Raw genomic sequence first — 71,761 nt, forward strand, 5'->3', positions numbered from 1 at the left:
ATATATTGATAGATAGATAGATAGATAGATAGATAGATAGATAGATAGATAGATAGATAGATAGATAGATACGGGTATAGGCTGAAGAGCTGGACCGAGTTTGGAGTCTGTAGAGTTAAAGCTCTAGGAGGAGTAGCAGTTGCAAAATTTTGGGTCAGAAGAAAAAGAAGAAGAAGAATATAAGGTTTAAATAGGATTTCAGTAAGTTGACTTTCTCAAGCCAACTTAATAAATAAATAAATGCAAATGAAGAACTTATTTTAAATGATTGGAAACGCTATACATTTGAACAGCCTCTACTAACTCTTGTACATTGAAAGTACATTTATATGACATTGTTTTTAATTTTCAAAATCACCTTATGATTTCCTTTCACTTTGCGTTAATGCTTTACACAGTTGACATTCACATAGACTTGAAAAAATGTACAACACAATATAGAATCAAACATTTATGTATTATTGTGTAAACTGTTATGTAAATTGTGTCCTTTTAAACTTTTTGAAATATTCTTCAGGACAGGTTTGTCACCAAAATGTAAGAATAAAATCTGTAAGTATTGTTACTGCAGGTTGCTAGCAGTGTGAACTGGCTTAACGTGGAAGATGTTACGTTTTTATTGCTCATTGGTTTGTCATGTCACTCCTGATTAGGACATGGTTTAATGCCAAAACAGAAGATGAGCAACAAAGAATGTGCAGTTTTGTTGGCCAAAGTAGATGCATTGTTGAGAACAGGCAATAAGCCATTCCTAGATGAAGTGAAAATATGTCAAGAAATGCAAAGAGGTGGGAATAAAGTTCCCACTGTGTGATTCGGAGACACTACAGGACTCCCTTGAGTCACATTATTGGAAAGAGAACTAATTTAATTAAATGATCCTAATTAGATTTCCTTGACTCCATCTCTACATTAGCAAAGCTTTATTTCATACTCCAGTTTTCCCTTAAAGAATAAGAAACAAAGAAATATCCCTCATTTCCCACAGCGTGCCGACTCAAATGTGAGGACACTTCCCAGACAATTAGCCAATCAAGACGCAAATGTCTTCGAGAAAATGACCCATTTGTCAGTCGCTGTGTTCCCGCTCCTCAGCACGCTCACGGTTATTTTCCAGTCCTCCTCGGCCCGCTGCGGGGTCACGGCGCGGGTGCCAGTACTGCGGCGGTGGGAAGAGCTGAAGCGTTCAGTTCTCAGACTGCTTTTCGTTATTCCTTGCTGGTGTGACACAGCATATAAAGGTCACTTCAAAGTGTGTGCATGAGCAAAAAAGTGTTCTGCTACAGTGTCAGTTGCCACATTTTCCTGCTAGCGTCGTTTGCTACAAAGGGTTTCTATAAACTGCTGACTGTTTACAGTCGATACATTACACGTCGTAGCCAGCACGATTCCAAGAACTCCTGCACCTGTTTGCTGGAGAGAAGCCGAGATGTTACACATTATTACGCTGGCAGTTTCTTTGATATATTGGTTCTTTCCTGTTAGCTTTTTCAGGCCAGAGCATACTGGGATTTCATTGGGGCTTTAGAAGTAGTCAGCAGCCTGGTGCTGTTCAGATGGCAGCAGGGTTATGTTCCTTTGCCAAAGAGGTCAGACATATGGCTCACATTACTGTGTTTTGAGTGGCACAAACAGCACTTGCACAGGACTGTTTGATTCAGAAACTTTTGTAATCGATTCCGATTCCTGGTTCCAAAATTGATTCCTTGTTGTTTTTGATCATTGTTTTTTTTTTTTTTTTTTTTGATTCTTTCTTTATAGATTGGAGGAACATGTTCTCCTAATCTCTTTGTGACTACATGACCTCCTTTTAAACTTCCTTAGTATTCATTGTCTGTTATCAGCATCTGTTATCTCTTCATGTAGGAATGGGGCTCATGACCTTCCATTGTGGACAACAGAGCGAGCCAGTTTCCCTCTTTAAGCTAAATGCAGTTTATGAGGCTAGTTTATTCTTTTTTTATAGTTTAGACACCCTGAACGAATCCGCACTTGTGCATCAGTGTCTACATTGTATGTTTTAGGTGAAAAACAATTGTAGGAAACTTGGACAAGATATTATTTTTCAGTCGTATGTTATTTGTCAGAACGAAATAGTGACAACAAACCCTTTTAACCTAATATTAGACTAATCGATTCTTGGGATTTATGAATCGATATAGTTGAATAAAATTGAGAATCGTGAAATTTTTGCCCAGCTCTAATGACAAGTCAAAATGTGCCCTGTGAGTTCTTGCACCACACATACGGAAAAGACACAGCTTGTTCACTAATATGTCAAAATATGTCATTAGCATTGGATTGTTTGGTTCATGGTTGGTCATAGAATGTGGTTGTCACTCTTATAAATGACTGAACTGTGTATGTACAGAACAAAAGGTGAACTGAGGTGTTGAAAGGTGAACTGACGTCCAAATTTATCTGCAGTGCCCCATTGTTCCCAATGCCTAAGAATCAAGGAATTTATTATTTTTGGAATGGTTTCCCAGCCATACCATTCAGATAATGCAATCACTCACAACTCATTTGTATGACACCGCATTGGGTGAATAGCCAAGCCAAGTTGGCGCACGTGTATGTACATGCTTGATAAACATAAAGTGGTCAGGCTGCAAGGCATGAAAATGAGTGTATTCTAGTAAAACAAACAACCAAAATACCACAATGACCGAAGGGCACATGGACTGGCACACTGAAACCATGTGGAAAAACCCTTCGTGCCAGCCCCAATACCAACTCACTGAACTCACTGCAACCACTGGGGAGGAAACCAGGGCTGCTGTTAAAACACTAACTGCCTAAACCCGATAACCTCCATCTTGCACATTCACTGAAAGCCTTCTGATGTCTTTGCGGGGGAATTTAGGGAGGATCTTTTTTTCCATATATCTCTCGGTTTTCACCCGCAAATACACACCCACGTGCACACAAACACAAACACGAGAGTGTTAACCTTGTGGCCCTTTGGTTGATTATCCTGCTGTGACTCAGGAAGGCGTACAATGAATACAGCTCTTCAAAAAAGCCACTGTGTCAGGCGTGTTATTAGGGTCACGCTATTAGTCACAGCTGAACACAAGCTCAAACCACACCAGCTGAGCCGAACTAAACAGATGTTGGAAAATTATAGACAAGTTTTCCAAGCATGAGGGAATTAAAAAATGGTAGGGCCTTAAAGACCAATTAAATCCCTCAATGAGTGCAGTTGTATATTTTGTGTTGTTTGGGTGGGACATATAATAAATATAAAGGAGTATTTATCAGTGTTTATCAGTAGCTCTATGTGGCCTTTGTGTGCACCTGAAAAATTTGCTTGGGGATTCATTTCCATGAATTCAAGCCAGAAGATTTTTTTATGTCAGCAGGTTCTCATTCTTGACAGGATGGGATTAGACAAAAAATCATCTGTGTAGTGCAGGATATTTTTGTTCCACTTTCCCAGATGAGACAGGCTGTGATTTTTAAGACGGAATACGGGCTAAAAGATGTTATTTATTTTTCATTGAAATTGAAATTTCATTTAATTGGGTCTATAACCAGGGTTGTTATTGTTTACTAAACTGTAAAAAATAAGTCATAAAGCTGAAATAAAATGACTAAAAATTAAAGTTTTTGAATAGTAGTAAATAGAAATATTTATGATGAAAACAAATATGAGATCTGAAAAATAAACAAAAAAGTATATATTCATTGTAATCGTATTATATAATAATACCATAACTACGAGGGTTGAATTGAAAAATGTATAAATTAATTAATTTATTTAAGTGAAAATACTTCCCAAAAATATACTAAAATATATACATTTATAATAAAAAAATATTTTTTGTGTGTGTATTTATATAAAATTATATTATCAGCTTAACATTGTTAAGTGTAAAAAGTGTAAAAATAAAATAATAATAATAATTAAATAAATTATTTCCATGGTTGCCTTGCAAAAAACTGAAATAAAATAAGCTTAATTTGAAGTGGTATTAAAAAAAATCATTATATATATATATATATATATATATATATATATATATATATATATATATATATATATATATATATATATATATATATATATATATATATATATATATTAAATACAATAATATACAATATATACAATAATATATCAACATCAGTAAATACTATAATAGTTTATAAATAATACATAGCATTGATCAAACAACTAACTGCCCTGTGTTAATGCTGAAAGATATGCTTTGGAGAATAAAAAAATAAAAAAAGTTGTGTAACACCACCCACCACAATCCTGACATTCAAGCTCGGCTGAACACAAGCCACACTCTGCAAGGGACCGCCATCATGTTTCACAACAAATATGCTGGCCTCTGTACAAACTTATATAAGACACTGTGCCAAATGTAGACACTTACTTAACATTTGAGAAAAATGGAGGTAAACAGTAAAAGAGTCAGCAAGAAATGCATGCATAGGTCAGCTGCCACATCTAAAATCATCTGTTTGAGCAAGCTGTCTGCATGCATGCGTTGACAATGCACAGTACTGGTTAAAGAGAGTTAACACACAATCCTCCCCGAGGGTTTCAGAGTTCAACGAGTGCTCAAGATATCGGTATGCATTCTGACTTCCACAGCCCGAAGCTTGTTGCCCTATGTAGACATATAGACATGCACTATCATAGCCTGGAGTGTACATACAAAAAGCATCATTACATGGAAGCTAATGTATAAAGCTCTCAGGCAGTGGATATGCCCCACTGAGATTATTCGCCAGCGCAGCGTACAGATCAAAGACTAACGCTACATTACAGCAACTGTACCAGAGCCCTATAGGGCTAAATATGCATTCAGGGATCGATACCGACTGCACACCTTCAACACTTTCTGGCGTCTGCGCTCCTTGAACCTGCAGGCTACTGAACATTGGCTGACTGGCACGCTGCCAAAGCCTCGGCTGAATATCCGTTGAGACTTTGTGTATTATCCGTGAACGATGCTCCTCATGAAGTCTGACTCCTACTTCCTCTCATCGGTTTGAACCGGGAGGAAGCGGATTATTTTTACCTGCCAATGATTCATGCGCTGCTCAGTAATATGTTTCCTGTTTACTTATTTATTACTTGACAGGCGTCTCATGGGTTTAGTTTGGCAGAATTAAAGGGAAAAAAAGCTAAAATACCACTGCTAATTTTTAGTTTTAGGCCTTATATAAAGTAAATCATGTTTTAATGATATTTTGTCCTGCTTAATTCTTTCTAAAGCACAAGTGCAGTACTTGATTATAATTTATTCTTACACTTTAAGAATCATTCTTTTCAAAAAATGTATGCTAAGAAGTATACTATTTTAAAGTTCATATAATACTGGCTTGAGTGATGAAGAAAAAAACTTCAGCTGAATGTTTGTTCCCAGTGTGAACAGCTCCATGAAATGATTATATCTGTCCAAAATCCTGGTCATGCTAAACATATGTGCTAAACAACCATTTCTTTTTCATATTATTGGTTTGCTCTCAAACCCTAAATATGAGTCTTCACAACTGTGATGCTTGCTTTAGCAGTTGCTAATCATAATGACTAGCAATGGGAGCTTCTGAGTGTTGCATGATATCAAACGCTTGGCGGTTTGGTGTACTGTGAGTTAAGGATTGATACAGATTTTTGGTTGCACAAAACTCCACATTTCTCCACTTCAGTTCAGTTATCGAAAAAGAGGCAGCGATCTCAAGGTGTGAGGCAAATGGTGTGGGAAAAAACATAGCTATATTTAAAACAGACAGATAAAGACAAGAAAGAACAGACGCTGTGGAGCTTGCACGCGGCCGCTGTCACACTGGAGTTACGATGCTCTCAAAGGTGGTGTTCCAAACGGTGTTACTGAGGCGCCGCTTCTCATCAACAGAAGCCCCTCAGGTATGACCCGCACATCTCCTTCATCCCAGATCCCCCTTGTGGATTTGACACGTTCCGCTTCCACAAGCTTCCACCCGGAAGGAAAGGAACCGTCTCTGTGGAACGACGCAAAGCCATTCTCATTCCAGACCACGGCACTCAAAAGCCAATCTGAGCATTTATAAGACGTGTCAGAGCAATCAGAGGACCTGCGATTGTGACAAGCGAAAGAATAACTGATTTCCAGAGGTTGGGGTTAAAAGGCTCGGGACTCGGGAGGCCGCTGTTGTGGACGCCGGGACGTGGTGAGAGATGCTATTGGCGTATGGATTCGGAGCAGTGTCATTATGATTCTCCTCGCTCGCGCTCTCTCCTTCTCTGTTTCTCTCTCTCTCCAAAGCTTCTGGAGCTCCAGCCGAGCAGAAAAGGCTCAACCCAAAAGCTTAATTACAAATCTACCCTGAGGAGGCAAGGAAAATATACTCTGTCGCCCTCAAACACACACACACCCAGAGTCTCGTGCTTTTTCAACTTGGTGGCGTGTGTTTGTGGTATTTGAAGAAATCCTCTGCAAAGAAAAAGGGGGAAGCGTTTATTTGGTGTGGTCAAAAAATCTATATATATATATATATATATATATATATATATAATTTGGAACAATAGTATGAGCATACAAAAATGTGTGATTTTAAACAAAATGTATATTATATTCATCATTACAAAAATTTCCTTTTTCTGGGTTAGTTGGGGAGGGGTTAAAATGGTTAAAACCATAGTATTTGTACAAATAACAGCCTCTTTTACTATTTTTCTTTATAACAGATTAGAATTAGGTTTAAATTAGTTATGGTTTACACTTTTAGATCCCATTATATATACAAAGCTTCAAATCATCCAAACTCGTGTCTTTGCTAAACATCACCCATCTCACCCAGCGCTGTGCTGCTTCTTCAGACAGTGAAGACACTAGACCTTCACATTAACCCATGGCAAAAGCCGACCGTTTAATGTGGCAGAAACTATGAACCTCCCCTGCTAATGTAATGAATGCATCTGCTTCTTTTCTGAGTGAGATTGATCGCGCTGATGAAGGCAACACTCATCATAGCCTGGCCTAATTTTTCATCCTTACGAAAAGTATGACAGAACATCTACACGTGCAAAACGCAGCTTGATTGGGAACAGCTTGCACATCCCTATCCTGACAGCATGCAAATGTATTCTCTTGGTCATAATGATGCTTTCCTTAATGAAATTAATTGTAATCAGAGACTGCTTTCTCCCTGCACAAGGACGAAGGCAATTAAGGTCACCTATCAGAGCAACCTCGGTTAAGCAGCTTCCATGCAAATGAGATGCAAACGGAAAACTAGTTAATTTAGCCTCTTGACATTACTAGCAGGCTATGGGGGGCAACTATATGCAAATGCTATGCAAATGACCAGGCCAGGGACCACTTCCGGAACCTAACACAGTATCTGCGGTTCGCAGGTGGGTTTGGGAGGAAGTTCGTGTGCTTCTGTCTGTGTAGGAGCAACTGGAGCATTACGCAGACAACAGCTGCTCTGTCACTTCTTACAAGAAGGTGCCACGTTCAACAAATGTTACATTAATTTCGCATTAACTCAATGTGAATTGGACTGAGTTTGTCACTAGTGGGTAGCAGCCATGTGCTGTTCCAGCATTACAAACTGGCCGCTCACCAGGGCTAATTTAAAGTGGCGGTCACTGGCTGCCGCTCATGCAGGGGGCACACATTACCTCATCCCGACAGCTGGGGTTAGTGCATGAAAGAGACAAGCCAATGTGCCAAACGTCAGGGGTTCTCCTTTAAAAAATGTAGTTCATGCTTTTATTGAGCCTATAATATTAATGCAGTAAGGATGTTAGTGTATGTATATGTGAATAACTGTTTTCATGTCTCACGATCAGTTTGCTTATAATTAATTACAGTAGGAATCATAATCAAATAAACACATACAGACTCAGTAAGTCATGCCATTAAGAGCTATCGACAGTCATTCTTCAGAATCAGACGTAATATCTTTCTTTTGAGAATTCATTCTATTATTCTTACTGACAACACAATTCTGTCTGATTAATTATCCATCACTGAACTGCTTGCTTTTTTTGTGACTGTATTCAGATCAAACGCATATATAAAAATCTTGTGTAAGTTCAATAGGCAAACGGAAGCAATCTTTGTGAAAGACACCAACCAAAAAGCATTATCAAATTCTACTGAATGTGCACTTGTAGTGTACGTCATACCTTTAAAAGTATATTTTCATAAATTGTATTTGCAGATAATATAATATTAATTAACTAAAAGTCCAAGTGCGCTTTATTTCATAATATTACAATACAAATGTGTTTAAGTCCTACTAAAGTGGGGAACAATATAATAGTCGCTACATGCATTTAATACAAATTTAACTATACTAATACAATTTATACAATTTTAAAAACTATTACACAATTTATTACAATTAAAACACAAAACATTGCATTCAGTTCACACTTTAGTCTTTTTCACAAGGCTTATTCAGTACTGTATATAACATGTGACCCATGTATGTCTATGCAAATAACCACAGACAATTATTTAGTAAAAAATAAAACAAAACACATGCATGCCATTTATTGTAAATAATGCTAAACACGTGGGGTATGGGGTAATATCTTGTGTGGTCATTCAGTCAGTAGTCTGAAGAAGCAGCTGTCCAGCTACTAATTCAATCCACAAACGATGCATCATGGGTTTAAATCTCAAACATCTGTAAATGAAACACATTTCCAGCAGGGTAATCATTATAATTTTCTTAGGAGACACAGGAAAATACTAAAAGAAACTGATCTAAAGTGATCTAAATAATAATTTCAGTTAAACTTGCAAACAAGAATCAAAAAATAGCACGATATATCAATAGTTGTTAGTTTCACTACAGTCCTGTCATAACAGTCAGTCAGCTAATGCTGAAAAACATCCTTCTGATGTGATATAAATTAGAATGTCAATCAAACTCGCAAACAAGAAGTAAGAATCAAAAATAGCACAGCATATCAATAATAGTTAGATTCATTAGCATTCTGTCATAACAGTCATACAGTTGCCTTGGTATCCGCTACTACACTTCGCCCAAACAGACCCCATGACTGCTTTTCATGGTGTGCAAACATCTCTCCCTGAACATAATAACTAGAAATATGACTACAAATCATTCTGGATAAGATCACCTATGCAGATGGGTTTCAAAACATGTATATGGTGTTCTAGGATGCTTCACAGCATTACGTTATCCTCGTTTATAGTGAGCTCTGGCCACTGCTGCAAACACTGTGGCAGAAAAAGGATGCAGTAGAGCAGGCAGACTCACTACTGAAACTCTGAAACAGAGAGCAGAGGGAATGAAGAGCAGCCTGCTTCTGATTGGCCACATAGGATGCGGCGAATTGCAGCGTAGCGTAGCCCTCATCCAATCAGTATCCATCAAAACACGGCGTGCGCCTTTATGAATGAGAAGCAGCGTATGCCGTGCATGTGCGCACGTGTCCGCCGTGTGTACGTTTCAGCTTTACTGTAGCACTTTAGGGGAACACATTGGACACCGCAGAACATTATTATTACTTACAAAATCAGATCACTGTGTGGCAGATCAACAGGGTGTTGTGGCTCTTTGAGCACATGGGCTAAAATAAAGGGTGCTTTGCAACTGTCTGGCTTGAAATTTCCCACCGGAGCCTGTGTGGACCGCAGCAGCAGCTGAATGAAGCATTAATCGAGGGCACACAAATATCAGTTTTCACATGACCAATGAGAACAGCTGCAGTCATTTGTTTTAACTGCTGGATGGATGCTGGAATTTGAAGAACTGATAAAAATCTGTGACTTTCCATGAACCTAGTGTCTGGCAAGCAAAACTGGGGAATTAGGTTAAGTGTGTCTGGGCCCTCTTTGGTGTCTCAACAGTGCCCCCTACAGGCAAACGAGAGGGGCGCCACTCTAAACAAATTACATCATAGATTGCCTGCCCATTCACTGCTGCTTCTTGCAGACAAAGAGCCGAGGCACATTACTAATCTAAACGTGGCAAGATAAAGGACATCTGTAGAAGAACGAGTCTGTTTATTCTGAAAGCAGTTCTGATGGGACTCACAAAAAATAATATGAAATTAAATATTTAATAATAAATAATGTCTTCAAAAGGATTTGAAATGAGCATAATATAATTTATCATGCACTAAAGGAAGCCATATAAAGTGAATAAGAAAACCTTCGTGTGAGAGAGAGAAAAAAAAGTGGTTTCGTTTTGAAAGCAGCAGTGTAAGAGCTACATTTAATGTCCCTGCATTGATTATGAGTGGAACGATGCCAAGATTGTGGTTGAGAGACATTTCTCTTTCAAATGAAGAACATGCCATCTAATGGCAAGGGAGGGGAAGACAGGCATCACATTGTACCTCAATGCAGAAATCATTTAAATTAGTCATTCAAAACTAAAATAAAATACATTTCACAGCACATTAGAGGAACATTACACAACTAGTGTTTTAATAAAAAATAAAATAGAAAAAAAGTTAATTCAACAACCCGTCCAATATTTATTATATTTAATATATTATTTAGAACCTTCTTCACAAATTCCCCAGTGATTCAGCTTACTCCTGATATGGGTCACTACACTTTTTCCCCTCATTGCCTTATATGACAGACATTTTTTTTATTTTTTCCCCATTTCAATTAATACCAGACATTTCATTTGTAATGAGTTTTTTTTGCACATTTTCTACAAACCAGTTATGATGTTCAGTAACCATCTCCTCAATGACCAATGTCCATCAATGATTAAGGACATGAGAAGAAAACTAGTTCTATAAACTGAAATCATTGCTTAACGCATTTTTCATCATCTCCAACAAACCAAATAAACAAGATTGACAGGGCAGAATATGCAGAAATTCATAATTTTATTAAAATCTATTTGCAAACAGTTAATGTGCAGTTTATAATCCACATATAAAACTTCACATTTCCACACACGTTGGCACACACACACAAAATAATAAGATCAAGTTCTACTTCTTGGAGTAAAATCAACCCACACCGTAGAATAGAATACATACTGGTGATCAATCATAACATTTATCTATGCATACACGACCAACACCTTCATTCCAATGCAGAATCAAGAGAACTAGTGAGCAGTAGCACCAATTCAGAATGATGGACCATAATTTACTTGAACCACAGCAAAAACTGCATTAAGTTATTTAACATTTGAAGCATTAAAAAATTTAACTTTCCTAAAAAGGTTACAGAAAATACAACTCAAGTAACAAATCGGCTTAGATTAATTTGCAGGATTGGAGGAATAAAGACAAAAATATATATTAGAACCGTGACCTGTTTAAAAGAATGTAATGAGGCTTATCCGGAAAATTAAAAACAATTTCTGTGGGACACAATGTTTCATGTCATATGTCCATGATGGCTTCAATCTTCAGTGCAATTCAGATACTGAAATACATTCAACATTAAAAGGGGAGTAGATGAGGGTCATTCACACTTCAGTTTGTGAAAAAAAGAAAAAAAAGAAAAAAAATTTGGCCAAACCTGTAGTACTTCATTACATTGTTATTTGAATCACATCGAAATGGATGAACAAGTCTTTTCCTAATTTCTTTGCACAACTCATTTGGTAACAAGGGACAAGACACTGTAGCTCCAATCTGATTTTACCCAGAGATCACTAAAATCACCACACAAAGCACTCGCTCCTTGATCAGTGCCCTGAAATACTGAACACCGGCAAAAAGCATAATAACAGAGCACCAAATGCACTTTGGATCATTCAATAAATGAACTCCAAGCTGATCTCTGATATTTAGATCATGTGGAAACTGGAGAGGTTTCCTTTTTTTTTTCTCTCGCTCATGAAAGCAAGCCACTAGATTATCTCAAAAGGACAAAAACATTAACATTGAGAGTTGAGAAATACTCTTGATATTTTAAAGAACTTGTGACCTTTGGGTGTTATTTGTAGAGGTGACCATCAGGAAAACCAAAGTTCATAGAGAAAATCACAGCTCATGCAATTCACCACACTAAAAATAACTTTAAAACAACATTAGGGTACAGAAACCCATCTGTACAGAATCAGACAACAGAAACCTTGGATCCCATGATCCAAGTGTAAACGGTCAATGTCAAATTCAACAAGAATTCATGAAATTCAGTCTGTAGTTCATCCTCACCAATCCAGATTTCATTCAGGAACTTAAAAGCACCGTCAACTAGTTTGAAAACAGGTCCAGATGGCTTTGCTCATATTCTGAGCAGGTCATCCAGCGCTAGCGTGTCCAGATCGCAGGAGTCAAACAGATCACTTATACCCTGCTCATCACCCAAGCCCAGCATGTATTCATCGCTGAGAAGAGCAGGAGACAGCGACACGAAGGGGATGGACTCTTCCGGCTGTTGGAGAATGGAGGACAAGGAAGAACTGAGGGGTGACATGGGGGCACTTCCAGTCAGGGGCCCATAACCATTGACACTGCCGTTCGTCTTCACACCATCAGCCATTCCATCTGTAGCGGCTTCTGAAAAGATAAATCGGAAAATATAAATATAAATATATATATTTTTTTTTTTTTTTGGAAGGAACAGATGTAGAAACTCTGCTGTAGAAGTTCTTACCTTGGGAGACTTTGAGAAACGCAGGGTGATTTCCATTCACATCAAGGCCGGAGTCACCTCCATCCGTACAGAGGAAAACGTCAATGGGACCCTTGGAGCTACTCAGGTGGACCTCCAAACTCTGAATGGACAAAGGACATAAGTATAAAAGGAACAAATCTAAAATCAGCTGCCTCTACTAGAGCCAAAGTAACGCGTTTGGTCAATCAGATCACAAGGAGACGAGGAAAACATTACTGTTCACAACTGCTGTTTTAATCGGTCTTATCTCTGCTCTTGATTTCTTTGAGGAGAGGGTCTAATGACGGGTATATTTATGGGGGTTTTCCTGATCTTTCGTTCCTATATTGTGAAATAAGCTTAAGCAATTTAAGAACGTGAAAGGAGCCAACAGAAACCATTGTTGTACAAGCCAAAAGTAACAATTACTGTATTTTGCCATAAATTAAAAATAAATAAATAAATAAATAAATAAATAAATAAATAAATATATATAGTTTTAAGAGCCATGCTTTCAGTACAGTTCGGTATGTGCTAGATTTATGGAAAACCTATACTTTCTACAAAAAAAAAATAATAAAAAAAATCATATATTCTATCCAACTACAAGCAACAGCACAAATAAATACAATAAAGTAAAGAAACAAAAAATAAAGAGCGATTCAGTTTTTTTATTTTTTATTTAGGGAGGTCTAGCATTAGTTTAGATAAATAAATTGAATAAAGTAATCAAATGTAAAACAGCATTGCATTTTAGACTGCATAAATTACAAAAAGTTACAAAAGCTTTTTAAATCAAGAGTGAGTGATTTCCTTGTTGCAGTTCAATTAATTTAAAGACTGTCACTTTAAGAGAATACACTGATACAGTAGCCTACATTCAGCCGGCTATGTCTGGTGTAGGAAACTTACTAAGATGGGCATTTCAACAATTTTTTTCTGGAATTGTCCATTTAAACAATACTTCAAAAAAAGCTTAATATTGGTACTCATTCTGAGGCGTGGGTTTGCACGCTTCGGATAAGCGCATGCACAAAACTTCTCACTGTGCGCAAGCTCGCGTCCTCTGGCTCTTAAATGTTTAAATGAGTTTAGTTTAAACATATCAACATGTGCTGTTCAGGTCTCATCTGTGAGCACACTATCAGCACCTGGGTGATGATGGAATAAATGACCACTCATAATCCAGCATACGGCATTCACGTTGAACAAAAGTGAATGGTTTGTCTAAGGTTTTTTTTTTCTCCTCTCATCGCTGTTGTTGTAATGGATGTGCATTCTGGCTTCCCAGACATCAACAAAAACGTATTAGCTGAACCCAGTTTATTTTACGTGCCATTTACAGCAAACCATATTGCAGACACTTTGTCAGATTTAAATTGAACCGCGGTCCCAGCACGTGCCAAACTGTGTGTGGTGAACCAAAACGGTTTGGTTTTTTTCAGCGAACCATGCCACCCCAGTATAATAAATAAATTATCTATATAGGTGACATTTTAAGAAAAGGGAGGTCTGAATTTTAACAGACTTCGAAAATCTGGTTTATTTCTGATTATCATTTTTTTTTAGGCTTGTAGAAATTTGATTGGCTACAAATTAGTTGCCAAATTTGCTGGCGAGTAAAAATGTTATTCAATCCTGATTTTAGTTTTGCTCTCTGAATTAAATAGAAATGGTTTATTTTAGTCACATCAGCAATCACTCAACCTTTTTATCATCGTTATATTTACTGGTTGAACAAATACAAATCTAGACTAAACTTGTAAAGCTTGTTAATCTTGAAATCTAAACTTGTATTGACTTAACATCAAATTCAATCAACTTCAAGTCATTACAGCCATGACTCAAAATATGCCAAGAACTGTAAAGGCTCCCTCTGTACTCTTGCCTAAGACTATATGGTTACGATTTTTATTAATACTCCTATTAATATTGATCTTCAAAATTTGATTTTCACCTCCATTTAAAACTTAAGACCTAATGCATAAATTCAATATACGAATATCCAAATTTGCTCCCAACTGTTAAATTCACTTCCCAACTGTGTTTACAAGAATACTTGCCAAAGTGGGCATTTTGACCTATTAGGTGCGATAAGCAGTGAAAGAACTAAAATTTCCTGTGACTTCTTGTCCTTACTATTCCATCAACATTTAATAGTAATGACTTCATGAATTTCTTCACTGATAAAATAGATAACATTATAAATACAATAGCGAATGTAGATTCTACAGTGTCTAACACTTCAGTTTCATCCATCGCACCCAAAGACAAACTGCAGTGCTTCACAACTATAGGACAGGAAGTGCCAAATAAACTGATCACTGTATCTAAACCAACAACATGTTTATTAGATCCTGTACCCTAGGGCTGGACGATTAATCAAAAAGTAATCAAAACCAAAATTCAGAAGCGCTAACTGACCTAAAATTCCCAAGTCGGTTATTTCACTTTTTTTTCCCGGTTAATACTTCCCCCTCAAAAGCTTGAACATGCAACAAAAGAACATGCAACCACAATTATTGGAAAGAGTACAGACTTGACAGTGGTCCAGAAGACAATCATCAACATCCTTCACAAGGAGAGTAAGCCACATAGATCATCACTGAAAGGGCTGGCTATTCACTGAGTGCTGTATCAAAATATTTATAGAAAGTTGACTGGAAGGAAAAAGTGTGATAGGTAAAGGTGCACAAGCCACAGGGATGACTTCTGCCTTGGGAAGATTGTCAGAAAAAGCGATTCAAGAACTTGGGAGACCTTCACAAGAAGTGGACTGAAGCCAGAGTCAGCGCATCAACGGTCATCACACTCAGACTTCTTCAAGAAAAGGTCTGAAAGCCGTCACATTCCTAGAACCAAGCCACTACTGAACCAGTAAAAACATCAGAAGCATTTCACCTGGGGTAAGGAGAAAAAGAACTGGACTGTTGCTCAGTGGACCACAGTCCTCTTTTCAGATGAAAGTAAATTTTGCATTTCATTTGGAAATCAAGGTTTGGAGTCTGGAGGAAGACTGGAGAGGCACAGAATCTGAAGTGCAGTGTGAAGTTTCTGAAGTCATTGAAGTCAAAGTCAACGCAGCCATCTAACCAGGGGATTTGAGCACTTTATGCTTCCATCTGCCAACTAGCTTAATGGAGATGCGGATTTAATTTTGCAGCAGGAATTTAGCACCTATCCACAGTGCCTAAACCACTACCAAGTGGTTTGCTCACCATAATATTACTGTGCTTGATTGGCCAGCCAACTCACTGGACCTGAACCTCACAGAGAAACTATGGGGTAATTAATTAAACCTACTTTGGAGATCTTGAACATCTGTATTGTAAATCTTTTTTTGATTGATCTTTGACAAAATTTCTAATTTAAGATACTGAAGCTGTAAGTCGTAACCATCAGAACTAAAGCAAAAAAACGCTTTTAATATTTCAGTTTGTGCGCAATGAATCTAGAATATAAAAAGTCTGCTTTAAAAAAAAAAAAAAAAAAAATTTTTTTTTTTTTTTTTTTTAACATGTACCTGTACTTAAGGGAAATTGTACACATTTTTTCCATGAATATGCTTGTAACCAATTGCGTTAATATATAATTGGACTTGTAATCACTTATTCTAATTAGCATATTTGCATGATGGATATTACATGGCCAAAACATGTATCAGGCACCAATATTTCTGGTCAAGGAGGAAAGCAAAGGAGTAATGGTCATTGTAAGGACCTGACGGCTGCCATTTTGAAAACGGGGCCTTTCTTGGAGTCGAACTTTGGTAAACTTTTAGTATGTTTTTAAGTACATTTGATACTACTGTAAACCACTGAGTAACCTTTTGTTAGAATTTTTTTGGGGTCGAGACATTTGCAGCGGACTATACTTTTTCTGAAAAATCCTGTCATATCCAAACAAACTTACAGTCACCACTTATAAGCTACTACTAAATATTGTAGAAACGTAATTTTCTGTAAAGTTGCTTTGTAATGATCAGTATTGTAAAATACCGTGAAGGTCGAGGACAAATGATTGAATATATTAATCTAAACAATGATACTTTAACAGTAACACCTTTGTTCCAAACATTCATACATCGTGTTAACGGTCACTACTTCTATATCTGGTTTTATATGTTAAAACGTTAAACAAACATCCTGTTGTTGTGAGACATTTAAACAATGAGACATTTCAAAATGTTTCACTTGATTTCATGTATTTAAAATGTAGTCAAATTATAGTTTGGGAAAAGTCTAACTGGTAAAATGTGTACAAGTTATGTCAGAATGACAACAGATGCAAGTAGTCTTGGGGTACTCATCAGAATGGTATTCTCCACTGGATTTAACGGTGCGACGCATCACTCAGTGTTCTTTTCCTGAGGTAAAGTTATTTCTCTCAGCACATCTTCCAGAAACAAGTAGCCAGGATGAACACTTTATGGATGATGTTGAGTTTACATGCATGTGTCTCTAACTTGGATGTTAAGAATCTGAAAAGCACGTTTGGCTCGTGGGCGTGATTGCATTCTATATAATGAGTTGAGGAGAAAACTGGAGCTTGCGTTGGTTTCCTACCGATAACTTTAACAGAACATTTTGGATGTGACTGACTTCAGTTAAAAGTAGACATTAAGCTTTCTAAACATGTCTCATGTCGTTGAGTCAGGTAATCAAGGAGATTCAGGTTTTATGTAGTGTGAAAATCTGTAAATCTGTAAAGCGAGGTGATGGATAGGGCAGAGAACGCACCCCGTTTATTTTCTTTATTTTACAAAAGCACATTGTTTTGAAGTTTTGACTATACCCAAACAAAAGTAAACCCTTTGCAGTGTCAAAGAATACATTATTCATATCTGTATGATAAAAATTGACAGTATTTTAGTTCTTTTCACGGTCATAAAACACTAGACTGATCGCACCAGTGCGGATTTCGATTCCAGTGGTCAAGCAAGACCCATGGCTAATATGTGGTTGTGTCAGGAGTAGGGATGGGTCACTATTTTCGAATATTCGTTTAGTAGATTTAATGACCGATTATCGATTAGGCTGTGCAATTATTTTCTAAGGATGTGAACCTCGCCCGAGCGCGTCTTACCCCCAAAGCCCGGTTTGGTTGACTGTGATCTCTCCGTGCCACACACGGACACGGTTGTTTGGAAGTGGACCAGACCACGGTTCAGTTTAATAAGTGTGCTGTACACCTGCAGTGTGAGCAACTGCGCCAGGGAACTACTAATTTAATATTCCACTTGTTTGATAACCATAAACTTTTTTTAAGCCATTTAGAAATTTGACTCTGTTATGTTGATTTTTCTAAAGTAAATGTCACATGTTATGGGACTATTCACAAGCTTTTAATTATGGTAAGATTGGAAATATTTAACGTTTTAAATCACAATAAGCTTTGGGCTTTATTATTATAAATACAAAGCCTCAGGCTTCGGGCAATTTTAAGATAAAATGCATACAACAAATGTTTTTTACGCTCGGTTATCTGTAGAGATATTCACCTACTTTCATGCGGCATGCGTGTAAATTAAATACATTTCCCTGTTTAATATTTACAGCATGAAAATAAAAACAAATAAATATTTTTGTGTGCATGATAAAGAAAAAAAAAAAACAGAACAATTTAATACAAAAGAATGTCTCGTGAAAAATCAATGAGTTAAAAAAAATCATCAGTAAGTCTATTGCTATTTTCGTGAAGAATGACAGGTGTCACTTTTTATTATATATATATATATATATATATATATATATATATATATATTTTTTTTTTTTTTTTTTTTTACAGGTGTAATATAAAATTTTACTTCATGTAATGTAACATGATTTCATTGTTGTAATTTTGACTTAATTCCTAAAATATTATAACGCTAATCTTTTTTTTTTTTTTTTTTTGAGAAGGATAAACTGATCAAAAATGCTCAACTCACTGTCTCTTGCTGGTTGCTTTATAGGCTATTTAATAAAAAACAAACAAACGTGAATTTGACAAACATAAAATGTTCCAATCATATTTCTGAATTAAATGAAAGAGTCGAAATGAAACATGCCCACTTTGCCATTAAGAACCAAAACTAAACCATTATAATGCCTGAAACAGCAGCTGTGTAATGAGGACAGCGACTCGAGCAGAGAAATCTGATTAGCCCTGGCCGGGCCATGTACGGCTCTATATTAGTGCTCTCGTTTCCAGTCAAGACTTGGAGAAACTTGTTCATGCCTTTATCACCAGCAGGGTGGACTATTGTAATGGTCTTCTCATCTGCCTTCCCAAGAAGATCATTAGACAGCTGCAGCTCCTCCAGAACGCTGCTGCCAGGATTCTGACTAGAACCAGAAAATCTGAGAATATCACACTCGTCCTCAGGTCCTTACACTGGCTCCCAGTTACATTTAGGATTGATTTTAAAGTAATTTTACTCCTATACAAGTCACTCAATGACCTAGGACCAAAATATATTGCAGATATGTTCACTGAATATAGACCTAACAGAACACTCAGATCACTAGGATAAAGTCAGTTAGAAATACCAAGGGTTCAGGCAAGACAAGGTGAGTCCTCCTTTAGTTACTATGCTGCCCACAGTTGGAATCGGCTTCCAGAAGAGATCAGATGTGCTAAAACACTAGTCACATTTAAATTTAGACTCAAAACCCATCTGTTTAGCTGTGCATTTATTGAATGAGCACTGTGCGATGTCCGAAACGATTGCACTGTATTTTATGTATTTACTATTTTATATTAACCGTTTTAAATAAGTAAATTTTTAAATCATTATCAAAGTTTTCAAATTGCTTTCATTTTTTATTCTTTTTCTTCATGACCATTTTACTTTCATGTTGAGCACTTTGAATTACCATTGTGTACGAAATGTGCTATATAAATAAACTTGCCTTTCCTTCAATTAGAAGCTCCCCCTCGGTTTGGCGGGCCCATATAAGTACTACCTACTTTTTACATGGGAGGTAGCTAAATCTGACAGGGTAGCAGAGATGGACAGAACACCGGTCTGGAGCGTGAAGTGCAGTGTGAGCACAGGCCAGCGGGGAAGGGAGACAATGCCAAAGGGTATTGCTACCAATAATTAAAATGGTGGACATGCTCATTTTTTAATAAAAATATGAAGTTAGTTGTAAATACAGAAATTAAAATTAATGTTCAAATTAGTGCAGTCATTCAGGCTGTTCACAATATGTTTTAGCACGTACAGTGTTTTATGATATTCTGTTTTAACTCGTAATGCGTTTTAAGCCTAATATTCATGTCTGAAATAATCTGTTAACTTTTTTTAAAAATGCTATTAATGTTCACGCTCATTTTAAAAATAGAAATGTCCTGGGCTCCTACAGCCTTAGCGGTTGATAATCGACGGATTGTGTTAATAAGTGCCGTCATTCGGTTATGTTATATTCATGTGTTTCAGCAATCATACAACCATCAATTGGGCTTGGGTTAGGACAGACCTTTCGCTACCGAATTAAACAGTATATCATCATACATAATGAAAGCCTGGATAGTCTCTCTGACTCTCTTTTTATGGGTGTGTGTTTATGCATGCGTGGGCGATTATCGACTACTAATGCAATAATACCCAGCTATAATCAATTAATACTTTTGCTTGAAATGCACATCCCTAGTCAGGAGATAATGAATACCGATAACAATACTAAGAAGTCAGGAATCTGTAACAATTTAGTTCTGGTTCTTAATACGCATTCTAAAACAGTAGAACAGGTGCGAGCAAGACCACTGTTGTTGCCAGGTAAAGCAAACGTGTACCTTGAATGCAATGCAAAAAGAAGCATCTACCAAATGCTCAAATGTAAATGAAAGAATACCGGGATGTTTACAGTGTTCTTTAAGTGTGTGACACTTATATCAGTGCAATAATTGGACATTTACATGGCTGTTGTTAAACAAGCATTTAAAATGGATTACCAACAAGGCTTTTGAGTATATACACACACAACACACTATATACATGGCAAGACTGCAAACGGTCATCGACTTGTTTCTTTCTTGGTGTGTAAAGCTCTTTGCTTGCATAAACTCAAACTTAAAATTATTTACCTCCTTTGGGTCAGGCACCTCCAACTTCGTTTCAGATGGTGCTTTAACCGCTATGACAGTTTGGTCTTTTAGGCTCTTTATTCTTTGGATGTCCTGATAGGTCACGTAGGCATATGTGAGAAAGGTTAAGGACACAACAGGGAATTACTTCCATTCCTTTTAGAGCTTACACACTTGAGAAACTACAGCTGACTTCTAGAGTAAAGGATATTTTTGACTGTGGATCTCCTCAGTCATGTGCTGGACGTTACGTGTGCAGGTCTGAATGAGCTCATCCAGACGTCTCTCCTCCTGAGTGAGCGCCAGCATCTCTCTGGCCAGACTGTGACTCGGCATGGCTGGAGATGGAAGCCCACCCTCTGACGGCAGACTGGAGCCCCTGCAAACACCACGGAAAAAAATCAATGCTTAAAACTAGGAGCTCAAATCTACTAAACATCCAAAAGAATCAGCGATGCTTAATGCAAACCCACAGCCATTGTATGTTGTTCTTTGACTTCTTCTTGATGAGGCACACACCCTCCAGCACGTTGGTGATGTCATACAGACGCCTCTTCTGGACGTTGAGCATAATGGCGGCTTTATTGAGATCCAGCACTCCATCGGTGGACTCCGCCAGGAGCTGACAGAACTTTTTAGTCAGGAATCCCAGGGATGTGTCATACCGGGTCTTCTCCGGTGGGGTTTTGGGAGCTGAAATGTAAGAAGTCATTCAATCCTTTAGATCTCTGCGACAGAAGGAAGGACGGCTGGTTGATGTAATTAGATGGTATAACTTTATATAAGTGGCTGTACACACTTATCACATCAGCAAAACCGTGAAAAGATGGAATGAACTTAACACCTTTGGGGACCTTCAGTTTAAAAGCGCCTCTGCCACTCCGAAGGGATTTAGCTGGCTCACTGTATTGGTGGTCTGTGATGTCCAGCTCCAGCCTCCTTTTAGCCTGTGTGAAGAAAATATAAAAGGTGGCCACTGAACCCTTTTAGTCATACACTGGTTGGTGTGAGATCTTTCAGGTTTATCTGATCACATAACTGCACTACACATTTCAAATGCACAGAAATGCAAAAAATTCTACTTTACACTATTTGGTCAACGTCCTCATTTTTAGAACAGAATGTGGGCATTATTGATTGCAAATACTGAATCCATCACTTACGTTATTTGGAACAACTGGCAAAATTATTCAAGTATTCGGAAATAAGTGACAAAATATGCCTATACATTGTCTGTGTTCATTAAAAGTAAATTTATCAAGAATAACACCTTTTTAGTTCTTCAAAGTCCATTTTTTTTGTTTTTGCAAACGGTTCAGGATTGATCACAGATAAAAAGCAGCAGATAAAGGTTTTGCCTAATACAACACTTGAAGTCAACACACTAAGAGCAGGGAGAAGCAAAATGGTACTCCTCCATTACCAAAGCCATAAAATCAGTGACCAATGAGAAACTTACAGTACCACTAACCCGGAGATAATTATAGATTGAGTCGAGATCCATTTTTTGCTTCTTGCATGTTGCAATTTAAATACTGCTGTCATCATTACGTTAAATTGAAAATACAGTCTGATGTCATAAGCACACTTTTAAAGTTCTGCACAGTCACACACACAGTCTAAACCATTTAAATGCATAGATGAAATGTATATTTTGTAGTTGACAAAAAAATAAAAATAAAAAATGGTAATCTTCAAATCACATTTGCTGAAGTTCAAGCATTAAATGTTAAATTATAGCTTGATTTGTCTCTATACAAAGGATACAATAGTTTACGTGAAACTTTAGCATGAAAAAAAAAACGCCCACAAATAAAAACTGTAAGACTACATTTCATATTTTAAAACACCTCAAAAAAAATAAAAGAGCAACTTTTTATATAGAATGCTGCTAATTGTATATTTAGCCACACAATTTAATAGTTTTGATTTACAGTCAAAATATAACAATCTTACAATATATTAGTTTTATTGTTGTTCCTTCATTCAACCTAATCTCACACCCCCACCATCTTTTTTTCGCTTGCGATTCACTTCAATCTTGCATTAGTCGTTTTTTAATTGAAAACAACATAAAGTCAGAAGTTATTGCTGTAGTGTTTCCTGTCCCTAACCCTATTTAAACAAAAGTTTGATCTCTTAATGAACCGTTTTATTTCGGATAATGAGCATCATCGACCTCGCCTATGTCAAATTCCTTACCAAACAGATGCAACTCAGGAGTTTTTGCAGTAATTCATGATAAAAAATAAAAAAAACAATAGTTAGCAAAGCATTTGGTTTAACGTTAGCGGAGTCCGCGAGCTCAGAAATGACTCCATCCCCCATCCTGAGACAACAAACCCGGGCCTAGACTCCACTAATTCAAGCTTTTACAAGTTAATCAGCCTCTTAAGACTTATATTAGGCTATATCTAGTCGACATCGCATTACATATTCTCTTTATGAGACATATATAAAGCGATTTACAGCAGCAGCCCTCGAGCTATCGAAGAAAACTTTAAAAGGCGTGCAACTGGAAAACCAGAGTTACAAACACTAAACTATTATTATTTTAAGTTTAAAACAACAATGCATTGCAGAATCGTGCCTGATACACTTACATTAGTATTGTCTTATACACGTAAATCGCAAAAACAGCAGTGACTACACTGCGGAAATGTGCACGGGTCTCTGTGGTAAACAACCATCATGCGTCATTAAGCACTTTTGGGAGACATTTAATAAAGGTCTTCATGAAGTATCTAAAACGTCCCGACTAGTTTTGCACAATAAGCCTGCTTACTCCAGATACGTTACTGAATGCACATTAAGCAGCTCCAGCAGTAGCCATGATGACAGCAGAAGTAGGCTAAATGGACTTAGCCTAACGAGTTAACATTAACAGGATTGAATGGACAACACAGAATTAAAACAGACATTTACCGGTGGTCGTCCTAGTGTGGGTCGCAGTCCTGTCCCAGGTGTCGCTCCTTGTAGAGGAGTGCTGTACAAACTGTCAGTAGAAGCCTCGGACATACGGACATTATTAGTGGACGGAGGTGTGTTTATTTGTAAACGGGCTGCATTGGAATAAGATGCACACCGTCGATCGGAAACCGCGCTAAAAACAACGTGCTGATCACCCCTAACAAGCCCTGTTAACATTACTTGTCCTGGGACCGAGGAACCCCCCTTTCTCATGATCCTCAGAGGCGCAGGGTCCCTTTGTCCCTCTTTTGCTTTGAGGCTCGTTTTCTATCAAATCCGAGCGAGATGATGTAAAATAATCATAAATGGTGAAAGCACACAGTGTTAGGACTGCATTGCTGTAATATGAGTGTAATTGCTAAAGCCGATGACATCCGATGTAAGCGATTAAAATACGATGCAAACTCCCTCTCGCTAGAACGAAAAATGGCTCCAGGAAGCGGACAATGAAGTAGGGGATGAGGTTTACGCGCGAAAGGTACTCCCGCGAAACTCAGATTTCCCGGGAAATATTTAAAATGGATTTGCATATGCGAAATCATTCGCCAGCACCAATCTGTTTTCCGCCCTCGAGTGCTGACGTGTAGGTATGGAGGAGCCAATAAAAACGCACGCATTATTATTATTTTTTAAACTCACCAGGTTGTCCTCGAGAGCGCTGTAGATATCCGACACATTGTGGCTGCACTTGATAGGTTATTTTAAAATCGGAAAATAAGCCGAAATTCAGTGTTTTATGATTTAATATTAATTGTAACAGAAGGATGCACGATTCACATATTCAGCAAAAAGTACACAAATCAAAAGAAAAATAAACATGAACAAATAAACCTTTATATATATATATATATATATGTATATATATGTATGTATAGACACATTTAAAAAGTAAAAATATATGAAACTTATTCAAAATATTAAATACTATAAACATAAACAATACTAAAATAACACAGAGGGAGTTTATTTTAAAGAAGAAAAAAGCACTTTTTACACAGTTTTATCTATGATATATATATATATATATATATATATATATATATATATATATATATATATATATATATATATATATATATATATATATATATATATATATATATATATATACACACACATTTTAAATATAAATTTAATTTAATATATATATATATAGGACATGACAATAAATTCACATTAGCTTTGAACATTGCAAAGAAACAAAGAACAAATGTGGTTTACATCTGTGTTTTAATAAAAAGTCAAAGGATTTTCCTTTATTTTTTAAGTCTTAAATCAAACGCATCAAATGAATTTGAGCAGATTCTTCTTAATAATCCTCATCAAATCTGATCTTTTTCCCTTGGAAGACTGTGATTTGTGCCTGCTGTTCTTTTCTCTTTCTGCTAGCCTCCCATGAGGGATGAAGGGACTGCTGGGGTGGTTCTGACATCCTGGCAGGTGGACCTCGAGGATTCCGGTTCTGCTCAAACTGTGGCCTTCCCCTCCTTGCCCCCAAAGGTCCCGCCTGCCTTTGTCCAGCAACTTTAAAAGTCTGTCTGTTGGGACTGAATGGACCCGTCCTCCTGTCAGCACCAAGGTCTCGGCTTTTATACTGAGCTGCTTTCATCCTACCCTCAGGGCCTTTCCTCTGGTTCTGGAATCGAGGAGGTCTTAGGCTATCATTGCGGGAGCCAAACTTCGATTTCTGAGAGGACAGACTAGATTTGGACAACGCTGAGCAAAACACAGGCTGTAATTTGCCACGGTTTGTCTCATGAGGTTTGCTGGTGGCCTCCTTGTCAGTTGTTTGAAGCTCACTCTTTTTCTCCTCGACTTTACCTTGGTTGCTTCTCCGTTTCTTGAATTTGCTAACTTTACCCAGGAAGAAGTCATCGTCATCACTCTCTTCAGACTGAGACGACTGCTTATGGAAACGTTCCTCTGTGCTGTCGTCGAAATATTCCTTCTCTTCCTCCTCATCTGATAAATCACTCTCTTCATCGACCTTTTCTTCCTCAGCCCTCTTGGTCTCAGGTAGGTCTTTTTTCTTTTGTGGCTTTAAGGTGGTCTCAGATTCGTTGTTTGCTTTACCAGCATTCTTCTTGCTTACGGTTGAAGACTTTTGAGAAGAACTTTGGACGTTTAGAGCCGTGGCCTCTGCTTTCTGTGATTTAATTTCAACCCTTTTGGATTTTTCTGAAGATATTGTGCTGATCTTGGATGGTGGCACCTTTACGAGATCAGAGTCTGTACTTTCTGTGAGCTCTGCAACACTAGACTTATGGATCTCAATGGTAGGACTGTTAAATTTTTCCTTTGCCACATCACCATCCTCCTCACTGTCATCACTGTTGGGGTCATCCTCTGGTTCCTCGTCTTCACTCTTGGACTGCATCATACTCAGTCTGTCAGTCTTTTTCTGCTCAGCTTCAGTAGCCTTTGCCTTTTCTTCTTTGATGGCTTCTTTAACCTTCTGGAGCTTGGTGATGAATCGGGAATGTGTGGAGATATGTGCAATGGCTCTGTTCACTGGGCTTGCCTGAGGGTCCTGCAAAACCTTCTCAAGGTCAACATTCTCCTGAAGTGCAGTCATGGTCACCTGATCTAGTTTAAGGCTCCTTAAAGCCTTGATTTCTTTCATGATTTCGGTTGCTCTTTCTTGGCTTTCCTTCACCTCAGATTCCTGACCTTTCTTCTTCTTCTTCAGAGCAGCCACTTGCTCTGCCATTTTACTGATGATCAGCACCCTTGTCCGCTTTACTTCCTTCCTCATCCTGATCACCTCCTCTGGGATGGCCACTGCTTCAGATGATTCCTGTAAGAGGCATTTATTTCAGAATAAACTTCTTGCAAAGAGTACTTTAGTGTAATACAGTTCTTTAAAATTTAATACAAAATTTTGTGCACAAAGAAAGAAAAAAAACAACTTTATTAACCAATTTATTCTCTTCTGTGACAGTCATTGCAATGTTTTGTTTTCTTTATGCACAGAACATTTTCTTGTAGATTCATAAAACTAAGGTTGAACCACTGATGTCACACAGACTTTTTTTTATTTTTTTATCGATGTCTTCCTTAAGAATGTGGTAGTTTCCTTGCTGTCTATGCAGGGTCAGAAATCTCTTGGATTTCATCAAAAATATCTTCATTTATGTTCTGAAGATGAACGAAGGTCTTAGGGTTTAGGACAATGTGAGGGTGAGTAATTAATGACAAAATTAATCATTTTTGGTGAACTATCCTTTTGACTTAGTCTTTTGCCTCAAATATGCTGCTTATAAATAGTTAGTCAGGTAGTTGTTAAGTTTAGGCATGGGTCAGGATTTAGGGTTCTAAAATATGGCCATGCTGATGTGTTAGGCATTAATGTGTGCTTTATAAATGCTAAAAAATAGACAATATGCTAGCAATGTTACTAATAAGCAGCTAGTTAAAGGGTTAGTTCAGCCAAATATTAAAATTATGTCATTAATAACTTACCCTCGTGTTGTTCCAAACCTGTAAAATCTCCGTTTATCTTTGGAACACACTGTCCATACTGTCCATGTCCAGAAAGGTAAGAAACACATCATCAAAGTAGTCCATGTGACATCAGAGGGTCAGAGCCAGATAACGAACAAAAGACTAACTCGTTCACGAGTCAAGAACTGGTTGCATCGGTTTTCGGATCACCAGTACTTCTCTTGGACAGTTCGCTTCAATAAACCGGTTGAAGAAAACGGTTCACCGGTTCTTTTGCACTCGACGTAATGGCGTCGTTGGCGGTGATTGCCCTTGATTCAAGCTTTCGGTTTACATGGGCTCATAACAATAGCACAGAATCAGTTCAGAATCAATCACCAAAAGAATCAGTTCGGTTCAGACGCTCTGTGTGTCAGTCTGCTTCACACTGAATCACACATGCGCAGTATCATTAGCTCCTCGGTTCACGAATCAGACGCGTCTGACAGAAACGGTTCTTGACTCGAGAACGAGTCAATCTTTCATTCGTTATCTGGCTCGGCTCGGTGTTCATCTTCAGTTAAAAAAGTTAAAAGCTTAAGTAATTTGTGGATTAATGCGTATTGGAGATGCGAACCATTTAAACGATTCAGTTCAATTAGGTTTGGTTCGATTTGAGAAGACAATGCTGAATAAAGTCGTAGTTTTTGCTATTTTTGGACCAAAATGTATTTCCGATGCTTCAAAATATTCTAACTGACCCTCTGATGTCACATGGACTACTTTGATGATGTTTTTCTTACCTTTCTGGACATGGACAGTATACTGTACACACAGTTTCAATGGAGAGACTGAGAGGTCTCGGACTAAATCTAAAATATCTTCACTGTGTTCCAAAGATAAACGGAGGTCTCACGTGTTTGGAACGACATAAGGGTGAGTTATTAATGACATAATTTTTATTTTGGGGTGAACTATCCCTTTAAAAGTGAGAATTGGTCTCTAAACTAAAGTGTTGTCATAATTTATTCCTGTGATGTCAAAGCTGAATTTACAGCATAATGTGAGATCAGTGTCGCATGATTGCGCATTCTAATATGCTGACTTGCTGCTCAAGAGACATTTTGTATTATTTTTATCATCAACTTCGAAAACAGTAGTGCTGCTTAATATTTTTGGGGAAACCATGATGTATTTTTTTGGAGCATTCTTTGATAATAGAAAGTCCAAAACACTTGTTTGTTTGTTTTTGTAACAAATGTCTTTAGTCACATTTGATAAATTGTATGGTTCCTTCCTGTAAAAAAAGAATTTAATTAATAATAATAATTAAAAAAATTGAATGCTAGTGTGAATAAATCTATACTTAACTAGAAAAAGTGAATGTGAAGAAATGAATTTTGTGTTTTAAACTTTTTATTATTATTATTATTTATTATTATTATTATGTTAAAAAACAAAACAGATTTAATCTTGTTTTCAGCATCAAACCCAAGGTTTCAAATATCCTGTTTTATTACATGTAATACATTTTTATTACAATCAATTAAATCAAACAATCAATTAAAATTTTAAACTGTCTGGTTATTTTTGGACTTTATCCTTATTTTGTTATGGGAACGTGAACATAAACAATTGGCCAAATTAATAAGTCAGAAAATGGCACTCATCTATCAACGCCACAGTGTTGCCAGATTATACTAACGTTATTGTCATGGTACACAGCTTACCGAACACAGCATGTGTAATGAAGCAATGTTTGATTTATAAGTGTGCAGAGAGAAATATTACACCACTTCACACTTACCTCAACTGTAAGGGATTCTTCATTCTGGCAAGGGCTGGCCTGTTCATCTGTTGTCTCTAAACTCGTCTTCTGGCTGTCCTGTGAGGAAACATCAATTTCCTCTCGTCTGTCTTCATCTGTATTTTTATCACCGTCATCCTCTTTCAGTTTCTCATCATCAACTTCATCGTTTGATTTCTCTGAACCCACATCATTATCGCTGTCTGCTTGTGACTTGATCATTGGAATTTCTGCATTGTTTTTTGCTTGTTTTTCTGGATTTAATGCATTTATTCTCTCTTCTTTGAAGGCTTTGATGGCTGCCTTTATGCTCTGGATTTTCTTGCTGAACTGTGGGTGCGTGGCGATGCGGGCGATGACTCGTTCGGATAGGCTGGCCTCTTTATTCCGGCACACTTTCTCAAAGCTGATCTCCTTCTGTAGGGCGGCCTTGGTGACGCAGTCAGGCGCGACAGCTTTCAGCTCATGGATCTCCTCCCGAAGCCTAGTTGCTCGCCTGCGGAGCTTCTCCAAGTCTGCCTCGCTACCTTTCTTCTTCTCCAGGACTGAGATCTGACGGATGAGTTTCCGGATGATGAGCACCTTCACCCTTTTAACCTCCGGCCTCATTTTGACCACCTCATTGCTGAGGTTCAGTGCTGTAGGCATCTTTATGTGTGCTCTGAACACTGAAATGAGAAAAGCAACAAGTAGTGTGAGCAGCATGCTAATGTTTTAACATCATGCTCATTAAGCCGTGCAATTTAAACTTTTCAATATCAGTGCTGGGCTGTTACTTGCTCACAAACACAAGGAATTTGTCACAAAAATACCACCACTACAAACATTTTGCAAATATAATACATGTAATAAATTATAAATACAAGAAATGTGAAACTGAATGTGAATATTACATTAAATGCCCAGCGATAACAATGCATCATAATTGCAGTGATGTTTGTTTACATCATCTTAAACAATCTTGAAGAGTTCAAAACACTTATTGTAACTTTAAAGAAAAGAATGTTGCATGCACGCACACACACACACACACACACACACACACACACACACACACACACACAGATAGAGATAGCTAGCTTTTGAATATAACAATAACACAATCACATGGCCAATTTGGTGTAGGCTAACCAACACTAATATGTGAGCGAATTACAAAGAACACAAGCAAGCAGTCTTAATTAACCTAGTCATAACTTCCCCTCAACTTATACTTGCAAAAATGTTATCAAAATAGTCATTCATTCTCGCGACATGTCTAACAAGTTGTGTTTTATTCTCGTCCAGCTCGAGCATGGCTGAAGGCATGTGTTGACCTGATCCAAAGTGCTCTATTAAAAGACACCCCGTTTACACTACATGCCACCTGTTTTACTTGAGTATTACTACGGAAACCATCAAATCCACAGTTTATGTCAACGTTTACACTTACCTTCACAAAATAAACACGAAAATTAGAGTAGTCTGCTCAGGACGCCGCCATCTTGCTTTGAGAACGTAGCGCACAGCGTCCAGCGTCGTTACGTCACGACGCGTCCAGAATAAAAATGGGAGGGCCTCACGCGGACTGTTTTTATTTATTTCTTTGTGTCTAGTGGTGGGAAAACACTTGACAGTCCCGCATTCGCGCAGCGATGCTCATCAGTATTAGGACGGTCACGTAGTTTCCCCTCGATTGTTCAAAGTGAAGGGAATCTAAAGGGTGGAGGATGAAGCGGCGCAATGCGGACTGCAGCAAACTCCGTCGCCCGTTGAAACGGAACCGAATAACCGAGGGTATTCACAGCAGGTAACGTTACGGACCGAGAAGCTCCCGGGCACCAACCGCACCGTAATGGCGTCTCTGAACGGAGCTCTGCCGTTTATGAGCTTTTCACAGTCATATACAGATGACATTCACTGTGATCCTTCACTCCGGCCTGAGTGTGTAACGTTAGTGTATACGTGGATGCTCTGGCTTCTATCTGTGTATCATCCATAGGCTTCAATACTGCAGGACATGAAATTATAAGTATAACATAGTACTGGCCATGGCATAAATGCTTTTATGCGGTTGTTTTTTTTTTATAGCCATCATCACTGTGTTCTGCTGGAAGATCCTACTTGTGCAAATGTGTTTTGGATCATGGTAGCTGGTGCTTAGTTGCTCAACCAGCTTCAATATAAAAACAGCTTGACCAACTGGTAACTGGATTGTTGCTGGTACACTTACAAAACTACAAATCTTCAGCAAGATCTTACTGTCAGGCAATGAGATCTCATCTATGTTTAGATTAAACCCTGTGCAACTTAATGCTTCTCGTCATGACCGTGTGTTGGCCATGGCCTTGTATCTGTGGACCCATCTGATAAATTTGTGTATGTACGTATACACACCACCAAGATCTGCTCAGCCAAAACCTCATCTTGGCTGAATATATTTGAATAGTTTAAATATATGAGGTTCTTTCAGTTAAAAATGTCAGGAGTAGACCTGGAAGAGTCATTGAAATGTGATCTGTTGTTAACAGTCATGGAAATGTCTGCAGTGAATGTAAATTTCTGTGGTTATGCTCTTCTTGGATGCTAGCACAAGCCTCCATTAAATGTTATATTTTTAGAGACTTTTGCACATGCAGAAGTATAATATTTAATAAAAAAAAATATATATTCAATTGCATTTATAATTGTATGCATTTCTATTTACCTGATATACTGATATTAAGCCTCCCTAGATTTTTTTTTTTTTTAAGCGCTTAAATGCAGTAATAACGGAAGAGTGGAAAAGTAATCGAAAGTAATTTATTAAAAAGGTTTGCTTAAGAGTTGAATAAATAGTTTTTACCCTTCTTCTGATTTCTCCTGATCTAGCAGTACCTTCCTGTACCTGAAGTTCTTGGTCGTTTGGGCGCTGGTTCTGCTGGCCGATTTCGCGCTGGAGTTCAGGTTCGAGTACCTGTGGCCTTTCTGGCTCTTTATCAGGAGCGTTTACGATTCCTTTAGATATCAGGGACTGGTGAGTATGTGACCCTGCTCGGTTCTTTGTAAACCAGCACTGTGTATCTCTTTGAATGACATGTTTTACACTGGTTAAATCGACCGTCTCTACTCCTCTCATCTGATTCCACAGGCGTTCTCTGTGTTCTTTGTGTGTGTCGCATTCACATCAGACATCATCTGCCTGCTGTTCATCCCCAAGCAATGGCTGTTCTTCGCCGCCAGCACGTATGTCTGGGTACAGTACGTGTGGCATACAGGTGGGTCAACATCGCTCAAGCCCCGTCTGACTTCCCATCAGTATCTTTTTAGGAGTAAAGCTGCTTACACTCTAGAGTTGATTAAATTTGGGAACACTGAGAATCCGTTGCTTGGACATGGATGGTGCATTTGCAGAGAACGTATGGAAGAAATGTGTTGTTCACCAATGAAAACTGGATTAATGTGTATCCAGCTGTGCTTTTAGGAACCCAATCGACTGTTTTCTTGTTTCAACTGTCCCAGTTTGTTCCACATTTCTGTCCATGAAATGATCTGTCGGAGGTTTTGCTGGCATCTAAGCGCCCTAAAGCCTTTGTCGCTGATTATTCAGGGGCATAATTCAGGAGCATTCTGCTAAATATTACGCAACTGTTCACTTTCTGGCAGTTACTAGAGAGGGAGATGTTGAAAGAGCTTTTAGATCTCTCTGGATAGTCCTTTATCTTGAATGTGTTTAATTGCATTAAAAAGAAGAAAGAGCAAGTGGTATCTTCCTTTTTTTTTTCTCTCTCTCTCGCTCTCTCTCCAAAGCACTTGTTGGTGATTGACATAGTATAGTAGTATACTTTATTGTCCTCGAGAGGAAAATTGTTTTGGACTACAAAATTGCTGCATGACCTACATACAATCATCACACGCATCATAGTTTATGTACAGTAACAGTACTGTTCAAAAATGTTTTTTCTTTTAACTTGATCAAACATGCAGTGAGAGAGTAATCTTATGAAATATAACTATTTAAATTAATCTATTTGAATGCATTTTGAAATGTGAAGGAAAGCTGAATTTTCAGCATCATTACTCCAGTCTTCAGTGTCACGTGATCCTTCAGAAACCATGCTAATGTAATAATCTGAAGTAGAAATGTCTGTACTATTACTTTTGATCAATTGAATATATTCAGCATACTTGCTGAATAAATAAATAAATACATATATATATGCGCATGCACCTTGCTCTTGTATTCGATCTCTGAGTGAACAGCAGAGCTTTTTCATGGATTTTCAAGTGCTTTGGTCATTATATGTCCTTTTCTTGGGTTGATTCAGCGATACCTCAGGATAGAGGAGGAAAAGAATTGCTGAGACTGAATGATTGTTCCTTGAATACGCCTTGAGCTGTGACTGTGATTGCTCCTGCTGACACACAACTTGCAGCGTGCCTCAACAAGAGAGCGTTCTTCCAGCAAACTAGGCTTTTGTTTGCAGCCTAGAGCTTGTTTTGTGAAACCGGTTGCAATATCGATCTCCGAAAACAACCGGTAGCCTTTTGTACAAGCTCTCAAGGTCACTAATGCACTAGAAGTCATTATCGTTTGAATTATTATGCATTCCTAGATATGCCATATAAGAATGTCATAACTATTTACAGCAGACTAGAGTTCAGTTGTCGAACATTAAATGTACTTTTCCCTCTCTCTCGTTCTATTTTCAGAGCGAGGTGTGTGTCTGCCGACTGTCTCGCTCTGGATTCTCTTCGTCTACATCGAAGCAGCCATCCGATTCAAGGATTTGAAACACTTTCACGTAGACCTTTGCCGTCCATTCGCAGCTCACTGGTAAGCTTTGCTCGCATTTTACTCGCCCTCACGTCATTCCAAACCTTTATGATCTACTTTCTGTCATGGAACAAAAAGAGGAGAGATTTAAAAGTATGTTCATGCTGTGCTTTTCCAAACGATAAAAACTTTCTTCACAATTTATCCTTTTGAATTGCATGCAAGAAGGAAAGTCATAAAGGCTTGCATAATTTTGGGTGAAATATCTTGTCAAGCACAAAGCCACACCACATTATGCTTCACAGGTTCTTGATTATTAAACATAGCTGATGTAACTGTACTACTTATGACGCAGAGTCAGCTTTGTATTCGTAAACACACTGGTGGCGTCTCTATAGCAGCACATGGGAGTGTGTCTGATGTTGAGTCATCACTAGTTGTACCTCTTTTTTCTGTTTTCTGTAACATGTTGTTCTAACCCTTTCATTGCAGCATTGGCTATCCCGTGGTGACGCTGGGCTTCGGATTCAAGAGTTATGTGAGCTATAAGATACGTCTGCGGAAGCAAAAGGAGGTGCAGAAGGAAAATGAGTTTTACATGCAGCTCCTACAGCAGGCCCTGCCTCCAGAACAACAGATGCTTCAGAGACCGGAGCGAGAGACGGAGGAGGGTAAGAGCACTTGATTATGGCAAAAATCATAATCACGTTTTTTTTGGTCAATATTGTAATTATTTAACATGATTATGAGGGGTCCATATGACCAAAACTTTATATGAGTGATCTATTTAAAGATAGTGATGCATATCAAATGTTTGTTTCCTGTAAATAAGGATGCTATGACATCTACATTGTAGAGGCCAGCGGAATTGCAAACAAACTAAAAGTCCTCAAAATTATTGAAAATAATTAAACTTTCAGTAATAAAAAAAGGCAAAGGACAAAGACAATAGAATAAAAAGAAACCTGAAACAAACGGTGCTGTAAGGTGTTTTTATTTTTTATTTTTTTAGTGGAAGTCTCAAGCAGTATGATTTCATTTACTCAGTATTCCATTTATCATTAAAGTCTCATTTCGGTATTAGTTTGGCTCTAGTTTTGTATTTATTTTAGTTTATATTGGAAAGTTCATGTAGTGTGGTACAGCCTACAGAAATGAATAATCAAACGTAAAAAAATAGCCCGCTGTCACTTTAAGAGCTGCACGGATCCCAATTACTGTTACACGTGTATTTTCATTCTCAACTCATTACGTTATAAATGTATTTGAGCGTTTAGGCGCACACCTTGAGCTAAAGAGGACTTTATATGTCCGTGTTGTGTTCTTTCTCGGAGTGCATATCTCTTCATGAGGAGCAGCACAAGTTCTCTTTCATGCTTTTGAAAACATGAATAAAGATACTTCGATAAATCAACCATTTTGCAAATATCACATTACACAAATTTTCATGATTTGCATGGGAAATTGGGCTTTTATAGAGGAACGAAAAGACGGAAAAAAAAAGAAAAAAAATCATCCATGATGTATATATGATTTTTGAATTGAATCATTTAAAATGTTACACTACTGTTAAAAAGTGAGAGATCAATAAGATTTGGGTCAAAACTTTTTTTTTTGTTTGTTTTTTTTTTTTTTTTAACACTGAGCAAGGGTGCATTAAATGTATGAAAAGTGACAACTAGACATTTATAATGTTACAAAAGAATATACATTTTAAATAAATGCTGTTCTTTTAAACTTTCTATTTCTCAAAGAATCATGAAAAAAATGGTTCTTAAATATATATATATATATATATATATATATATATATATATATATATATATATATATATATATATATATATATATATATATATATATATATATATATATAAAGAAATAGAAATGGTTCTTGAGCAGCAAATCAACTTTAGAATGATTGGCACTGAAGACTGGATCTTAACTCCATTCCAAACTTTGAACAGTAGTTTATATGTTTAGTAATATATTTGATCTATTATGTGAAACTGTACAATGAATTTGAAATATTTCAAACTATATTTATTGCATGATTAATTCAACAAATGGAAACCAGTTGTCATAAAAAGTTTATTTAGCAGTTTTATAAAAAACAATGTTTTTTAATTTTTGCCAGCTCATTCGAAGAGATGGTAAAAGTCCTGGTTGATACCTTGATATCATCACGGTTCTTTCATCACGCTGGGAATGAAAGGGTCAAATTTAGAGCATTGCAATGTCAGAAAATGTACTCAGTCAGTAGGTTTCAGACGTAAACCAGAGATTTTACCTAATAGTATCTAGGTAATCCATGCATACAGAAGATTTTCATACTCTGCACATTAAACATACTGCAAAAATAATATCAGTATGATTGTACTTCATAAGCTATTCATTTGCATGATGCTTTCCGACGTGTTTCATTTATAGTCCTACCTGTCAAACAGCATTGCCTTGTAACCTTGAAATCTCATTCATTTGACAGCCCCCTCAAAAGGCTTGTTTGAAGCAGACTCGTTGATAGTGGCTCAGAACGGCACTGCTGTTCCCAAGAAACTTCCCGTCTCTCTGCCTGAACTGGAGTACAAGGAGAAGGCCAAAGACAAAAAACAGCAGCAGCAGCACAGCATAGGAATAAACAACAACATCCTTCAGACTGTGGATGCTAAACTACAAGACATTGAGTATATGGAGAACCACCTAAACACTAAGAGACTCAACAACGAGCTTGGCAGCAGTGCCGAGAACCTGTTCCAGAAAGAGGAGGCAGGCGGTGGAGGCGGAGGCTCTGCCACCTCCAAACATTACAAAAACTCCTCCCCCCACAGCCACACCTCCACCAATGGCAGCGTACCGTCCTCCTCGTCCAGTAGGAGTGAAAAGAAGCAGAAGTGTGCAGGGAAGAACCTTGCACCTCACAGAGATCTGATGGAGAACTGTATACCTAACAACCAGCTCAGTAAGCCCGAAGCATTAGTGCGGTAAGACTCCTACTGTGCTCCGATTCAGCCATTGAGTGAATCCGTCCCGTTTATTCCCCTCTTCTCTGTCTGGCAGGCTTGAGCAGGACATAAAGAAGTTGAAGGCTGACCTGCAGGCGAGCAGACAGGTGGAGCAAGACCTGCGCAGTCAGATCAGCTCCCTGAGCAGCGCTGAGAGGAGCATGCGCTCGGAGCTCGGTCAGCTCCGCCAGGAGAACGAGATGCTGCAGAACAAGTGAGAAATCACCTGCTTGAAGCATAATAAAAGTGCTTGTTAATATATATACCAAAAGCCAAAAACCAAAGGTGAATACTAGTGTCATTATCATTGATATCACCAATCATTGTGATTGGTCAGTCCTAATCAGCGCTGAGAAAAGTAACAGGTTGCAGGTGGGGACAATCATTTACGGGGGGTGACCTTTTATATCGCGATTATGATCAATTCTATTTCATGATAATGATATATTTCACAATATTGTTATTTTTGCTTTAAGTAAGGGGTTCATGATATCAATATTTTTGATGCCATTTGAAATATCATAATTCTTATAATCAATTTCAGTTGCACAAAACTAATGATAGCCTAACTAACATTTAGTAAAAAAAAAAAAAAACAACAACAACACCTATATAAGAGCAAATAAACTAATTACAAACAATAGGACATATGTGTAAAAACATGAAAGGGTTAGTTTACTGAAAAATGAAAATTATGTCATTAATTCATCTTCGGAACACAGTTTAATATATTTTAGATTTAGTCAGAGAGCTCTCAGTCCCTCCATTGAATTGTTGATTCTGAGAATGAATGAATCGTTCGTTCGTTATCTGGCTCGGCTCTGTGTTCATCTTCAGTTCTCTCTTCACAGCAGTTCAGTCAGTGTACTGTTTGAGTACATGAATTACTCCGGGATATTGGTTTGTTTGAACTTAGAAGGAGTGTCATTTGTGGATTAATGCGTATTGGAGACGCGAACCGTTTTAAACGATTCAGTTCGTTTTGGTGAACTGGTTCAAAAAGAATCCGGTTACATCGAATGATTCGTTCGCGAACCGGATATCACACACTGCTTTGTTTTGAACTCTCTCACAACAGACACGGAAGAGAAGACAATGCTGAATAAAGTTGTAGTTTTTGCTTTTTTTTGACCCTCTGATGTCACATGGACTACTTTGAAGATGTTTTTCTTACCTTTCTGGACATGGACAGTATACCATACACACAGCTTCAATGGGAGGGACTGAGAGCTCTCGGACTAAATCTAAAATATCTTAAACTGTATTTTGAAGATGAACGGAAGTCTTACGGGTTTGAACGACATGAGGGTGAGTTATTAATTACATAGTTCACCGAAAAATGAAAATTAATCCTTTAAGTGCTAGAAATAAGTAATAATACTTAAACGTACAAAACGCTATGTAGACTTGTACATAGATTTATTCCTAAAAAAGTGAATCCGTTGAGAGCAGCAAGAGATTTTTATTTTTTATTTTGTTTGATTAACATTAGTAATATATGATTACATAATCAAGTTTCCATCTAAAACTTTTTTACAGGTTTTTATTTTTTATGAAGATATAATTTTAGACCAATAATTTGAAAACGAATGAAAAATAAATAAAATAAATAAAAATTTAATTTCAGCAATTGTTATGCATGTTTTTGCAGTTTTTTTTTTTATGAAATCATTTGATCAACAAATCAATATGACCACTGAAAATGACACATTAAAAATTTACTAAAATTACAAAAAAAAAAATTACTACTAAAACTTAAATAAAATTCTAGAAATAGAAGCTCAGCTCGGTCAGAATATAAGAAAAAATAGTATAACCCTATAAAAATATTAAAATTACACTGATTTAGATCCGATTTAATTTATTTTTTAACCAGTAAATCCCATAATCAATCATTTTCAATAATAGATTTCCTTTGTATAACACCTTTCATACATTTAAAAAAAAAAAAAAAAAAAAAGTCAGTGTCCAAGGTCCCAAATTGTATTTTAATCACTACAATTGTTAAAAACCGTTCTTTTCTTGTGGAAACACCGGCCTATGTATCATCAGGTGCACATTTCCATCTCTCTACCTGCAGTTGTTTATGTGTTGATTATGTGTGTCTCTGTCTTAGGCTTCATAACGCTGTGCAGGCCAAGCAGAAAGACAAGCAAACGATTGTGCAGCTAGAGAAGCGGCTCAAGGCAGAACAGGAAGTGCGAGCCGCAGTGGAAAAGCAACTTGCAGAAGAGAAGAAAAGAAAGAAGATGGAAGAGGCCACAGCTGCACGTGTGGCTTTGGCGGCTGCCTCCAGGTAAGGCTCAGACAACTAGTTCTCCCAAAAATATGGTCTCAACCCTGTATTCTGTGGTATAGACTTGGTTATTTGGTGCTGTGTGTGTTTGTGCATCTTCCTTTCGTTGTGTCTTTGTGCTGGTGGGCTTGACTCTCGCCTCCCTTCACAGAGGAGAGTGCACAGACTCACTGAGGAGTCGCATACGTGAGCTGGAGTCGGAGTGCAAGAAGCTCACACATGACATGAAGCTGAAGGAGGAACCGATCCGAGAGCTCGAGCTCAAAGCGCAAGTAAGCCTGAACCCCTGCTGACATGCTGTTTTAATATGCGTTTTAGCAATATTATATAGCAATATTTAGAATAAAGCATTCAGGGAGGGATGGCCTTTGTGAGGCACAGAATAATAAAACTAAAAAAAAATAAAAACAAAGTTGGTCTTTGTAATTTTTGTTCCACCGCATTATACGATATACATATTTATTTTAATACACACTTGCTGAATAAAATGGCTAAAATAAAATGTATAAAATAAATTAAGACTGACTGACTGACCCAAAAAGTTTTGTATGTATATAAATAATACTATTATTATTATTATTATTTTTTTTTTCTGTGTACTTAAAGTTAAGACTGGTATTGATTCTCACTTAGCAATTCATCAAATTGTCGATGTAACATGAATTGTGTTTCATATTGGCTGAAACATACCTTCATATACTTAACTCTATGTGCAGGAGTTACGCAAATATAAGGAGAACGAAAAGGACACGGAGGTTCTGATGTCAGCGCTGTCGGCCATGCAGGACAAGACCCAGCACCTAGAGAACAGTCTGAGTGCTGAGACCAGGATCAAACTGGATCTCTTTTCAGCGCTCGGAGATGCCAAGAGACAGCTGGAGATCGCTCAAGGTCTGCCCTCTTCCGGTCTTCAGAGATCTCTTAGGCTTTTCTGCTTCCGCTCACTACCCTATTCTCTATTTGTCCTGCACACAGGTCAGATTTTGCAGAAGGAGCAGGAGATAAAAGAGTTGAAGCAGAAGATCGCAGAGGTCATGGCGGTCATGCCCAGCATCACCTACTCGGCAGAGACCAACAGCATGACCCCTGTGACCCCACATTACTCCTCCAAGTTCATGGACACCAGTCCTTCCAGCTTGGACCCCAATGCCTCCGTCTACCAGCCGCTCAAGAAGTGAATGTCCAATCACATCGTCCAATTTGCTCTTTGATTAGTCGAAGAAGTTCAGTATGCAAACCAATGGGATGGGGTAGTATTTTTGTTTGATTTACCCCTCCTCTGTTAGTATAGAGGTTGATCAAATAAGTGGAAAAATGTAGAGGGAAAACGGATGTCGCATTTACTAGAACTGCCCTCCTTGTGTTTTTAGGTTACTTTTGAAGCTCTTACACCTAAAATCTTTTCTTGTTAACGGCACTTTAGCCCGTTGTGGTTCTTTTTGACGTCCTCCATTTGTTTTGTGAGGTCTTTATGAAGATCTTTCATGGTTTTATTTAGCACCTTTTCATCCATGTGTTGAATCTGAACCGTTTTATGTGCCAGAAATGGTGGCATGACTTCTTTTACTTCCCTGGTATAAACGTACCATCTTTAAGTTTATTAAATGTAAAAAGAAAAGGGAAAACGTGTTGAGATAAGACTGAAGTATTTGTGATGGAAAACATTGTGTTCGTTGCAATGGAGTGATTAAGAATGCATTTCAGTTCAAGTATGAGCGTAGTATTGTACATCTCTGTTTTTCAAGGGAGGTAAAAAGCATTTCATTGCAGATGTTGAATCAGAATTGGAAAAATGTTAGGTTTCTGTATCTCCCGTGGATGTGTTTTTTTTTTTTTTTTAAGAGATTGAAGACCAGCAAAGAAAAAAGAAAAAAAAAATGTATTTAAAAAGGGGACTAATGTTCACATTGTATTTGTTTGACAAATATGCTGCATAAATATTTGGGAATGTTGTATTTTGCGGTCAATGCAAGTCCTTTTTGTTACTGGACAAAATTGAAATAGAATTTAGTTGGAACCAGTTGAAAAGCTGAACATATGATGTCTTGTTTGCCAGTTATATTACACAGTGCCTTGAAATATGTTTAATATATTCTCTCACACTTTCCATGCCATATTCGTCCACCCCTAGAACCAATCTGGTTGGTCAGCACAACCTAATTTTATTTTTTTATAATCTGCCGTCTTATTGCCATGTTTTGTCGGGAAAAACAATACCGATCACAGCAAACCCACTATAATCCACTAGATATTTTGTTATATCTCTAATTTACATTAACATGCTCATTGCATTTTATAATGCTTACTGAATGCTTTGATTTTTTTTTTGGTAAAACGTGCCAATATTTCTTTCCCTCCACCATTAAATGGCATTGAGGACCATGCAAACCATGCATCATTTCATAGCGACATCATTCAGTGACCGGGATAACACCTAAACATCAATCCATTAATGAGTTCTCTTTCACACTTCTTCTTCAGTGATTTAAGGTTTGTGTCATGATGCAGGCAGAATGTGCTTGTTTGGTTTAGTCCTTGTTTTACTATAGGGGCTTTCTTTTTTTATTTGTCTACTTTGGGAACGTATTACTGTGGATTGCATTTGGTGTTTTTATGGTAAACTTTGTGGAGAGTAAAGAACACACCTTTGTTTCTCTGTTTGGTTTTTTAACAAAGCTAAATATTGATGTTATGTGTATTTACAGGGGTGTAAAGTACACTTAGTACTGTACTTGCTTGGAGAATTTGCACCATTCAAATGCTATTGAAATTTAATACTTTAATTATATTTACGAGAGGATGGGGTCACTCTTTTCGGTTTCATTTTGCATTCAAAATGCGTAATAGGGCATAACTTATATGTTGACTTATTTTTTTATCCTTTCTTCACTCCTGCCAATGCTAAGAATATTTACAGCAGTCAAAAAAATCAATTTTAATGTGGGATTTAGTTGACTAAAATACAGCAGGGTTATCATAATCTAAAACAAAATAAATATTTCATATAATAATATATTTTTTTTTTTCAGTTTATTGCTAACTCAGCATTTCAAATTTTTGTTTAAAGTTTAAGTACTAAAATAACTGACACTTAAAAACACTTTAAAAAATGTAATAATAAACCATATAGAAAAATAAAAAAAAAATAGACAAACCCATCAAAATAAAACAAAAAAATACTATAACAATGCATTAGAAAACATTTAGCAGGCTTTAACATTATTATTCACACTGATTATAATTATTATTGAAATAACTATTATTGCTGTTTGTTTCCAAGTCTGTAAATTAAAAAGGCAAAGCAGCCAGCTTTGTCAATGTTTCTTTGCTAGAAACAGTGGCCTTATATTGAGAGACTTGCAAATATCTTATATATTAACATTTCTGAAATATCTTCCCTTATATAGAGGGCCCTTCAGATTGTGTCGTGTTATTATAGTGGAACATAACAGTTGATTTCCTTTTATTTTTTCATCAAAGCAAACCCGAATCTCAACAGAGGATTGTTTCTTCTACAGCCGCACGAGGGCGACAAAGATGAGCTCAATAGATTCCAATGTGTCCGTGTCATTTGTTTTCGCGGGAAACACGGACGGCCTAAACATTATGAATGTTGACTCGTCAGGCATTATAGGGAGGAATGAATATATTTCGGTGCCCATGCCAGGTTCCTTCATACAAACCCGCTGTTTGATATTCGCGCGCAGCCATTTCAAAAAGCCCACGTGGGAGGCTTCCATTTGACGCGGTTGCCATGGAAACAGAATCCTTGCACCGTGGCTTTGATTGACGGACGAAACGCCGCCCACGAGTCGCGGAGGCTCGAGTATTCCCACAGATGTCGGCGTCGACACGACAAAAACAAAGTTGTGAGTGAGAAGACGTAACAGTTAGTTCATGGCCAACAGCAGCAGCACCTGAAGACGCGTCTCCGCTAATAAACCTCGCCATGGATGTGCTGAAATCAGCCAGAAGGGCTTTTATTCGCAGTCCCAGCCTGACCACACAGTCCCGGAGCTCAGGCAAGCACCAGAGTGAGTAATATGTGTCAACAGCGAGACTTGTGTCGGGTGGTTTCACGGGTCACTCACATCTGCGTGTTGTCGATCCGTTTGCATGTAAACTCGTTTGTTAAGCATATTTAGCAATGAGTTACACTCAAAATATTGCGTTTTCCCTAATAAGTTAGCTGTGAAGCTTTATGTTTGTGGGTGAAATGTGTTTTTAACTGGATTTAGAAAAAAAAATCATCTGCAAAAGTTGTTTAATGAAAGACACCGATGAGTATTTTCAACTGTCCGACAAGATTCACAACCTTCATGCGATACTAGATGTTTTGGTTGGGTTCATTAATAGTTGACTCTGTCTCAGAACCTGTTGAGTTAATTTAACTTAATCTCGACAGCAGTTATGTCCCAAAACGCGGTCTAGAAATGCTGCTTTGCTTGAGCACGGTAACATTACATAGACTAGCATGTTTTCATCAGCTCTTAAAACCCAGTACATTTTATTTTAGCAAGTTCTTTTATTATTATTATTATTATTATTATTATTAATGCGAATTTTGGTAGGGGAAAAAACGTTGCAAAATGCAAGTGCATGCTTTCTTGGACCAGGAGGCTGGAATGTGTGTTCTTTGCGCTCTGACACTCATAATTCATGTTGAAAACCATTGTGCTGCTTAATATTTTTGTGTGAACCATGTTTAATAATACTACTACTAATAATAATACACATATATATATACAAATATTTGTATATATATGTGTATATATATATATATATGTGTGTGTGTATTATTAGTGCTTTCAAACAATTAATCAAGATTAATCACATCAAAAATAAGTTTTGTTTATAATAAGTTATATGTGTGTATACATATTTATTATGCATAATAATAAATGTATATATATATATATATATATATATATATATATATATATATATATATATATATATATATATCACATGCATGTATATATTAAAAAAAATATTTAATATATTTATATGTAATATAAAATGTAAGAATATTAATATATAAATGTAAATACATGCAAATATTTTCAAAATATATACTGGATGTGTGTAATATTTACATAATAAATACAAGAGAATATATATATATATATATATATATATATATATATATATATATATTATATAAAAATAACACACACACACACACATACATACATGAACTCGAGGCAGTGGTGTGAGCAACCAGTTTCCTAGTGACAGTCCAAATTGGCTTTTTTTGTCACTAAGGGTGCATTCACACTTGTTGTTTGGTTCGTTTAATCTGGACTAAAAAAGAAAATGATACATTTGGTCCTGGTCCACTGAGCTTTCAGACTGGAATTTTTGACCGCAAACCTAACGATACTAGGGTTGTGATGGTGAGGAAATGTTCCCACCGTTTAATCAACGTGTGACAACACTGGGAAGTTCCCTATTTCCCTTGCTTTCCTTTGGCTTTTCAGCGTAAAGCAATTGTTCGTTTTTAGTTTGTTTGATTTTTCCCTCTTTCCCTAGCTTTCCTTCCCTTTTAAATAGCTAAAAGCGGCATGTATACATTTTACCTTTACTTTTGAATTAACAGAAGAGCTAAGAGGGACGTCATCTGAGATCCAGGGAACGTTTATGAATGTAAAAACAAGGCCGAAACTTGGGGCAGACTTAAGGGTTACAGAAGCGTTCTAGCTCACATCCTCATCTTCTCAGAATCTAACAGAATCGCAGACTGAGTGACAGGTCACTGATGTCTCCTATTGAGCTCACACCTCTGGGAGGTCACAGAGCCAATGGTGACTTTCACTTTTAGGGGGAAAGTTTACGACTCTGTCTTAAAGCATGGTATTTTGCATACGTAATTTGATTGGGTGTTGATGCAAAACTACTAAAAAAACTTAGAACACTAATATGTTTCATAGGTATAAACATATGATATAGCCTATAAAATAGCCTAACTGAATGATTTTTATAACTATAAAAAAATATATATATATCAAAACGATGGTGGGATATGGTACACAGTGGACAAGTGTTGTAACCGGTGTTGCAGCTAAACACTGTCAGCACTGTCTGTCACGGCAAGCCTAAAAGATACCGAACCTAAAGGCACAGTGATACATTCACAACCTGATTGGTCAGGTTGAATGATGTCCACACGAACACACATAATGCCATCTGCTGGACTTAGCGCGCTCATTGCTGCGTGTACTTATGGTTTTATTTTCACTACCTGCGAACTCGCAAAGAGCTCATAAAAGGCACTTTACCTGCTCCTTGCTCCATGATTGCCCTCTGCTCATTTTGTTTTGGATGGTACCACTTGTTCCTCATTGTTTAATCATGTCGCATAGTGTCACATCTTGTCATTACTTCAAACTGCACCAGAGTTTGTTTGGAAGTGGACTGAGAACCATCATTTTAGCTGTCTTGGTCCGCACCAAGGTTCGGATGACAGCGTTCACACTTACTCAAACAAACCGCATTAACAGAGCAATCAAGAGTTCAATCTAACCAAACATGACAAGTGTGAACACACCCTACAACCATTGCTGTGATATGTTCAGATTCGTATTTCAAGTTATTTAATAACTGTAATTTAATTGCTTTAAACAATTGTTGCAATTTTGCTCCTGTGGTTCTCTGAGGGTTAATTGCAGAGAGACCTTATAAGAATGAACAGAAGTTGCCTACAACGATTTTGTGAAATAAACATGATGCAGTGCCAGCAGTGTGATTTTTGTCAGCATCTGAAATCTGTTTCCTTCTCTTTGGCATCAATCCTGGACTAGTCTACAAGTAGGTACTTGTTTGCTGGCAGTATCTGAACCGTTCTAAGACACATTTGTTTCAACAAGTCGACTTCAAAGTTGCAATAGACAAGCCCATAGAAGAGCTTTGAAAGCAGGTGAAGTGGGCTGGCCTGGTCTTTACAAGGGCAACTTTTTTTTCCTTTAGTGGGATCAGAAAGTCTGCTGTGCATTTTCATCTCCCTTTTAATTCTGTCTTGACTCCACAAAAGCGGCTCTGTGTGTTGGCTGAGAGCTGCTTATCTGCATGACCTGGAATACAAGAAGTCTGCGAGTACACAGTTATGATTGTGTTCATAATTCAGTCACCGTGAAGGCCTAGGCTTTGCCAGAATAGTAAATGTTTCCAACATCAGCAAGCTACCAGTGTTTATAGGCTGTTCTCTCAATGGTTGAGTGAAGGAGAATAAGACGCAATTGTGTGTTCAGCATTCTTGTGTTGATCTACTGACCTACTTTTAGCTGCAATACAGACTTCAACTCATTTCACTCCTTTTGGAGGAATGCAAACACAGATCTAAATCTGACAGGGTCACGGTTGAGCAGTGAAAAAACAGCGGATCAGTATCCATGCTAAATAAAATCAGCAATTTAGTTTAACCAGGTTAAATGTTTTGGTGGATGAAAATATAGCAATATTTGGTGGATGTAAACTTCAAATAATAATATTTTTATTGATATAATAATTTACAGTTAGGATAGCAAAGTGTAAAAGCAAACAGGATTATCAACTTTTAATTGGGAGGTTTGACAATGATTAACCTTGTTATAGTTCATAATTGCTTTCCTTCTTTTCCCTCTTGAATGTCCAAAAAAAAAAAAATTACAAATAATAAATGAATAAATAGATAAATAAACAAATTAATGACTATACAGTAACATGTGGTGTAACCATAATACAAAAATTGAAATTCTTACATGAGTGTGTACACATTTATCATTATTTTTCAAAAAAGGTTATAAATATAATTTGCAGGTAAAACTTTTTTTTTCTCTCTCTCTCTCTTGAATGATTGGTTCACAAATACTGTAAGTTGGTCTACAGCGGTCCTATCTATGATGATATTCCTTGTTTCTGTCTTTTTTTTCTGCATTTTGGTTACACTACATAACTTTGATTTGGTTGATGAAAGTTTTTCAGATATATTTTACTTAATAAACAGTGCTTTACTGACCCCAATACTAAATGTAGCTGTTCTAAAAAATAATGTAAGTGACTACATAATTGTGCACAGATAGCAAAATGAATATGCTTATCAACTTTTAAACAGATTTTTGATAACGATTCACACGGTTATAGTTTATAATTACTTTCCTTCCTCTCGTATGTCTCGTTCTCATCAGAGCGATCAGAAATGTCCTTCTTGCTGCTCCAAAGTCACATGCCTGAACATAGAAAGTGCATAGCTTGCAGCAAGCATGGCTGCATTGTAATGAAGAGAGAGTTTTTCTGGTGTTTAATAGTGGTGAGATTTATCGCCCTTGCCTCTGGATCTTCGATGTCTCTGTGCCCTGCACATACTAAAGAGGAAGAGCGCCAGGGAGACGTCCAGCAGCAGCTGTTGAGCCTTTTCCAGGCAGTCCATTTGATAAAAGCTTTCGATATCCACCTCTAATGTTTCATAAGGAGTTGTGTGGGAGTAGAAGCATGAATTAAGACTTACAAGGGAGATCTGAAATGAGCTTTTTTATTAAGATTTGTTTACAAAGCCATATGGTCCGTTTAGTTGTTTGTAATGAACACAGAAAGAATATGTATGATAAATCTTTTATCTCAAGTTTCTCATTAAAATGCCACCATCACTTGCGTCATCTGCATTTGTCTCGAAGCAAGAATGACTTCCTGTTTCCGAGAGTGCTGTTTATTTTTCCATTTTGAAAAATAAACAAAATAGATTTTTTTTCCCTCTCTATCTGGCCAAGATTGAAATAACTCCCAACCCTACCATGACCTCAAAAAAAAAAAAAAAAGTGCACTGTAATCATATCTAGCCAAACATCCAGAGTTGAGTTTCTGATTTTGGAGATTGGAGGTAAGACAAAATAGTGCTTCCCCCTGTGATTAAGAGCCTTTGGGTGTGTCACTGATCAGTACATGGATGTGTCACCAGGGCTGTATTATTACACCCTGTTCTATCTCTGTGTGTCTGTGAATTACCCTGGTTTTATGCCGTGGTTGTAGAGCATCGTCAATAATTTCAGCATGAATTTTATTTGAGGAGCTGTGGGAAAAATGATGTAGACCCTGCAGCTTATCAAAGTGATTTAAGGACACTAGAAGTCACTCATCAGCATTTCAGTTACTTTTGAATGATTTGATCATCTTTGGTTTGACTGGTTTTGTTAATGCCACATTAAAGCTGTAAATTTTGCCCTTGTTATGACATTTTTTTTAGTCTGCTTTGTTTTCTGTCAGCTGTGCACAAATATCAACAATCACTTTCTGACTGAGACAATGATTAACTATTTCCTGTGCTAGGGATTCCTGTAAACATGTATAAATCGTTGAGCAGGTGGTGCAGTAGCTTAATGGTTAAGCATTTCAAAAGTTTTATAAAAAAAAAAAAATAAATAAATTCCACCTTTTTATTTTATTTTTTTTGGTTTATAATATAACATTTAAGTGAAATATATATTTTAATTAGGATCATATAGAAAATTAACACAACAGGATGTACTTTGACTTGAATACCTGTGTTTAACAAATGTCTTGGCTGTTTTGGCTCGGTGCCTTTGTGATGTAATTCCCAGAATTTGTCTGTGGGGATTTTCTGAATTTTAATTATTATAACTAAACTGCCAAAAGCAATCAGGTGACTGCAGGAGCCACAGGTAGTGTTACGAGAGCCAAACATGTGAGTCTCAACAGAAAGAGTGAGAGTGTCTATTTGTGTGCATCTTAGTTAATGGATAGCTGAAACGGCTTAATGTGTTATAATCAGATTGGGAAATTATGCAGATTGTGAAGGCAGAAGTGAGGTTCAAATGTTTTCTTATCACATTTACATTTGATATAAGTAACACATTCATTGCATCAACATTACAACTAAAAAGTCTCAAAACGGAGTATTCAAAACACATGCTAAGCTAATACAGTAAATATATATTTTTATTAGTCAACCTAACCAAATTGTTCATTCCAAAGATGTGCAGAAGGCTAAGACAGACTTTTTCACATTATATTTAGTGAAGATGATCTGAGAAAAGACACTTCAGGATAAAAAAAAAAAAAAAATGATGCAAGAGACACTGGTTCAAGGAAGATGCATTTAATTTCTAGAAATGATCATCTGCTACAGCTGCTCCAGATCTTTGACTGTTTTGAGTCAGTCCTGGAAATAATGATGTACAGAGGCATCCAAAATGTTTTTTGGCCTGGGATATTTGAGTCTTTAGAGCAAAGGTTGATTCCAACAAATTTTTTAATATTTCAGAGCTTATGACTTCTACAGCACAAGTGTTTGATGTGCACTTTGAAGCTGTTGACAGTTTGTCTGTGCTGCCTTGGTTTAACCCACATGTGTGAATGTTTTTGTAGCTGTTTAATGGAGTGTTAATGATTTTGCTCCAGAGCTCCCTGAGAACTGGACTGACACGAGAGAGACTCTTCTGGAGGGAATGACCTTTAACCTTCGGCATCTGGGCATGACTCTGGTGGACCAACCCAAAGGCGAGGAGCTCTCCGCTGCCGCTGTCAAGAGGATTGTTGCCACGGTGAGTTCTGTCATTCGACATATAGCTCGGATATGACTATATATCAGTGAGACCCCAAGCAACCACATAGCAACCCAATAAATCACACAAAATGCCTTAGAAAACTCACAAACGCCACAGTACAAACACAGTACACCTTAGAATTAAGAACCAAGTTCTGCATCGACAAACATAAATATGTTTTTGTTCATTTGTTAGGCCAAAGCCAGCAGGAAGAAACTGCCTAAAGTGGCCCTGAAAGTGTCTCCTCGGGGAATCGTCCTGTGCGACAGTGTGTCCAACCAGCTGATCGACAACATTTCCATATACAGGTGAACTCTACACACTTCTGGCATGACTTCTCTCACGTTCACCTGCCTGTTAAACATTCACACACTGTGCAGCTGGACCACGTTAGACCACCAAAGGAAGGATTTCTGTACGCTTCCTCTTCTGAGAAGTGAGTGTGTCTGACCTACAAGGGAGATGATTTATCCTGCCATCCAGTGTTTTAACACACACACACACACAGACTCATCTCTTGAGTTTCTCACTAGGGGACATGTGAAATACAGCATGCTGCAGGAGACCAGCGGTAGCTCCCATAAATCTCATCTTCACAGTTGGATGTGTTTAAGCTGAGCCTCCTATCTGCACACACTCGCTTCCTATATCCATTTAAAGAAAAACAGCAGCCGTCGGTTCTTCAATGTCTAACAGTAGTTCAGAAAAACAGTCCTTGAAATTCCAGCACAGACCGCTGCATCTACCCCACATCCATATCTCTGCGAAACGTCGTTTTTGTTTACTCGAAACTGACTGCAAGTCCTTAACTCTGGTCTGTTTTATGACCCTTTCCGGCAGGATATCATACTGCACAGCTGACAAGATGCATGACAAAGTGTTTGCTTTCATCGCTCAGAACCAGCAGAATGAGAGGCTGGAGTGCCATGCGTTCTTCTGTGCCAAACGGAAAGTGGTGAGTGTGAAAGCTGTGAATCTTCAGTCACCACAAAGACTCTCGACTGGAACAAAAGGAGTCAAACAAAGAATGAAGAATGGGGACAGTTTTTCAGAATAGCTGACTAGATTACTTTGAGTCTGTTGAAAGACAAGCTGTTCTTTAAAGTGTAGCACTTCATCCAGAAACATGTCGGTTTAAGGCTAGATGCTGAGGGTTAGATACAAAAGCTTTTCTAGTGAGCCGCCTACCTAGGCGATATTTGAAGGCACCATAACCTTTGCACTACTAATTGAAAGGTGGTTCTAATTGAAAGCTGGGTAAATTCAGAGATACTGTATATTATTTTGACCGAGTGTCTCATGTAATCTTCAGAGAATGCACTTGAGTTTGGGGTGTTGTGATTTGCTGCGTTACATCATTTTTCACACAGTGTCCGATACTAAAATCAGCGCGACACACTTGGCAAAATGATGCTGCTTTGCGATAAGAAATGTAATTCCTCCATCCAGCTGCAGCTTAAATTGTCAGCTATATTTTGTTTTTGTTTCTATTTCACCGTAGCACCACCTGAGCTTTCCAATGCCATTTCTACCGTTGATGCTTGATTCAACTTCCCCCATCTACCTGAGTTGTAGGTTGCCAGGTTGAGGTCACAAATGGGTTAAAAATTGTATGATCTGTCTATTGTGCGAGTAGGATGTGTTTTAATACAAGATCTGGCAACTGGACAACCTTGGAATAAAATATTGGTATGATTATTCATATAACGAAATGAAGTCATACAAATTAAGGGAGTTTCCCGGGAGATATAACAAAATGGGAGGAGGGCAGGAGTTGGGTGTAAAATACGGGAGACTCCCGGCAAAAATGGGAGTGTTGACCGATATGCTTATTTATTTACTTGTTTGTTAATTTGGCTCCAATAGTTACCATAATGCGTACTTACGCCCCCCCACCCCCCTTTCTCTCTCTCTCTCTCTCTCTCTCTCTGTCCAATAGTTACCATAAAGAAGTATTTTATTTTTTTTATGCAAGAGATGCTAAAATTTGTGGCAAATATGCTGCCCGTAGCACATGGAACATTCCCACGTGGTACAGCGCAACTGGAAGTGTCAAATACTTCGCAATAAACATATATAAGACTACTTTTGTGCATTTTGGTTTGATTTGATTTGCTATGGTATTCGCTCTAAAAAGTTTGCAAACCACTGATGATGACTGATGTTGAAATGCATTGAGGCATATATGTTATATCTGTAGGTTGTTCTGGAGCGTATCATGTACAGATACTGCAGCCCTCCTTGTCTGACTGAGTCGTTGTTGTCCTGTTGTGTTCTCGCAGGCCCAGGCAGTCACACTCACGGTGGCCCAGGCCTTCAGAGTGGCCTTCGAGTTCTGGGAGGTTGCCAAAGAAGGTACAGAGTGTCATATCTCTCTGAAGAACCATGTGGAGGTCGTATGTAACTGCAGTGGAAAAGCAGTCTGACCATTGCACTGTTGCCTTTACATATTATAGAAAAGATGGATACACACAAGGATTGTATTTGTATATTTGGTAAACAGAAGGCAGTCAATGCATCAATAGGTCATTCCTTATATATCTTGAACTTTACAAACAAATTTTCTTAAATGATGTGACCAGAATACAACATAAAATTAATACCTTAAGGAATGGAAAATTAGCAAAATGAAAAAGTACTCACCAAGATGTAGCTAAACAGCTGATAAAAACATCCCTATAATCCACAAGTTATCCGCACGACTCCAGTCCATCAATTTGCATCTGAGTGAAGTGGAAAGTGGTGTGGTTGTAAAAAAAGTAATACTTTATTACATTGTTTTTTAACTTTAAACTGTTGCTTCTGGCTTAAGCACAAGTCAGTCATCTTATCTGCATCAGGAGAGTAATATGCACAGATAAAGCACAGTTTACAAGTGAAAACTGTTGTAAACCAATATTTTGATGTGAGTGGACAACATTGATGGACTTTTCACCAGCTCATATTTTGTCCAGAAGCAGCAGTTTAAAGTTAAAATGCCTGAATAATGCATTTCTTGCAAACACACAGATTTTCACTTCACAGGACTTTAATTAATGGACTGGAGTCTTGTGGAATATTGGGATGTTTTTATCAGCTGTTTGGACTCATTCCGAGCAAGTGATTTTTCTGCACTTTGGGATGAACTTTTCTTTTAGTGTTCAGTGAAATTTAAGTATATTTTTTCCTGTTTTGTTTTATGGTTCAGCATTAAATTATTGTGTTGCTCTACTTTCAGAGAGAGAGAATCATGTGAAATGGGATTCAGCTGGAGAGACGTCCAACAGCTCACAGTCGGAGAGATCGGTCAGCTTGAGCAGCCTGAAAGGAGGAGGTACAAACTCCTTAAACTAAATGGGTCTCCTCGCCTCTTCTATTTATTTTTTGTTTTTGTTGTTGTTTTTTTAACGGTGATCGATCCCTTTAGCACTTTGACATGAATGGGCTGTGTATCTGTTCTAACAGTAGCTACAGAAAACCTGTTGGACATTGATGATTCCTCATCTCTTGTGGTGAATGCGGACAATCCTCCCGAATCCAACATCAGCACCACTGTATGGGTAAGATCTTATATTTGTACAGCAGCCTTTCTCTTCATTGAGACTCACATGGAGGATTCTTCACGAGTGACTGCTGACCATTATCTTTGCTCGTCTTGTTACAATTTGACTACCATTTTGCTGCTCTTTTCAGGAGACGGATGATGGTCTGGAAGAGGCTTTTTCAAGGTATGAGGCACCCAGAGCTGTTCTTATCTTATCACAAGCTTCTGTTTTGTCTAAATCTCTTTTCTATCTCTCCTCAATGAGGGGCAGGAAGGGCAAATCCTTGAGAAGTGAGCTGCATGGAAAAAGCATGCTGATAAGCTCTCGCTCATCAAGATGATCTCAAACTACAAACTTTGTGTGCTTGTTCTCAAAGATTGTTGGAACCATTTGAAATATTTCTTTTAGTTTGCCACTTTGCTCCAACTTCCCGGACTTATGATTTATCATCCAGAGCAAGTGAGCAAAGGCACTTTTCCCATACTGATGTCTCATGGGACATATTTTCTCATTTTATTTGTTTATTCTTCACAGAACCAAGCTAAAGCTTTACTTAACAGTAGTTTGCTCTGCAAATGTAGAGTTGGCCTCCAATGATTTATTTCTGATGGCATATAGATGACAAACCTGACCTGAATATTTGTGCTTTATGAGTACAAATGGTTTAGATTTTGATTAAATCCACCAGACAGGCTGAAGATGGAATGTTTGGGAGCATTTCCTTAACAAGCCTCTTATTTATTTTATTTATTTTTTTCTTTCTACTGCTGTTTTTGTCTACTGTTGTCAGACTTATAATGGTTGCTATAAATAGTTGATAATGTAAATAAGAAAATTAATTGTGTATAATAATAATAAACTATTATTTAAACTATGATTTTTTTTTGAAGAACTAGACAAATAAATTGGAATAAGTAAAATTGGCATTAAGTGATTGTATATAATATGTGTGTGTATAATAATATTGAAGTAGCTAATGCCACATTTAATCTTTCAGGTATATTGGAGATTTATATCAAAAACTCTTTCATGGATTATCAGCTCCTTTAAAATGAAACTGTTTTTCTTAAAGGGGTACAGAGAAACGTCCTGCGGCCCTTGATTGTTGTACTCTCTCTTTGTTCCTAGCTGCAGTTTGGATAGCTATGAGTTCTCTCCAGGTAACCGAGTACAGGTCCAGTCCTGTACCAATCCAGCCTGAGTTTAACTTCCACCCGCTCCATATCCAAATCTGTCTGTCAGTCTGTGGCATCCTTCCCCTTCCATGTTGTCTTCCAGACCCCTGCCAGCGTTCACTGATCAACCCAACCAAATTATCATCCTGGGCTGGTTCTGACCCAACACACAGATCTGGGTGTGAATTTGATGGCAGGGTTGTGCAATGATCCATATTTAAATGCAATTTGCAAAACATTTTTTCCTCCTAAATGTATTTATTTTTTACCTTTACGGATTGTTTCCTTCAATATCCCATCATTCTCATTCAAGCCAGTTTGTGTGTTATCTGTATGTTTTCATGTTGTTTGGTTTTTATCCTTGAACATAATGCTAATAAGATTGCATTGTACTGCATGTCTTCTAACCTTACAAATAAAACCATACTAGTTGTTAGAATAATAAATAACATAGCTGCCAACCAAATGTGGCCTTTAAAGGAATAATTCACCCAAAAAATGAAGATTTTCTGAAAATGTATTCACTCTCGGGCCATTCAAGATGTAGATGAGTTTGTTTCTTCATCAGAAACAAAACTCATGGAAAGCCTGACGGGGAGTAAATTTTCTGGAAAATGGTGAAATATTCTTTTACTGAATCCTTTAGACCCATATGGGCAATTCCAGCATTACAGTTGTGACTAAATCTTTTGTGGTTCGGTTTAGATTTTAGTGGAATTGACCATATGTTAATCTAATCTGTAGATCTGCATCACTGAAGAGTTTCAGCTTTTTCAGGTGACATTCTTCTGTCTCTTTCCACATAGACTTGCTGAGTCTCGTACTAACCCCCAGGTCCTGGACATTGGGCTGACGCCTCAGGACTGGAACTCTGAGACCGACTGGGACAAGACCAATGGAAACGCAGCGAACGCAGAGGAGCTCTTCAGCCTCTGAGCACAGATAGGTTTGTGTAGATCTGGGAACCTCGTGCAGGGAGTCTGCTGTCAGTTGAGAGGGCAGCAATGGTCCCTCTCATCTTGATCATCTGCTCCATCACACCAAAGCAATAGCAAATGAGTCTATTTTTGCAAAAAAAAAAAAAAAAAAAAAAAAAAACTCTACTATGCTACTTGAGTTTACATGCTTTATTTTTATCAATCCAAATGTATACAGAATAATATATGTAGATACCAGAATCAGTATTGTTTTCATGTATGTTTATCATATGAGATATAACATTGTGTATATTCAGGTGCACTATAGAGCTGCTTTAAGATATTAGAGATTCATTTATCATCACAATTCCCTTCATTAATGATAACATGGAAATTAGCATTAAATTCACAGTACAGCTTGTCTTTAGCATCTTATGATGCCTAGGAGTCATATTTCAGTATTTACTATTTTTTATAAATCTAGCCTGTATATGATTATTATAACACCCATTTGATATTTCTCTAAAAATGTATAATAAAAGTGTTAATATTATCTAAGAATTTATTTCATTATTTATTTTCATTTGTATCGTATGTGTATTTCATCATGAAGTATTTCCTTATCTCACCATCATCATCATTATTATAATTCCTTAATATTTCATTAACAGTTACATTTTATTTTAGAAGTAAAAATGATCTTGTATTGATCCATATCCAATTGATCCTATGTAGGGTTGTTGGGATTTTGGAGAACATTATATCTCTAGGAGATATTACATTACATTACATTACAAGTTATCTTTAGTAACTTAATTATTCATGCAAATTTTAAACATGAATTTGCCACATTGCTCCACCATCCGTTTGATTCAGTCGAAAAGCAGATAAATATTAAATGATAAAATATGATGATTAAAGATTTTTCTCATTTAAATAAGAAGTATTGTTAATATTGCATTTAGAAATAAATTACATAAAGTTGAAGTGTTTATCCAATAACTACATTCTTTATCCTATAACTGGTAAAAAAAAAAAAAAAATTGTTTTTATTTATTTATTTATTTTACTATTTCTAGTCACCAGGAGAGGGCAGCATTGTCTTCTAAATTTCTCTGGCTCTTTATCTCCATTTCAGTCCTTTGTGTGAAATGCTGTTCTTGTGCATGAGGTGAATTTTTCACTTTTTCTGTATTCGTCCCAGATGGCACAAAATAATAATATGCACTTGTCACATGGAGAGCAGCAGCAGCAGAGTCTTTTTGAAATAACACAGGAGAGATGCTTCTTTAATTTACTGAAGCACACATGACAAATCCCTGTACACCTCTCGAATGACAGTTATTGTGGCAGTGGATGGCGAGAGGACCCTATACTTCACCTAAAAACCAAATCCCAAGAAAGTCTTATTGCGAGCTCACTGGATATTAATGCAAAACAGATTCGATATATTTCCTGTAACCCATGAGAAAGCTTTTCTTAAGTACGTGTGATTTTTGTTTGTCTACATGGACTCAGTTGACCTTTGTGTTCCTATAATAATGGATGAAATTTTCCTGTATCTTTCGCTTCAGCTTATAGACTCGAACCCAAGCGGTTGATTAGCCTGTGCACATGTGTGGAGTCAGGTGTGCATGTGGGTTGAATCGTGTGACGCAAAGTGCTCAAGAGAATCCCTGTACACACACACACTCTCAAATGAACACGTGTCTAAAAACGTGTGGGAGGCTCAGAGCTTCAGAAACCCGGCTCTCCTCTGGTAGTTCTCCTCTCATGTACACACTGTCCTCTCGCCTGAGGACTTTCCCACAAACTTCATTTGCATTCGAAATTGTGTGAAATGTTCGATGCAGTTCTCTCCTTTTCGGTCACTTTAGTGAATTGTGGGTGAAATGCCATCGATCTCGCCAAGGTCTGTAGTTCAGAAGAGATGATGAAGCTTACGCTTTATAGCCAGTAAAGATAGATGAAACCTAAAGGGCAGGAAGTCTGGAGCGCACAGGCATCTATTTCACAGGGCCGCTTTCTGTGAATGGATGATGGGGTTTTGCTTACACTTTAAACACACCAAGGTTGAACAAGATGGATGGGTTTGATCACAGAGAGTTCGAGAATGTGCGGCCCATTACTTTTTACTTTATTTTTTACCTTAGAAGCTCTCTTCTATTCACTGCTCAGTAAGTCTGGTCTAACTCCCATCCTTTGTGTACATTTGACCCAGATAAATAGCTCCGATCTGAGAACCTCCCGCTGAAGCTCTTTAATTTACATCGAATGGATGATATTTATTTCCATTCAGCTAGTTTTCCTATTGTGCTGTATTATATGGAGTGCATAGCAGATTTCTTTAAATTATCATCAAATGTTTTTTTTTTTTTTTTTTTTTTTAAACCATCAGTGAAGTGTTATTTCTTCATTAGTCTGTGATGGCTTAATTTGTATTTATTTTTTGGAAGAAACCATTTGGAGGAAGTCCAAAATGAAACCATCACGGTTTGATTGTTAAATTGATGAGGCAGACAACGTTTTATTGGTATTTGAACCACAAATATAATGCACAATGTGATCCCAAAATATATTTGGATGGTTAAGTTATAAATGTCACTGCATTAGATACAAAATAACAAATGAGTGGCATTAATTTGAAAGAAAACACACTTTTTAAGCTTACAATTTAAAGTCTTTGCACTTTGTGGTTGTGAAACATTGGTGTAACATGTGAATGTAACATGTTGATAGTTAATGTGATGAGCTACACCTATGGTTTCTCTGATAACACATCTGTGACAATATCAGGAGAGCTGACTTCATACACTCACTAAAAAGGACCCAGTCATACGGACTAGTTGATTAAAAGTAATTTTAAAACGATAAAAGTCACATTTTGTCAGCTAATGCAGAGATATTCATACATTATAGTAATTATAATCCATTTTTCTGGAAGACTATGTTCGCTTACAGTCCATTTCTGATGAAGTGCCTGAGCAAATGCAGAGCTCCACCATAAAGCTGGTTTCAGGCCAGCTGACTGAACATTTGCTTGCTGTTTCAGGTCAGTGCTGGAAATCTCATACGAGTCTTGTACATCTATTTTTTCTTTTGATAACCTTTAAACATTTGGTGTTCTGAGATGTATCCCACATTTATGCAAATGTAATTAATAACTGATTAACATTGATTGGGTTTTGCTAGCCACAAAAAAGGTTTGTGACCATCTTGAAAGCATGCAAAAATGTGCTGGAAATTTAAATCTAATAATTATTTGCATCATATGGAATCGTTTTCTAGCAAAATCGTGTTTCTGAATTTATGGATGAAGATTATAATGGAATAATTAGTTTCCAGCTTGTCTTAAATGTTCTCCATAAAGAAATGGAGAGAGAGAGAGATTTTAGAGTTTATTATATATATATATATATATATATATATATATATTTTTTTTTTTTTTGTCTTAATATATATTATTTATATATTTTTGTCTTAATATATATTATTTATATTGTTATTTTTGTCTTAAAATATTATATATATATATATATATATATATATATATATATATATATATATATATATATATATCATTTTTTACAGTAAAATTTTCTTTCTATGGGGGAAATGCAGTTTCAAATAAATATAAAAATGCTTTGCTAAAAAAAAAAAAAAAAAAATGTGAGGGGGGGACAAAAAGTACAGAAATACCTTATTTTGTAGCCTACAAGTGGACATCTTTTTACTAAATGAATGACCAATAATAAATGATATAAAGCGGAAAGAGATAATACAGTAATTTCTACAAAATATACAGTAATGGGTTACTAGAGAAAAAAAAATGCACCAGACACTATCTTGAAAATACATGATCCTTTATTTTTTGTGGTTGTACATAATTAGACATTTATCTATTTTATGCCCATATAAATTGTATAATTCTGTGTAGAATAGCAGAAACATGCTAGCCCTCATGAAGCATTGTTCAAGAACAACAGTTAACATAGACTCGATGGATTACATAAAACATTCCTTCTGTTTTGAAATCCATGCGTTATAGTAAATATGTGGAACGAATGTTATCGTCACATTAGTTATGCCCCGCTCTGACTCCAGCCGTCACGTATACTACTGAGACTGAGTTCATCTCACTCATGTGGGTTCTTTAAGGCATGATCTCTCTGCTTTGCCTTCAGTAGACCTTCAGGATCCTTTAGTGGAAAAGCCAAGTTGTCACAACACAGAACTATGTACAAGAAATACACTCTTAATGTAGCATAATCTTAACCTGACACCTTATTTGAAGTCATGGTTTGTAACTATGCTGTGGACTGAATGAAAGGATGATTTCACACAGACTGTTAATACTCAGGCCAATGCATTGATTCACAGAAGCTTAACATAAGCATACACGTACTCTATCACTTGTATTCTAGGCTGTCTGTTCCTCATCATGACAGGCTGATAGAAATAGTAACGTGGGGCCTATTTTTGTTTCTGATTTTAAACGAGGAGTGAACTTTTTATGATGAACTATTTATTCTCCATCTTCAAAGAGGCTTGCGATGCTTCAAATATAACTTGGGAGATTGTTCACCAAAAGAGTAAATCATGGCTTTCATGTTTTGTTTTTTTTTTAATCAATTTAATGCATCGAATTTGTTTTATAGTAATTAAATTATTTTCATAAGTAGTTTAATTTTTTTTAATAATTTTAATTTTATAAAAGAAAATTGCAGTAAAGAAACTACAGCTTAATTACAAGCAAAAACTTTTTTAATAAGCTAAATATTTTATACTACTAATTTCTTTATTTAGATTTTAAGGTATAATTTCATTTTGACATGTTCTTGAATAGATTCCATTTGATCCATGCTATGAAAGTTGAGTCAAATTAACATGTTGGACCCCCCAAAAATATATTATTTCTGTATTTCGCAGAAAAAGTTTGGATGCTTGAGGAAATTGACCAAATTCTTTTAAGACATTGCCATTGCCCTCTGTTTTCTGGGTTTGCACATTTAATGCAAATTTTAAACTTGATCTTGTAAACTTCAAATATATATTTAATTTATATGTTCTGGCCAGTAAATCCTGATTGTTATGATCATAATCTTAAACGTTCTGCTCTACAATGAGAGAAAAAGTGATTGTTTGAGTGATTGAGACCTTGTGATTGTTAAATACATTTGGTGCTTAAAAGGATAGTTTACCCAAAAATGGAAATTCGGTTATTGTTGTACTCTCTCATGCTGTTTTAACCCATTAGGCAAGGGGTTTTCAACCTTTTAGGACATGCGACCAAACCACAAGTTTCTCAAATTTCACTGACCCCAACCCACAAATTTTGAGGTTGAAATATAAATATGGGTCAAATGGGTTGAGTATGATGAGAGTGAGTAAATGACATCATCTGAATTATTCCTGACGACACAATCACAGGAGCATGAAATGTGATTACACTTCCTAAATCTCTCCAACTGTGCAGCCTGCGAAAGCTCTCTCGAGTGTCACTAACAGGAGAATTATTCTCTTCAATAAGTAGCAAATGAGCTGCCTCTTAAATCCAGACGTTTGCGCTCATTCTTTGGAGATTTCTCTTTGAAAGGACTTTGGAGGGAAAGAATGGGATAAGCATGGTTTGCAAGGAGGGGAATACGTTGCTCATTCTGAAATCATTTCAAACTGCTTATGTGAAATGTGAATCCTGATCGCTATAACACTATATTAGTGCTGACTGCTGGCTTTTATGTGCAGCGGAACAATGTAAGCTGATTTGTATGATTATGGCTGTGTTCGGAATCGCATAATACTATACTAATTTACTGTTTGTACATAGAGACTACTGGTTGCAATCAACAATGTTCAGGTCATAATTCACCCCCAGAAAATGAGAGGTATGAAAGAAGACATTATATTTTGCATAATATAAAGCCTGCATAAGGACCATCTTTCATGACAATCAAGGTTATTTTCCCTCTATAAATCCTTATCTATTATAACATCTTGATTACGCACACTATCATTCAAAAGTTTGGGTTGAAAATAATTAGAAAATGTTCCTGAAATGAAGTCTCTTATACTTAGCAAGGTTGCATTTATATATATATATATATATATATATATATATATATATATATATATATATATACAGTAACATTTTAAAATATTATAAACAATTTAAAATACCTGTTTTTATTTTAATGCATGTTAAAATGTAATTTATTCCTGTGATGCAAAGCTGATTTTTCAGCATCATTCTAATACTGATTTGCTGCTCAAGAAACATTTCTTATTATTAGGAATGTTGAAATGTGTTGTGCTGTTTAAGGTTTCATAAAATGTGCCAAAATGTGCAGTATATAATATGGCAAAACAGCAAGGAATACAGACTCATTCTTCCATACCCAGTTGATGAATAACCAAGTTGTGATTTTTAACATCTCTTATTTGACATTTTTCCATAAATTGGAAAGCAAGCGGTAAGCAGTACACTAGTATTCCACTCCGAACACAGCCCACATCTGTTCATTGTGTCTATTTCAAATGAAATGGTCAATAATCTGAATGAAAATGTTGCCGGTTAATACAAGACCTCAACACATGTCTGAAAACTGAGCATCTGAAACACGTGGCCGGTCCTCTCTGGTTTAAGCCAGTCCTCACACCCAGCCTGCTGTGCTTCTGCGTAAGCCACACAGACAGAATATTGATATGAGCCATTTTTCACCCAGCAGTCTGCCTGAGCTGTCTTCCCCATGGCCAAGGTTAATTAGCAGTCATTAAAAAGAAATATACACTTTCCTCCTCAGGCAGGAATGAAAAACGAAGGTGCGGATGACTTGTAGATGGCAGCGGAGTGAGAGGAGAGTACGTTAGCCTGTCGCCATCGTGACAGAGATGAGAAGGTGATGGTCACCAATGCGAGAATGTTTAATTGTTCTGAGATTCCTTCAGGTCCCGTTCAACATGCTTGATTAATGGTGCAGTGCATCCTGACAATGAGGGCTTTTGAATATGAATGGCCACCCAACCCGAAGTCCTCTATACTGAAAGTAAATAGAAGTATTAAATTTAATTTCTTCTATGAATTTGAAAAATGAGATTGCCCTATTTCAATTCCACTGCTCATTGTGTACTCGTATGCTTGGTTTGGAGATGAATGGGAGGTTTTGTTCTTCAGATCAGATACTTACTATCTAATACACGTCCTTGGGAAATGCATACGGTCTGTAACCTTATTAAAGTCGAACTGTTGCAATGTCGTCCTGTACTCAGATCACGTGGAGTCCCAAATGACCAACGGCTAAGGGAATCAATGTTTTCTAGACCTCTGACCACAGTTTTCTTCATTCCTGACATGTGAGGATTTATTCAGTCTAGCTGACAAGAACACTATCCTGTCAAACAGTAAAGTACAAACACAGGGGTTTTCAACCTTTTCGGGCATGTGCCCCCCCAGTTTTTTCTAATTTCACTAGCGCCAGTTTTTGGGGGCTAAGATGACATAGTGGGGCTGTAGTCTAAAAAGGGTTTAGGACTGCCCCTGGTTTAGTATGCGTAATTATAATATATACAAATATATAACCTGATAATAAATATATTACCTGATTTAATGTGATGGCTGAACCTGTTTCTGATAGCAACATGCCAATATGTTGCTGGATTCCCGACACGGCTAACCGTAAATCATCTTACAATGTCAATAAGCATGACTGATAGTATCAGGCTACATCCACACGAAGCCAGAGCTTTCCCTATCCAAGGTGTTTTTTTTTTTTTTTTTTTTTTTTCTGTATCCACATGAAATCGAAACAAAAAAAAAAATATTGTACACATGCCAGACCAGTTTGTGGCACTGTAATTCTGTCACAGAGATGCACTAAAAATGGAGAAGACTTGGACTATGCGTATAAACCTTGCATGTGGTATACAAACGAATGTGGAACACTACAGAAAAAGTTTCAGAAAATGTACGGATTTGCTGTCCACACAAAAACGCAAGGGATTTTTTTTCAGATTTACCCACTTAGGGACCCCGTTCAAAAAATATTGATTTCACTCTCCCAATACGGCAGATCAGTGTGGACGAAACGCCTATACGATAAAAAATGTATGCGTATACAGCTAAAAGTGTCTCCTTGCGGATGTGGCATCAGTCTGATACTTGAGCCAACGCTGCTTTTCAATTGATTAGCAGTGGGACTAATCAGATTGTCCCCTAGTGGATGCCTAAAGATTTGCTAGCTTATATTCATAAATAGGCTACTGGAGGGTATGCCTCTGAATGAACAGATGCCAGCACCCCCCTTGACAGGTGCTGCCCACAGGTTGCAAACTACAGGTTGAAAACCCCTGCACTAACACAGTGGTTCCCAACCCTGGTCCTGGAGGCACCCCAACACTTCACATTTTTCATGTCTACTTTCTCTGATGCACCAATTTCAGGTCTTGAAGTCTCTACTAATGAGCTAAAGACCTGAATTAGGTGTGTTTGATTAAGAAGACATGCAAAACATGCAGTGTTGGGGTGCCTCAAGGACCAGGGTTGGGAACCACTGCATTAACAGACAAGACTGCTCGCCTGGTATTGCATACATTTCTTATACTTCTTAATAAAAGGAAATTTAAAGTTGACATGAACCATGCTGACAACCCCTTTTGCTTTTGTAATGTGATCTTGTCAGCCAAATTATTGTTTACAAAGACCTTTAAAAAAAAAAATGGTGTCTACAATAGTGAAAAAAAAGATAAAATGTGCATCATGATGTTTTAACTGAAAATGACTGGAAATTATTAAAAACATTGCAAAATGTTACCAATGAACTAACAATGATTTAAAGAACACAAATCTTAGAAAAATATATTTCAGTAATGACCAGCTGAATGAAAACGAGCAAACTGAAGTGTTTTGTTAGCAGTTTAATTTACTTACCCTTTTCTGTTTGGTGAGGCAATCATCTGATGATCGTATATAAAATGTTTGAATATCTGGTTTAAATTTTTCAATTGTTGTCAATTAAATTGTCAACAGGAATAAAAAACGATTTTAAAAGTAATAAATTTTATTAACAAAAACCATGTCTAGCATAAAACAATAAAAAAAAAAAAGATGTAACATATATATATATATATATATATATATATATATATATATATATATATATATATATATATATATATATATATATATAGTCCCATACGAAATGCAGGAGGAAAAACTGATATTGTGGCCAAGAATTAAGAATTAATTCCCAAAATAAATAAAATGACACATTTACATGTTAAAGGTAGGGTAGGTGATGTAGTTCTTTTTTTTTTTTTTTTTTTTTTACGATGGTGGCAAGTCTCTTCACATCCTGATAGCAATCACTGATTAAGTGGTCTACATGTATTTCTATGTTTTTTGTATGGTCTGTGGAAGGTGTAGGACCAAAAAATCTTCATCCAGTCAGATCTGTCCTACCTGCCTGTCAACATGTATTAGCATAGGATACCTCCGTGCACCCTGTTCACACAGACATGATACGTCATCAAGTGCGTTCCATTTCTCTATTGCAGACTGAGCAAGAATGGAAGGCCTTATTATTGTAATATTATGTGCTTTGTACTGTAATGTTTTCTCATCGGTGAATGAGACATGAGGTAATCTAACAGCATTGCATTCAACTCTCCACCAACGGTGTCTGTTGTTGTGTCGCTGGTTAGCCTCTGCTATGCCTGATTGCGTTCAGGTGTTTTTGGAGGAGGCATGGCTTTGGAGAATGATAATGCAGGGAGGGTGGGATCTTATGCTTAAAGAAAAAGCATGCAAAGAAAGCTTACTATTGATCTAGTCTCTCCAAAATCGCCTTCCCAACCTTTAAAGGTGAAAATGGAATTATCAATCAAGAATTGAATGGATTGCAAAAAAAAAAAAAAAAAAAACATAACAGAGGAATCAATTCCAATAAGACTAGGAAGGTGTAGCATGAAAGTAAATATAAGGTCAGTTTTGATTTCATGTCAACTTTAAGGCTGAACTGTTTAAAGGGAAAGAAATCTAAAAGAAAGCCTGTAGAAAAAGGCACTCACCTATATCATAGCATCACATAAAAGCGATAAATAGCCATACTTGTGACATATATGCTAAAGAATGTAATATGAGGACCAGACCATCACTGTACAGTAATGTGCTCATTAGAGACAGCAAGCTGTTGATTTACTCAACACACAAGTGGTTAAATAAGTTTTCTATCACTATTATTATATGGAGCTCTTCATCATCAATCTGCTGTGATTGGGCCACAGGTGGAAGAATGTGACACGGCCAGTGTGATCCATCGTTTTTCCTGTGGATGTTTTCCTGAATGCCCTGAGAGCGAGAGTGCTGAGAAGAAAGATCCCACTGCACCAATTAAACCACATCAAATTATCCAGACTGTTTGTGATTGGCTGCTGGAGGGAGGATAATGGAGTTAAGAAATCAAAACTACAAGTGTGAAAATAAAGGAACCGAATACACAAGAGATGGAGAGATATTGAAGTGAAATATCATAATGTCAGCCTTGCCAGAGACCTGCTCCTGGTTCGGAGCTGATAATGGCGGTGAGCTTAGAAAAACGCTCTTGCCTCTTTTTCACAATGCACCTTCCTGGTTTATTTCAGGTTTATGCAGGGTGGCAGGTTTCTCCTTATCTCAGTGAGTCTACACAGGAGCCAAAGACACTCCTGGTGGCGCGGAGTCTCTGGTTTTCCAGCTCACAGTGGGGTTGAGTCTTTCAGCTGAGGCAGCTGTGGATCGAAACTCAACAGCTCGCTCCAAACGGCTCAAGTTTTCAGTTCTGGAACCGTCTTGTCCATTTCGTCCTCAAGTTTGTGTCAGTGTGCCAAACAGACAAGCACCAAAGAGTTCATGTTGGTCGATGGGAATACTAAAAGGTCGTTTGATTGAGGATGAGAGGTGGGCTTCACAACTTCTGTGATTTGATGGCTTACTTGTTTTGTCTCAGAGCACTTTGGGGAAGACAAAACAAAATGAGAGTTAAATGAACATAGACCTCATTCCCTTAAGGAAATCTAACTATTGCTCGCAAGGCAGTAAAAGAACAGTGTGTGCTTAGGACACTAAATGTGCATCTTATTATCAGTCGGCTACACACAGGTATCGATAGATGCACTATGTTCCAAAACCTAGTGAAACTGCCTGGGCAGCGGTTTAAGGCATCATACATGTAGATGTGAAACTGAAACAAAGACTGTTCCAAAAGGTGGGTGGGTTAATTATATGAGCAATACATTGTTGTGCATTGATGGGTAGTCCAATAAATCCAAAATGGCAGACAAAGTGAGAAAAACGTCCATTATAAGAATACTTATAATTCACTTGCTGTGAAAGAATACCTACAGATTGTTTAAAATGAATAAAAATAAATGTTTTTTTTTTTTTTTTTAACTACCAAACAACAAAAGATCAAACTTGGTGTGATATTTTAGTATTTTCGATACTGTCAAGCAAGCACACAAACAAGTGAACATACCTGTCCTGAGGCTAAAGCCTATTATTGCCACCGGGGAAGGCGTAATTAGACCTTGCTGCGCAGTAGTCCCCCCGTAGGGTGCTCTGGGGTACTACACTCTGACGAGTTCTTGGCTTTGTCCTTGTTATTGTTGGGCTCGTTGTCTTTGATGATGTCATACTGGCGACAGAACAGAGCTATCACACCTGTGCACAAACAGGCATGAGGAAGTGAGAGAGAAAAACGATTCAGAGAGTCGAAGTGATGGATGGATGGAACCTTGTCGAAAAGAGGAAAGGAAAAAATGTAATGATGGATTGCACCATGATTCTACCCCAAATAATAACATGCCAATTATAGCTGGACTAGTAAAATAATGATGAGCTGCGCTGTGGCCATAAGTGTACGGAGTGCTAGTACTGTCCTGTTTGATAATTTATTCTCTAGACTTCTCAGAGATTTGATGTGCATTATAAAAGATAAGGAAGGCCTCTAAAACCCAATTACATCATTAGAAACATTCTCTTCTTTTCTCTGCTCTACAAGAAAGGAAGGGTTTATGACTGAAGACTACAGATCTTGAAAACTGTAGAAGAAAACTTGATGACATTCATATCAAATCCCTGTGTACCATCATTTGCATATGTACACACAGAGTTAGAAATGTCATAAAACTTGCAGAATGTGAATGAATGAAATTTGATTTGAAACGTATTTTTCACTCAGAAATTGCTTGGAAATTTCACAAAGACTCTGCAACAATTGCAAAGAAATGGCAAGTAAAACATTTACCGTGATTACATTTTAAAGTAGAAACATAAAAAAAAAAGATTATTTACAACTATATATAGTATATAAAATATATTAAAAAATGAATCAACTTTATTCTAAAATTCTAAAGCAGTTGCGTGTGTGTGTGTGTTTGTGTGTGCGTATGTATGTATGTGTATGTGTATATATATATATATATATATATATATATATATATATATATATATATATTAAACTTTCTAAATAAATTTTATTATAAAACTTTACAAAAACTATAAGTGTTTTGTGTTTTAGAAATGATGTATTGTATTGAATTGATTCTATATCCATCGTATTTATGTTATTTTTTCTCATGTTATATCGGTTAATCAAAGTGTGAACACAAGAAATCACACTCAGTCTGACATTTTCAAATGGAATCAAATGTAGATGCCTTTCAAATGTTGGAATACATTTGTGTGAATGTGTCAAAGTGTCAACAGTAAGATGATTCTCACCGGGAAACTGCTTGATTGCTGGTCACGTTCTTACCTGCCCACATGACAAGAACCACCACGATGATAATGAGCTCTCCAGCCCTGAGCTGGGCGGCCTGGCCAACCTCCTCCATGGTCACTTCATCTGTGTCAAATCAAACAAATCACAGTCCATTCGCGTATTTGCACAGCTCTGCAGTTATCAAAGCTCAGGCATCGTGACGACATGCAAACCACAACAGAATTATTCAAGGAATTAAGACCATCCTCAAACGTATAATTAATTCTTAATTGAGCCTCAAGAGAATATAAAGCATAAAGTAAACATTCTTCTCTGGCTCAGATATGACCAAACCCTCATACTTCTTGTCAAAAATCACAATCGTTTTCATCAAACTGACTACTTCCAGCCAAACAAAAGTGGAAGCTCATCAGAAGCCATGCTAGAGGATCATTTCAGAGTTGAGCTCTCCTCTCACTGAGACGAGACCTCAGGGGTCACTTTCTTGTCTAGAGATTGAAAGCGTCCATGTAATTAAGGCCTTGTTAGTTAAAAGAAACTGTATGCTGCGCTCTGCTCTGTGTTCACTGATTTAACCGCAGAGGGAATAGCAAAGTTCTTCAGCATCCTGCTTATCTGAAGGAGCAGAAGCGCAGAGTTTCACAATGAGCGGGAGAAGTTACCCTCGTCTCTTTGTGCGCCTCTTCATTCTCTGAAGAAAACGTCGATACCCTTCAGGTGAAACTGAAATGTTATTGGATGCCTATCGTTGAGTGAAAGGGAAAAGTTGGAGCATTTTTCAGCTCACCGTCGACATCAATACATGTCATGAGTCCAGTAAGAAAAACAACATGAAGCCACCCTGAAGCGGTGGAGAGGGGAGGCCCACGGAGGGAAAGATTAACTGTCTGTGTTTATTAGCCGCTCTGGTATTTAGTGAACTGTAATGGTGCTCGCTTGATTAATTAGAGTGTAACGTGAGCACTAATGCCTGATGATTAAACTGTTTTTTTTGTAAACGCTCCTGCTATCTAACTGACACACGCGTCAGCTAAGAGTTAGCCATCCGTAAACCACTCTCTGCAGGGCACAAGCACATTTCTTCCCCCAATCCATCACAAATGACATTAGTGAAGAGTTCATTTTTTTTATTATTATTATTATTATTATTATTTTAGAATTGTGTTTATTATGTTGCTAAAATAATGTAAGCAATAACCTCTGACTTAGAAAAGTTCAGAATATGAAATATGTTATACTAATTTGACACTTTTCTTTGTTTAAAATGGTTCAAAATAGTTAAATGTGTTTCAGGGTTAAAATTGGATTTAGACTTTTTGGCCCAATGTGTGTTATATTATAATGTTTAACAGTGGTTTAATATAATATTGTGTTTTAGTGATGCAAACCTATAAAAGCTGTTTAGTAGATGATCAATATAATTTTTGTTAAAAATAAATACACAAATAAATACCAAAATTAATATCTAGACAACAAGGCAAATGCATTCAAAATGTATTTTTTATTTATTTTATTTATTTTTTTAGAAATTAAAAATTAATTCTGTTAAGATGCATTTTTTTTTTCAAAAGTGACAGTAAAGACATCTATAATTATATATATATATATATATATATATATATATATATATACACACACACACACACACACACACACACATTTCAAATGAAATGGTGTTCTTTAGAACTTTCTCTTTATCTTTAAAAAAAATTATTGCATTATAAATATTATGCAGCACACCTGTTTTCAACATTAATGTTAATAATAATTAGAAAATCAGCATATTTCAATTATTTCTGAGTAATAACGTGACCTCTGGAGACTGGAGTAATGATGCTGAAAATTCAGTCTTGACATCACAGGAATAAATTACATTTGACAGTATATTCCAATAGAAAACAGTTATTGTATATTGGAATAATATTTAGCAATAATACAGTTTGTCCTGTATTTTTGTATCCAATAAATGCAGACTTTGTGAGAGACTTTTTTTCCAAAACATTTACAAATTCTTACTTACCCCAAACTTTTGAAATGAAGTGCAAATGATACGCGCACTACATTTATAATTTCTTTATCACATTTTATTTTTATCATATTTATTATATTTTTTTGTATCATTCCTTCAAACCTTATCATGGTTCACTGTTTTTCAAAAACATGGATGTGAGGGAAGAAGAGGTATCTTCATTTGACATTTCACTGATGTCTGAGGTTACACCTCAGTGAAACTCCCGTGTGGATCCTGTGCGACTCTAACCTGCATGACTGAGGATTTGACACCAAATGTCATCAGTACGGTCCAGTGCCAAAGACTGATGCTCACCCACAAAATGGCAAGCGTTTCTCCCCAGCAGATGTTTGTCCGAGTAAGTAGGTCATCGAAATAGATTATACAACAGAAAAACTGACTGTATTGTGTGTTGCTCTAGATAAGACAAGCTTAGTAACAGAAAAATGAATGGTAAAACTCACAAAAGTGAACACTTGATGGCCTGAATTATGACACAACACCATTTTTAGAGTGGTTGTATAACCCCCTCCCCGCTGTGTGTGTGTGTGTGTGTGTGTGTGTGTGTGTGTCTTTTCCCCCCTCTCTGGAAGTGATTTGACAGTTAGTCATCTTTCAAATGAAAATATTTTTTTAGCTGTACAAATGTTATATATATATAAAATAGGCCTACTAGGTATGCAATTGCAATAAATAGATTTTGGGGATTTCAAGCTTCAAAAAGCACCATAAAGGTCATAAATGGGGTCCATGCATTTGTAAGCTATGAATCAGTCAGGCGTTTTATAAGCTTGGTCCATCTATTCATTGAAAGATCTCACTTCATAGAATAAACTGTTTGTGAGTCAGACATAGCAATTTCGTAATTGAACATCTCACACAGAAGTACAGCTGTAGTCAAAAAAATTCAGTCAATAATACAATAAATTTAATTTCAGTACTCAGTGCCTGTACTCCTTATTCCAGCACTTCTCATGTTATTGCCCCCTTAGCGTGAATCATTTTGTTTCATTCCTTATTTGTAAGTCACTTTGGAAAAAAGAATCTGCTAAACGTGTTAAGCTTCAATCTGTTCGTAACACAAAGCTATCATATGGCTTCAGAAGACTTGGAATATGGCATATACACTCATTTTATGACATTGTTATGGAGCTTTTTGCCTTTTTGGAGCTTAACAGCCCCAGTCCTCACTCACTGTCACTAAACTTTAAACTGATATTCCCGAAATTCCCTACATGAATCCACATTTGAAAGTACAAACCCGATTCAAAAAAAATTGTGACACTGTACTAATTGTGAGTAAAAAAGGAATGGAATAATTTACAAATATCATAAACATATCAAATGTTGAAAGTGAGACATTTTGAAATGTCATGCCAAATATTGGCTCAGTTTGGATTTCATGAGAGCTACACATTCCAAAAAAGTTGGGACAAGTAGCAATAAGAGGCTGGAAAAGTTAAATGTACATATAAGGAACAGCTGGAGGACCAATTTGCAACTTATTAGGTCAATCGGCAACATGATTGGGTATAAAAAGAGCCTCTCGGTGTCACTCAGAAGTCAAGATGGGCAGAGGATCACCAATTCCCCCAATGCTGTGGCGAAAAATAGTGGAGCAATATCAGAAAGGAGTTTCTCAGAGAAAAATTGCTAAGAGTTTGAAGTTATCATCATCTACAGTGCATAATATCATCCAAAGATTGAGAAAATCTGGAACAATTTCTGTGTGTAAGGGTCAAGGCCAGAGAACTATACTGGATGCAAGTGATCTTCGGGCCCTTATAGACGGCACTGCATTACATACAGGAAAGCTACTGTAATGGAAATCTGCTTTGATGGCATGGGGTTGCATGAGTGCGTGTGGCATGGGCAGCTTACACATCTGGAAAGGTACCATCAATGCTGAAAGGTATATCCAAGTTCTAGAACAACACATGCTCCCATCCAGACGTTGTCTCTTTCAGGGAAGACCTCGC

General features: G+C 37.0%; 5 protein-coding genes across 12 annotated transcripts in view; 2 read left to right on the plus strand and 3 right to left on the minus strand.

Annotated features, from left to right (window-relative positions):
* Positions 1-10,817: 10,817 nt before the first annotated feature.
* LOC127935271 (transcription factor E2F3) lies at positions 10,818-24,085 on the minus strand. 2 transcript variants are annotated; one of them, XM_052532977.1, is made up of 7 exons: positions 23,559-24,085; positions 21,478-21,580; positions 21,107-21,326; positions 20,841-21,012; positions 20,634-20,744; positions 12,564-12,684; positions 10,818-12,463 (listed from the first exon to the last, which is right to left on the minus strand). In XM_052532977.1, exons 1-7 carry the CDS (start codon positions 23,814-23,816, stop codon positions 12,192-12,194), a joined length of 1,257 nt encoding a protein of 418 aa, XP_052388937.1. In that variant the 5' UTR covers positions 23,817-24,085; the 3' UTR covers positions 10,818-12,191. The 2 variants fall into 2 exon arrangements, with proteins under 2 accessions (XP_052388937.1, XP_052388936.1); XM_052532976.1 differs by having other exon boundaries at positions 10,818-12,466; positions 23,559-24,083.
* Positions 24,086-24,816: 731 nt separating this feature from the next.
* srfbp1 (serum response factor binding protein 1) lies at positions 24,817-30,368 on the minus strand. Its single transcript, XM_052532973.1, has 3 exons — positions 30,266-30,368; positions 28,834-29,501; positions 24,817-26,400 (listed from the first exon to the last, which is right to left on the minus strand). The coding sequence occupies exons 2-3, from the start codon at positions 29,479-29,481 to the stop codon at positions 24,913-24,915; spliced, it is 2,136 nt and encodes a 711-aa protein (XP_052388933.1). The 5' UTR covers positions 29,482-29,501; positions 30,266-30,368; the 3' UTR covers positions 24,817-24,912.
* Positions 30,345-41,517, plus strand: LOC127935270 (macoilin-1-like). 2 transcript variants are annotated; one of them, XM_052532974.1, is made up of 11 exons: positions 30,345-30,622; positions 31,684-31,828; positions 31,943-32,069; positions 33,505-33,628; positions 34,061-34,239; positions 36,053-36,548; positions 36,625-36,783; positions 38,686-38,865; positions 39,017-39,137; positions 39,582-39,756; positions 39,841-41,517. In XM_052532974.1, the coding sequence occupies exons 1-11, from the start codon at positions 30,543-30,545 to the stop codon at positions 40,041-40,043; spliced, it is 1,989 nt and encodes a 662-aa protein (XP_052388934.1). In that variant the 5' UTR covers positions 30,345-30,542; the 3' UTR covers positions 40,044-41,517. The 2 variants fall into 2 exon arrangements, with proteins under 2 accessions (XP_052388934.1, XP_052388935.1); XM_052532975.1 differs by having other exon boundaries at positions 30,388-30,622; positions 31,687-31,828.
* A 1,004-nt stretch (positions 41,518-42,521) lies between these two features.
* Positions 42,522-55,569, plus strand: LOC127935006 (low density lipoprotein receptor adapter protein 1-B). Of its 4 annotated transcripts, none has more exons than XM_052532587.1 (10): positions 42,522-42,899; positions 49,255-49,397; positions 49,596-49,708; positions 50,241-50,355; positions 51,683-51,755; positions 52,618-52,713; positions 52,842-52,939; positions 53,073-53,107; positions 54,053-54,084; positions 54,906-55,569. In XM_052532587.1, the coding sequence occupies exons 1-10, from the start codon at positions 42,815-42,817 to the stop codon at positions 54,950-54,952; spliced, it is 837 nt and encodes a 278-aa protein (XP_052388547.1). In that variant the 5' UTR covers positions 42,522-42,814; the 3' UTR covers positions 54,953-55,569. The 4 variants fall into 4 exon arrangements, with proteins under 4 accessions (XP_052388547.1, XP_052388548.1, XP_052388545.1 ...); XM_052532588.1 differs by having other exon boundaries at positions 42,532-42,899; positions 52,845-52,939; XM_052532585.1 differs by lacking the exon at positions 54,053-54,084 and having other exon boundaries at positions 42,535-42,899.
* An 8,743-nt stretch (positions 55,570-64,312) lies between these two features.
* The window catches only part of LOC127935502 (fibronectin type III domain-containing protein 5), a 22,424-nt gene continuing 14,975 nt past the window's right edge, over positions 64,313-71,761 (minus strand). Inside the window, exons 4-6 of one of the 3 annotated variants that reach the window (XM_052533421.1) lie at positions 67,805-67,894; positions 66,524-66,708; positions 64,313-65,999 (exon numbers count right to left, since the gene is read on the minus strand). In XM_052533421.1, the coding sequence (XP_052389381.1) occupies positions 66,569-66,708; positions 67,805-67,894 (230 nt within the window). In that variant the 3' untranslated portion in view covers positions 64,313-65,999; positions 66,524-66,568. Of the gene's footprint in view, positions 66,000-66,523; positions 66,782-67,770; positions 67,895-71,761 lie in introns of those variants that run through there. The other 2 variants (XM_052533423.1, XM_052533424.1) reach the window with 2 other exon arrangements.

This window comes from Carassius gibelio, chromosome A19, assembly GCF_023724105.1.
Source record: "Carassius gibelio isolate Cgi1373 ecotype wild population from Czech Republic chromosome A19, carGib1.2-hapl.c, whole genome shotgun sequence".
Classification (NCBI taxonomy): domain Eukaryota; kingdom Metazoa; phylum Chordata; class Actinopteri; order Cypriniformes; family Cyprinidae; genus Carassius; species Carassius gibelio.

What these genes read in the sequence shown, in the direction of transcription:
- srfbp1 (XM_052532973.1), bottom strand. Translation starts at nt 29,481, where the DNA reads ATGCCTACAGCACTGAACCTCAGCAATGAGGTGGTCAAAATGAGGCCG. An exon ending in AAGAATCCCTTACAGTTGAG is followed by an intron (nt 26,401 to 28,833) that starts GTAAGTGTGAAG and finishes TGCCTCTTACAG; the next exon opens with GAATCATCTGAAGCAGTGGC.
- LOC127935006 (XM_052532585.1), top strand. Translation starts at nt 42,815, where the DNA reads ATGGATGTGCTGAAATCAGCCAGAAGGGCTTTTATTCGCAGTCCCAGC. An exon ending in TCTGTGCCAAACGGAAAGTG is followed by an intron (nt 50,356 to 51,682) that starts GTGAGTGTGAAA and finishes GTGTTCTCGCAG; the next exon opens with GCCCAGGCAGTCACACTCAC. An exon ending in CTGGAAGAGGCTTTTTCAAG is followed by an intron (nt 53,108 to 54,905) that starts GTATGAGGCACC and finishes CTTTCCACATAG; the next exon opens with ACTTGCTGAGTCTCGTACTA.
- LOC127935271 (XM_052532976.1), bottom strand. Translation starts at nt 23,816, where the DNA reads ATGAGAAAGGGGGGTTCCTCGGTCCCAGGACAAGTAATGTTAACAGGG. An exon ending in AAGAACAACATACAATGGCT is followed by an intron (nt 21,013 to 21,106) that starts GTGGGTTTGCAT and finishes TGGTGTTTGCAG; the next exon opens with GGGCTCCAGTCTGCCGTCAG. An exon ending in AGATCCACAGTCAAAAATAT is followed by an intron (nt 20,745 to 20,840) that starts CCTTTACTCTAG and finishes TTTCTCACATAT; the next exon opens with GCCTACGTGACCTATCAGGA.
- LOC127935270 (XM_052532974.1), top strand. Translation starts at nt 30,543, where the DNA reads ATGAAGCGGCGCAATGCGGACTGCAGCAAACTCCGTCGCCCGTTGAAA. An exon ending in ACCGAGGGTATTCACAGCAG is followed by an intron (nt 30,623 to 31,683) that starts GTAACGTTACGG and finishes CTCCTGATCTAG; the next exon opens with CAGTACCTTCCTGTACCTGA. An exon ending in CGTCCATTCGCAGCTCACTG is followed by an intron (nt 33,629 to 34,060) that starts GTAAGCTTTGCT and finishes CTTTCATTGCAG; the next exon opens with CATTGGCTATCCCGTGGTGA.